Genomic DNA, 70,458 nt, shown 5'->3' with positions numbered 1-70,458 from the left:
CCGGCCAGCCCCTTTGACGAGCAGGCTGACTTTTCGGGTGCAAGCCGGTCTTAAAAGGGGAGGAAATTCGCCTCCTCCCACCTCAAGTGGCTTTTCCCCTCAGCTTTGACTGCAAGGAAGTAGCAGGGAGGGAGGGAGGGAGGGAGGAAGAAGGGAGAGGGGGAGACCAGGGGAAGAAAGGCAGGAGGGAAGGAAGGATAAGCGGAGAGAAGGAAGTGAGGGGGGAAGGAGAGGGGGAAAAGGAAGAAGGAATGAAGGGACAGAGGAGGGGAAAGGGAAGGAAGGGAAGAAGAGAGGGAAGGAAGGAAGGAAGGAGAAAGGGAGAGGGGGAGACCAGGGGAAGAAAGGCAGGAGGGAAGGAAGGATAAATGGAGAGAAGGAAGTGAGGGGGGAAGGAGAATAAATGAAGGGATAGAAGGAGGGAAGGAGAAGGGGAGAGGGAAGGAAGGGAAGAAGGGAGGGAAGGAAGGAAGGAAGGAAGGAAGGAAGGAAGGAAGGAAGGAAGGAAGGAAGGAAGGAAGGAAGGAGAAAGGGAGAGGGGGAGACGAGGGAAAGAAAGGCAGGAGGGAAGGAAGGATAAATGGAGAGAAGGAAGCGAGGGGGGAAGGAGAATACATGAAGGGATAGAAGGAGGGAAGGAGAAGGGGAGAGGGAAGGAAGGGAAGAAAGGAAGGAAGGAAGGAAGGAAGGAAGGAGAAAGGGAGAGGGGGAGACGAGGGAAAGAAAGGCAGGAGGGAAGGAAGGATAAATGGAGAGAAGGAAGGGAAGAAGGAGAAATGAAAGGAAGGAAGGAAGGAAATTCTCCTGGACACTAACCGGACCCATTTAGCAGACCCATCCCTTAAGTTTGATTGGAGCCGGTTTACTGGTTTACTCTGGTTTACTCTGGATCCAGATAAAGAGCCAAACTATTCCGTTTTCCCCACAGGAGGAGGATTCCGCTTTCTAACATCCCAGGCAGGTCAGGGTTAGGATTTGAAGAGCCAACGCTTATCGGGGGTGTGTGTGTGTGTGTTTGTGTGTAAGTAATATCCTGTTGGGGATAATGAAGAATAATGAAGAACAGAACAGAACAATGAAGAATAATGAATAGAATAATGAAGAATGTTGTTGTTGTTAGTTGCGAAGCCGTGTCCAACCCCTCGCGACCCCATGGACAACGTTCCTCCAGGCCTTCCTGTCCTCTACCATCTTCTGGAGTCCATTGAAGCTCAGGCCTCCTGCTTCAGTGACTCCATCCAGCCACCTCATTCTCTGTCATCTCCTTCTTCTATTGCCCTCAACCTTTCCCAGCATTAGGCTCTTCTCCAGTGAGTCCTTCCTTCTCATTAGGTGGCCAAAGTATTTCAGTTTTAGCTTCAGGATCTGGCCTTCTAAAGAGCAGTCAGGGTGGATCTCCTCTAGGACTGACCGGTTTGATCGCCTCGCAGTCCAAGGGACTCGCAGGAGTCTTCTCCAGCACCATGCTACACACCTGCAACTCCAGCCCTTTGCTAGACACTCCTTCCTCCGAAAAGGATCCACCCTTTGGGAAAACCTGGGAAAACCAGATCCCTCCTCTGTGAAGCCTTCCCGCCCACTTGCTCTCAAGCAAATCTCGCCTGTGGATATCTGCACGCGCTCTGAGCTTCCAACCTCAGGATTCGAATGCGGGATCGGCTCTTTCAGCCCAGCCCCGGTTCAAGCCGCTACACCAGGGGTCTTCAAACTTGGCCCTTTTATGACTTGTGGACTTCAACTCCCAGAATTCCTCACCCAGCGTGCCTGGCTGAGGAATTCTGGGAGTTGAAGTCCACAAATCATAAAAGGGCCAAGTTTGAAGACCTCTGCGCTACACACACCAAACAAAAATATATGGGTGGGTGGGTGGGCAAGAGAACCCCTACGCGTCAGGACAAAAAGAGCACCCAGTTGCGTCATCCGCACGACAACCCTGCTGTTATCGCTTTCGAACAAGCGGGGGGGCGGGGGGGACGGGGTTGGACTAGATGACCTCGGGGATCCCTTCTCCTTGCTACGGTTCTAGAAGGCTGCAATCCCAAGACTTAGCACGCTCTCACCTTGCACGTTGTTAAATTTTGTACGTCTTGTTTGGTGTTTTTTTTAAAAGTCAAAATGCAAGAATTGGTTACGGTTATGGTATATAGAGGATGAGGACTAGGAAACCGGTTGGGTCATTTGGGGGTATCCCCGATTTCCCAGGTCAATTTTTTTCATACATCAGATGTGGTTTCTCTCCATCTTCTCAACGGTCTTGCACAGGTTCATACAACCTGTTTAAGCCCAGTGTTTTTCAACACTGGCTGTTTTAAGATGGGTGGACTTCGATTCCCAGAATTCCCCAGCCAGCCCTGCTGGCTGGGGAATTCTGGGAGTCGAAGTCCACCCATCTTAAAACAGCCAAGATTGAGAAACTCTGCACTAACCTATTATCAAACTGGATTTCTGGAACGGCAGAAATCCAGGCCCCAGCGTAGCCCATCCAGTTAACCTTCAATCTCTGTTAAACTGGGTTAACGGCATCCTGCGTAAAGGCAACATGGTGGATGATGACAGGAGACATTTGGCCACTCCCCAAAGGCTGGCCTACCTGGCTGTGTTGTTGTTGTTGTAGGGAAAGGGCAAGATAGAGCTCATTTTTATCAATAAAAAATAAATAAAAATAAAAACATACCATCAAGCAAACAGCCATAAAAGAAGCCAGGGGGGGTCAGATGGCTTTCTGGACCTTCACCCCTGCAGAACTACACTTCCCAGCATCCCCTACCAGTCTTGAGAGGGAAGGAGGTGGGATCAAGCAACCGGATCAAGCAACCCAGCTACCCACCAGCGGCCAAACACATGGGGGGGGAGGATGGGTTTCCCCCCCCCAATTTTGCAGGAAAGACCCTCCAGCTGCAATTTTCCCTCTGCTCTTCTGTGCTGCTAGTCCTCAAGTTTCAGATCCAGTGCCTCTGAATGGGGAGGCTCCATTTAGCAACAAAGAAAAGATGCCTGGGGGAGGGGGGATGTTCAGCACAGAAGGAGGGGGAGGGGGGGATGAGTGTCTGCCCCTCCCAATTTTGATTTTCTTAGCTGGGGGGGGGGGTTTGATCAGAAATGCCCTCCCCATTTTAGGCAGAATTGGCTACCCTGATTTTTTGGCAAGCCCAAATTAATTCCAGGTTAGATGCCACCGCTGGGATGAGAGGGGGGTGGGTGGGTTTCCTCTCCCTAAACGGGGGGGGAGTCTCTAAATGGGGATATTCACCCCCTCCTCACCCACCCACCCCTCCTCGTCCTCCTTTTTCTCTTCTCAGCACCGGCGCTGCGCTGTCTTCTACACGAGACTGCGGCAATTCACACGAGCGCCAAAACCTGGGCCGTCGTAGGCAACCCAGAGCCAGCCCCCCCACCCCGCACCCCAACCCCCGGCGCGCATCTGCACAGCCCCTTCCCACGTTACGCATCAACCCGTGGAAGTGCTCCCGAATTAAGCCGGTTTCCCACCCCCCCAACACACACACACACACACACACAGACACACAACATCCCCGGACGGTCGGCGGGGCAGCGAAGAGCAGAAGGCAGCCTCTCACTTCTCCCCCACCCCCTCCTCCTAGAGACCGTCGGAACGGTCCGACACGCGTCCAGATGCGCGGAGGCTCCGAGCGTCCCTTCCCCCCCCCCACCCCCGCAGCAGCAGCAGCCCGGCGCGGTCCCCAACCTGGCGCCCACTGACCTGGTGCCTTTGTCGCCCATGGCCGCGGCGGCCCCTGGCCCGAGCCGGACGCCGGGCAGAAGCGGGGAGAGCCCGGCCGCAGGAGCCGGGCGAGGTCGGGGTGGCTCGGATGATTCCCGGCTGCCGTCCGTCCGCTTCCCTCCCGGGGGAGGCTGCTCTGCTTTCCCGGCCGACACCCGCGGAGCTCCGGGCTGCTCGGTCGGCGGAGAGCGCTGCCTCCTCCTTTCCCCCCTCCTCCTCCTCCTCTCTTTTCTCCTCCTCCTCCTCCTTTTTCTCCTTCTCCCTTTTCTCCTCCTCCTCCTCCTCCTCCTCCTTCTCCCTTTCCTCCTCCTCCTCCTTTTTCTCCTCCTCCTTTTTCTCCTTCTCCCTTTTCTCCTCCTTTTCCTCCTCTTCCTCCTCCGGCCGCCGCGTCACCCCCCCGCGAGAGCAGCAACCCCTCCGCGGCACGCGTAGAGAGCCGCGTTCACACCGCGCCAAGGCTGCCGCCCCTGCATCACGTGTCCGGCAGGAGGGAGGGGGGAGGGAGGGTAGCGGGGTGGGGTGGGGTGGGGGGCGCCTGCTTTCTGGCTTGCTAAACGGGGCTCCGGTCGGGCAGGGGGCGCGTGAAAGGAGGCGGCGTTCTCACGACCCGCCAGGCCTGGGGAAGGCGTTGTCCCTCCCCCGAAATAAAGCCAGGCAATCGAGCTCCCGCGTTCTCCGCTTTTCGCGGAGACAATTGGCCTCTGCCAGCCTTGCGAAGTCCCCCCATTTCCCCATTCAGTGAGATTTGCCCTACTCTTGCCTGCGTTCTCACGACGCTTGAGTCCTGCCATGCGTGCAATGCGGGATTTGGGAAGTTGGGTCCGTTGAGGCGAACCGAGAATAGTCCCGCTTAAGGAATCCTGCTAGATATTCTCACTTGGCTGCAAAGGAAACTGCCCTGCAAGGCTGTCCTAGGCGGAACTAGTGTCAACCCATTTTACAGAAGGGAGACGGCAAGGTCGAGGCCCCTTCCTGTTGGGAACTGCGCAACAGTGCTAGGAGAAAGCACACCATCTTGGCTCTTGTGTGCTGCGTTTGAGCCAGACTCAAAGAAGGGCCAAGTGGCTTTTTCCTGGTCTGGCTTGCTGGTTCAGACATGCAGCTTGAAAAATCCATTGACCCTCCTCAAACGGTTTGCCCACCATTGGGTCACTTCTCCCTCGTCTTCCTTCAGCAGCTGGAAGATGGTCCCAAAGGCAATGGGTGCCCAGGGATCCCCCTGCCAAGGCCTCAAGACGACTTTCCTAATCCTGAGATCACCTGTTGGTGCCCCATCCAAGGACTGGGTTTGGAGAGATCAGGCAAGGCCAGCCTGCAAAGGCCTCTCACGGGCAAAACAGAGGAGAATCTTCCTGGGTACCTTTTGACTTTAAAAAAAGGTATCAAAAAAAAATCAAGACGCTTGGCAACTGACTCGTATTTATGACGGTCGCAGTGTCCCCCCCACCCACCCCCGGGGTCACGTGATCCCCTTCTACAACCTTCTGAAAAGCAAAGTCTGCTTCACTTAACAACCAGGTCACTAACTGGAGAACTGCAGCGATAACCCTTAATAACGGTGGCAAGAAAGGTTGTAAAATGGAGCAGAACTCACTTTTAAAAAAAAGTCCCAGAATAGAATAAAATAGAGTAGAATAGAGTAGAATAAGAACAATAATAATAGAATAAAGAACTGAATAAAGAATAGAATGGAATGGAATGGAATAGAATTACAGATTAAAATAGAATAGAATAGAGGTGGAAGGGACCTTGGAAGGTCCTCTAGTCCAGCCCCCCCCTGCTCAAGCCATCTCAGACGAGTGACTGTCTAGTAGTCTCTTCTTAAAAAATCTCTTAGCAAAAGAAAAATTGGGCTCCGTGGTGGCCGTAAGTGAAGAACTACCTGTGTATCTTGGGAGGTCCGTGGGACCTTCAAATGGTCACTAAACAATCCGTCGTAAGCCGAGGACGGCCTGTACAATTGCTGGGTCTTTTACTTTGCTCGGATCGATGCGAAGGCCGGCTCGTGACTTAAGATTTGGATGGAATCCCAGGGTTGTTGGCTAACTTTGGGAAGATGAAAAACATCCCGGATTGTGGTACTCGCCACATCCACCCGGCGGCCACGAAAGAGCCACGGACGATACCACGGAGCCACCAGGCCGTGGCCTCGGGCGCACCTTGAGGCTGGAAGGCTCAGCAGCTCCTATTTGTGTGTCTGTGTGTCCAAATAAATTTAAAATCGAATGGGGGGGGAAGCCTCTCTCTCTCCCCCACCCTTGATTTTTTTCAAAGTGGCAGAATTTCACCTTGCTCCACAATTACAGGAAGTCCTCGACTTACGATGGTTCGTTTAGCGACCGTCCAAAGTGACATCCCTGTTGGAAAAAGTAACTTATGACCAGGGTTTTTTTTCACCCTTAAGAGTCTTGCAGCTGGGTGTGGGTGTGTGGGTGTGATGTGTGATCTCCCTTTTGCAGACTTCCGACAAGCCAAGTCAACGGGGGAAGCTGGATTCGCTGAACGACCGTGTGACTAACTTAATTGCAGTGACTCGCTTAACGACTGCGCCAAGGAAGGTCGTAAAATGAGGCAAAGCTTGCTCAACTGTCTTGCTAAGCGACAGAAATTTTAGGCTCAGTCATGGTCGTAAGTTGAGGACTGCCTGTACTTTGAAATTCTATCACCTCCCCACTTGACGATTCCACAATGTTCACACCAACGTGGACTATCGTTTACTCCCCCAAATACAGCCTAGTCCTCGACTTATGTCAATTGAGCCCCAAATTTATGTTGCTGAGTGAGACATTTGTTAAGTGAGTTTTGCTCCGTTTCATGACCATCCTTGCCACAGCTGTTAAGTGAATCACTGCAGTTGTTAAGTGAGGAAGCCGGTTGTTAAGTGAATCTGGCGTGTCAGAAGGTCGCAAAAGGGGATTGTATGACCTCGGGACACCTCAGCTGTCCTAAATACAGGGAATCCTCGACTTACAACCACAACCCAGCCCCAAATTTCTGTTGTTAAGCGAGAGGGAGTTCTGCTCCATTTTACGACCTTTCTTGCCAGCGCCGCTAAGTGAATCACTGCAGTTGTGAAGCTAGTCGCACGGTTGTTAAGTGAATTTGGGCTTCCCTCTGACTTTGTGTGTCGGAAGTTTGCAAAAGGGGATGACATGATAAGTGCAACCGTCGTAAGTACAAGTCAGTAGCCAAGCATCTGAATGTAAAGCATGTGACCACAGGGATGCTGCAAAGGTCCTAAGTGTGAAAAATGGGTCCTAAGTCACTTTTTTTTTCAGCGCCGTTGCAACCTCAAACAGTCACCAAGTCAACTGTTGTAGGTCAAGGGCTCCCTGTGATTGTATCCTAAAATTACACACCAGACACAATTTTATTAGGTGCTCCATTTTTTTATTGAAACGCTAAGTTTGATCCGAGGAGAAATTGCACCAGCATTTAACTCCCAATTAAAAACAGGCTGCAGAAGGGATGGAGAGAAACGCAGCATTCGCTTTCAGCTGATGTTTGCTGACGTGGTGCCAGTAAATTAATTAATTAAAATTAATTAACCTAACATCTTTTAAGAGGGGTTGTCCTTCAGAGGCCCAGGAGATTGGAGCATTAGTTTTGCGCGGTGGTGAGCGATAAGGGGCCAGCCCTTAAAGATGGTTTTCTACCAGAGATCTAGACCATGTCCAGGTCATCAGGAGTGAGGACAACGGCTTCCACCTCGTTGAGATCTTCCAGGACTTCTTGCAGGTCAACCAGACAGTCGTTGAAATACTCCATGCTGAACCCCAAGATCTTCCGGGCTATCATCAGCGTCGGAAAGAGATTCAGGTCACCCACTCTCTCTTGAACTTGGGGATGAGAAGCCAACCACACCAGATTCGGATACTGGTAGATGACGTAATTATTGAGGTCCACCAAGCAATCCAGAGTCTTCCGCGGTTCCAGGTCCTCCAACCCTTGTTGGATGACGGTCAGGTATTTCAGGCAGTCCGGGCCCTCAAAGTCGTCTTCTTCCACATCCTCCAAGAACTTTCGGAGACACCAGAAGCTGTAGTAGATCTTCCTCGGAGCAAGGTGGACCAGCAACCTGAAGATGGGATCCAGGCTCTCCAGAACTCCACCTTTGGGAGCCTTCCACTCCTCCGAGAGGAGCCCAGCGGCTTTTAGCCCCTTCAAAAGGGTGGACAATTTGCCCAGGAGAAAGAAGAAACCCGTGTCCTCCAGGATCTCCAGCATGGTGGGGACGCCGTCGATGACGCTGGACGCAAAGGAGTGGTCCCATTTCTCCGTGTCATTCAAAGCCAAGGACACTTTTAGAAACTGGGTCGAAACTCCCATCTGATCCAGAAGCCCCGACGGAGGGGCCAAGCTCTCCAAATAGTCATCCTGCCACATGGTCTTGATCTGGTCCACCCAACTCAACGGCTTTGCACTAAAGCAGGGACAGATGGACACTGTGGGAAATTTCAGGAGAGAAAGGGACGTAAGAGAGTAACAGAGCTGGAACGGAGCTTGGTGGTCATCTAGACACAGATACAGACACACAGACGCACAGAGAGACATATACAGACACACACACAAAGATGCACATATACACACACAGACACACAGACGCACAAATACACAGAGACACACACAAATACAGATACACAGGCACACAGACGCGCACAAAAGGCACGGACGCGAACACACAGAGCGTCAGACACGTACACACACAGAAAGACACACAGATATAGAGACAGAGACACAGATACGTACACAAAGACACACAGACACACACAAATACAGGGACACACAGACACAAAAACACACAAATGCACACACAGACATACAGACACAGACCTGCAAATCCCAGAGACACACACACACACACACACACACACACACACACGCTCACAGAGACACAAAAACAGACCTAGAAAAAATAACCTCTAAAAGAAGGAAACGGAAGTATTAAAAAAAACAACAACAAACCAGGATTCTGGAAGCCTCTTTCTGCACTAACACATTAACGCCTTTTAAGAGGCAAAATGCTTTGATAAGTCTTCCTTCGTCTTTTCTCTTCTTATTTCCTTTTTTTTCTTTCTTTTTTCTTTTCTATATATATTTGATATTATTAAGATTTGTATTATCCTGTATAAGCTAGAGAGTGATGGACTTTAGAGTTTATGGTTGTTAGTATATGGTTGCTTATGATTGGTTTTTTTTCTCTATACCTTGTATTTAGCTCTGGGAAGTGGGGGGGGGAGGGGGGGAGGGGTAGGGAGGGAGGGAGAGGGGAGGGGGAGGGGGGACTGTTAAAGATAAACTGTATGTTAAAACTTTTTAATAAAAAAAAAGAGGCAAAATGCTTTGGTGAGCTGCACTTTTAATACAACTTACTCCAAATGCGATTAAGGTTTAACAAAAAAAACTGGGATACCAACTACTGGGGCTCCTGAGTCAAACTCAGACTTTTTTTTTGGAGGGGGGGGGAAGACTAGGAACCAGAGTAACTCACTGCCTGGACTCACCTGCTCCGAAGCCCACAAGGGAAACAGCAAGCCACGATTCCCTGCTTGGCCCTTTTTCAAGAGCCCTCCAGTGATTGGGAGAAACCACACCTTTCCTGGGGCGTCTCCCAGCAGGCCCTGTGGGGTCCTCATCCTGCAAGGCTTTCTGCAGAACATCTCAGCTACTTGCAGGCTCATTCGTGGCCCCTCCAGCCAGGAGCAACGGCCCTTCGGAGGGGGACCTCAGTGGCTGCTCCAGGGCGGGCTGGCTCAGCAAAGCCTAAAGGGGTTGTTTGGAACGGGGTGTTTCCATGCCCCCTTTGCAGCCTGAAGAGGGGTGGGCTTCAACTCCCAGAATGCCCCAGCTCAGGGGTAGGCAACCATGGCTCTTTTTATGACTCATGGACTTCAACTCCCAGAATTCCTGAGTCAGCATAGCTGTTCCCTACTTGGGTCATGAAACGTCTGCAAGAGAACCGCCAAGCTCAGAGAGCACCCAGGACCCCACAGTCTGTCCTTCCTTCCTTCCTTCCTTCCTTCCTTCCTTCCTTCCTTCCTTCCTTCCTTCCTTCCTTCCTTCCTTCCTTCTTCTCCTCCTCCTCCTCCCTCCTAGCACTGATGATGTTCCCTAGTTGGGTCATGAAACGTCTGCAAGAAAACCACCCAGCTTAGAGAGCACCCAGGACCCCACTTTCCTTCCTTCCTTCCTTCCTTCCTTCCTTCCTTCCTTCCTTCCTTCCTTCCTTCCTTCCTTCCTTCCTTCCTTCTAGCACTGATGATGTTCCCTAGTTGGGTCATGAAACGTCTGCAAGAAAACCACCCAGCTCAGAGAGCACCAAGGACCCCACTTTCCTTCCTTCCTTCCTTCCTTCCTTCCTTCCTTCCTTCCTTCCTTCCTTCCTTCCTTCCTTCCTTCCTTCCTTCCTTCTAGCACTGATGATTTTCCCTAGTTGGGTCATGAAACGTCTGCAAGAAAACCACCCAGCTCAGAGAGCACCAAGGACCCCACTTTCCTTCCTTCCTTCCTTCCTTCCTTCCTTCCTTCCTTCCTTCCTTCCTTCCTTCCTTCCTTCCTTCCTTCCTTCCTTCTAGCACTGATGACGTTACCTAGTTGGGTCATGAAACGTCTGCAAGAAAACCACCCAGCTCAGAGAGCACCCAGGACCCCACAGTCCTCCTCCTCCTCTTCTCCACGACCACCATTCCACAAAACATTTGCTGGGTGGGGAATTCTGGGAGTCGAAGTCCACCCACCTTCAAATTCCCAAGGTTGAGATGCACTGCTCCTAAAGCTCAACCATTCACAGACCCACTTTGCATGGGGGGGGGGCATATTCTGGTGACTGGAGAGGCCCTCAAAGTTTGGTGGTGTGAAGGGGGCAGATCCCAATTTCACGGATCGACGTGTGTTTTTACAGCCCAGGGTTGAAGACGTTGGACGGGTTCGAACACTGTAAAGCCACAAAGGCATCAACCGCCATGAAGAGGAACGGAGCCGGGATAGGGTGCGTTTGTAACAGCAGATGTATTTGTGCCATGGGTTTAACCCTGGTTGATTTTTGTTTACAGGTCAGCATGTTGGCTTGTTACGTTTCACTGCTGTGTTGCAATCTAACCTTGTGGTTTCTGGAGGCATCTATGGGAGGGTTCAAGGAATGAAGAAGGACAACCCAATCACACGATCAAAGCTTTGCCTTTTTGGTCATGTGCGTTGGGGCAAGCGAAAACACTCGAACCCAGAGCTTCCTGGCCTCATTCTGACCCTTAAATTTGCATTCCTTTCAGTCCACAAATGCATAGTTGCCTGCTGTCTCCTGCCTCTTCTGTTGAGGCCTTGGATGGAAGCTTCTCTGGCCAAAGTCTAGTCCTCGGCCCCCTGAGATTATGTGACTTCCCTCCAGAGGTTGTGGGTGCTTCAACACTGGAGCTTTTTAAGAACAGACGGGACAACTATTTGTCTGAAACGGTCTAGGAGGGTTTCCTGCTTGAGCAGCGGGTTGGACTAGATGACCTCCAAGGTCCCTTCAAGCTCTGTTATTCTGTTGAGATGATACAGGAATGGTCCTTCTTGCTTCCGAGAAGCTCCGTTAGAAGTTGCTCCTTGGCAGACCGAACCAAAGGTAGCCTCCACGTACTACAAAGTTACTCACGCTGGCAGGCTCGAAGCCCTCCGTTGTAAGATACAAGCCCACTGCATTTTTAATTTGTTTGTTTGTATATTTGTTTATTAAATTTATATGGCTGCCCACTCACTCTCAGTGACTCTGGGCTGCTCACAAAAAATAAAAATAAAAACCCAATGTGCAACATTAAAAACAGTAACCCCCCCCCATCCCCCATTTATATAAAGACTAAATATCTGCGGACGTTGAGACTCTGGAAAGAGTGCAGAGAAGAGCAACAAGGATGATCAGGGGACTGGAGGCTAAAACATATAAGGAACGGTTGCAGGAATTGGGGACGTCTAGTTTAATGAAGAGAAGGACCAGGGGGGACATGATAGCAGCGTCCCAGTATCTCAGGGGCTGCCCCAAAGAAGAGGGAGTCAAGCTATTCTCCAAAACGCCCGAAGGCAGGACAAGAAGCAACGGATGGAAACTCATCAAGGAGAGAAGCAACCTGGAACTAAGGAGAAACTTCCTGACAGTGAGAACAATTAACAAGTGGAACTCCTTGCCTCCAGAAGTTTTGGGTGTTTTTAAGAAGAGACTGGACAGCCATTTGTCTGAAATGGTACAGGGTTTCATGCCTGAGCAGGGGGTTGGACTAGATGACCTCCCAAGGTCCCATCCAAGTCCGTTATTCTGCTATTCTAATCAAGAAGAGAACCAACCTAGAACTAAGGAGAAACTTCCTGACAGTGAGGACAATTTAACCAGTGGAACAACCTGCCTCCAGAAGCTGTGAATGCTCCAAGACTGGACGTTTGTAAGAAGTGACTGCACAGCCATTTGTCTGAAATGGTATAAGGTCTTCTTCCTGAGCAGGGCGTTGGACTAGATGACCTCCAAGGTCCCTTCTAGGGGTTGATGTGCTGGACGGGAGCTTTGTTGATTTAAAAATGTTTATTTCTAACCACAGGTTTTAAGCCAAATATGCTTACAAATTACAGCCATCACACCGGTTCATTGCATGCCCTGTAATATTAGCACTGCTGTTGGTCAGCACATGGTTTCCTATCTTTGTTGCAATCGTTGCAAACCACGCAACTTGTCCCATTTCATGTTTGTCTTCGTCGGACAGCAAAAACATAACGGTTTCCCCCCCCCCCCGCTTCTAAACTGGATTGATTCAGTTGGATTACCCAAGGAGGATCTGACGGATCTAGCGCTGGGTTCCTGATAATGTTTGCAATGCAATAAGCAATGGGGGAAATCTTCCACCTGTAATTTATTACGAAGCCATAAAACGTGGGTGGGTGGGGGGAGTCATCAACTTATGACCGTAACCGAGTCCGAAATTTTTGTTGCTAAGCAATATAGCTGTCAATAGCAACAGCCCTTAGAGTTATATACCGCTTCACGGTGCTTTCCAGCCCTCTCTAAGAGGTTTACAGAGTCAGCATATTTGCACCCCCCCCAACAATCTGGGTCTTCATTTTAGCGACTTCGGAAAGATGGAAGGCTGAGTCAACCTTGAGCCGGTCAGGATCGAACTGCTGGCTGTGGGCAGAGTTCAGCCTGCAATGCTGCATTTAGAATGCACTGCACTGCCAAGGAAGGAAGGAAGGAAAGAAGGGAGGGAGGGAGGGAGGGAGGGAGGAAGGAAAGAGGGAAGGAAGGAAGGAAGGAAGGAAAGGAAGGAGGGAGGGAAGGAAGGAAGGAAGGAAGGAAAGGAGGGAGGGAAGGAAGGAGGGAGGGAAGGAAGGAAAGAAGGGAGGGAGGGAAGGAAGGCAGTAAGAAAGGAGGGAGGGAGGGAAGGAAAGAAAGGGAGGAAGGAAAGAAAGGGATGGATGGAAGGAATAGCCATAATAGCACTTACTTATATACCGCTTCACAGTATTTTACAACCCTCTCTAAGCGGTATTCAGAGTCAGCCTGTTGCCCCCCCCCAACAATCTGGGTCCTCATTTTACCGACCTCAGAAGGACGGAAGCCCGAGTCAACCTTCAACCGGTCAGGATTGAACTGCTGGCGGTGGGCAGAGTCAGCCTGCAGTACCGCCTTCTAACCACTGTGCCGCCACGGCTCATTAAGCGAGCTTGGCCCCATTTTCCCAGCGTTCCCGCCACCGCTGTTAAGTGAATCACTGCAGCCGCCAAGCCAGTAACGTGCTCGTTAAGTGAACCCGGCTCCCCCCGTCGACTTTGTCCCGTCTGACGGTCGCAAAAGGGGAATCGCATGAGCCCTACTCCTCACCCCCAACGTCGGGGACGCTGCGACCGCTGTAACTATGAATCGGTTGCCAAGCCTCCTCTGTAAGTGTGAAAAACGGGTCCTAAGTTGCTTTTTTATTTTCTTCCCAGCGCCATTGCAACGTCTGAAAGGTTGTTAAACGAATCGCTGCGAGTCGGGGGCTGCCTGTATAGGACTGGCCTTCTCCGCAGGGTGTGGCTGTGGGATTCCACGCTTGCTCAGCCTGCCGTGAGTGGATTTGCCGACGTTTTCCACCTCCACCAAAGCAGGGAGGGGAAGAAAAAAACCCCGCACATTTTTGCATCAGAGGTTCCAGATCAAAGCTGAGCCAGCTCATGACGCTCGGCCAAATGCTAAAGTGGGACAGCCCCCCCACTTCTCTCCCCCCCCCAAGGAAAATGTATTAAGATTAGCCTTTGCGAGGGCTGTTTGGTGTGAAGAGGTGTGAAGTAATGCCCGGGAAGCACTTTCACGGAGCACTTTAAGTGCTGAGAGCTGGACGCACAACCCAGGGGTGTGATGCGCAAGAATCGTCTAATCTTCCTTTTGTTGATTTGCTGTGATTCATTCTTCCTTCCAAGCAGATGGGCAGAAAACATCTTTTGGCAATAATCATGCTCGGCTCTTTACAACATTGGGTAGCCGATGAAAAGGAGGAAGGCTGTTAAGCACCGGGCCCTGTGGGGATGGAATAACGGGGTAACAGAACTGGAAGGGGCCTTGGAGGTCTTCTAGTCCAACCCCCTGCTCAAGGCAGGAAACTCTCTAGGCAATTTCAGACAAATGGCTGTCGGGTCTCTTTTTGAAAACCTCCAGTGATGGAGCACCCACAACTTCTGGTGGCCAGTTGTCCCACTGGTCAATTGTTCTCTCTGTCAGGAAATTTCATATTTCAGACTGAAGAACGGTTGCAAGAACTGGGCATGGCTAGTTTAATGAAAAGGACCAGGGGGTGACAAGAATAGCATCTTCCAATATTTGAGGGGCTGCCCCAAAGAAGGGGGTGAGGTCGACCTAGTCTCCAAAGCCCCTGAAGGCAGGACAAGAAGCAACGGACGAATCAAGGAGAGAAGCAACCTGGAACTAAGGGGAAACTTCCTGACAGTGAGAACAATTGACCAGTGGAACAACCTGCCACCAGAAGCTGTGGGTGCTCCATCACTGGAGGTTTTTTAAAGAGATTGGACAACCGTTTCTCTGGAATAGTACAAGATCTCCTACTTGCGTAGGGGGTTGGACTAGAAGACCTCCAAGGTCCCTTCCAAGTCTGTTATTCTATTCTATTCTTTCTACAGTATTCTGTATTTCTGTTCTATCCTATCCTACATTTCTATTCTATTCTATTCTATTCTATTCTATTCTATTCTATTCTATTCTAATTCTATTCTATTCTATATTCTATTCCATTCTATTCCATTCTCTATTCTATTCCATTCCATATTTTCTATTCTATCCTATCCTATCCTACATTTCTATTCTATTCTATTCTATTCTATTCTATTCTATTCTATTCTATTCTATTCTATTCTATCCTATCCTATTCTACATTTCTATTCTATTCTATTCTATATTTCTATTCTATTCTATTCTACTCTATTCTATTCCATATATTCTATTCTATCCTACATTTCTATTCTATTCTATTCTACATTTCTATTCTATTCTATTCTACTCTATTCTATTCCATTCCATATATTCTATTCTATTCTATTCTATTCTAATTCTTCTATTCTATTCTATTCTATTTATTCTACTTTAATTATTCTATTCTGTTCTGTTCTATTCTATTCTATTCTACATTTCTATTCTATTCTATTCTACTCTATTCTATTCCATTCCATATATTCTATTCTTTTCTTTTCTTTTCTATTCTTTTCTATTCTATTCTATTCTATTCTAATTCTTCTATTCTATTCTATTCATTCTACTTTAATTATTCTATTCTGTTCTATTCTATTCTATTCTATTCTATTCTATTCTATTCTATTCTATTCTATTCTATTCTATTCTAGTTCATCTCTTGATTAGTTTCCCTCCGTTGCTTCTTGTCCTACCCTCTGGTGCTCTGGAGAAGAGATTGATCCCCCTTCTTTTTGGCAGCCCCTCAAATATTGGAATCATATCCCCGCCTGGTCCTTCTCTTCATTAAACTAGACGTACCCAATTCCTGCAACCGTCCTTCATATTATTTAGCTTCCGGTCCCCCGATCCTCTTTTGTTGCTTTCCTTGACGCTCTTTCCAGAGTCTCAACACCGGTTTTTTTTTGTTTGTTTATATCGTGGCTTAGAAAAAGCACCCCTGGAAATAAGGTCTCTTGCTCAAACAGGGGGTTGGACTAGATGACCTCCATGGTCCTTTCCAGACTGTGCGATGCAAAGAAAGGGGGGGGAGGGGAAAGTGCTCCGGAGAATCTACAGCTGGATCCCTTGCAATGTTGCCGGGCAGATTTTTGCAATTCCAGAATCCTCTGCAGTGTTGCAAGGAATGCAGGAAAGCCAGGCTTACTTTCGTGATCTCACATGGGGGGGAGGGGGAACTCTGTTCCCCCCCTATAATCTTCGGCCTGCAACCTCCAATCGGAGCTTAAAACAAAGTCCTGTTGTGTGATTCTTTTTTTGTTCTCCTGCTACCGGCTGTCTCCCTCCCTCCCTCTTTCTGCACAGTTCAACCACTTGTCGCCTTATAGGCCGTCCTCGAATTACGACCAGAACCTCCGTTGAAAACGAGATGGTCGTTAAGCGGGTTGCATCCGATTTTATGACTTTTTTTGTGTGCCACGGTTCTTCACTGAATCACAGCAGTTGTTAAATGACGCATGCGATCCGGGGAGCGGGGTGGGTGGGTGGGGTGGATTTGGAGTAGGGGACCTGCAAGGTCCCTTCCAATTCTATTCTTCTGTAATTCTGTACAGAATTTAGTGGCCGCTTGAAGTTACAATGGCGCTGAAAAAAAAGGGACTTAGGACCAGTTTTTCACACTTAATGACCGTCGCGGCTGCCCCCCCCCCACGGTCACGTGATCAAAATTCAGACGCTTGGCAACGGACTCCTATTTATGGCGGTTGCAGCGTCCTGGGTCGGGGTGGGTGTGTCGGTCACGGTATCCCCTTTTGCGACCTTTGGACAAGCAAAGTCAGTGGGCAAAGCAGGATTCATTTAACAACCGTGAGCCGGGGGTTGGCCTAGATGACCTCCGAGGAGGCCCCTTCCAACTTTATTATTATTCCTAATTTAACAAGGGCAGCCATTTCCTTAACAACGGTGGGGAGAATGGTGGTAAAAGGGGTCCAAACTCACTTAAATAATAATAATAAAGTTGGAAGGGGCCTTGGAGGTCATCCAGTCCAACCCCCTGCTCAGGCAGTAAACCCTATACCGTTTCGGATCAACGTCTTGCTTAGCAACAGGAATTTGGCGGTAAGTCGAGGACACACACACTCCGCCAAATATAACACCTTCTGATAATCCAGCCGAGTTCCAGGAGGCTTTGCAACCTCTGGCCTACCCCGAAGGGTTGTTGCTAACCGATCGGTCGCTCGGCGATGTATGGAAACTCTCTTTGCTGCTTCAACTTCTCAGGCCTACTGAGAGTTGGCTCCCCATCTGCCTCCTTCGCCCCCTCCCCAATAGCAAGGCAGAAGGAAGCCCCACATCTGGGGCGCATGGGCCAAAGGAAGACCAGCTTCTCAGCCCCACCAGCCTGTCCACATTCGGACGTCCAGGGCTCCACCTCGGAAGGCACAAACGGGCAAGTCTAGGAAAGAGACAGGGATGGTGGCAGCCACGTCTTCTCCTCGGCTACTTCCACAACACAACTTTGCGGCTTTTGTCCACGCTCCCTATGTGGACCCCAGAGGGACCCCAAGCCACAGCGTTCACGGAGGACCTGGAGAGAAAAAGAGAGGATTTCAGTCCAGACGAGGCCATTGCATGACTCTCTAGGTCAGGGCTAGGCAACCTTGGCTCTTTTATGACTGGTGGACTTCAACTCCCAGAATTCCTGAGCCAGCCATGCTGAGGGAAAGGGAGAGGTTTCCAAGCTGAGTCATGCTGGCTGAGGAATTCTGGGAGTTGAAGTCCACAAGTCACGAAGGAGCCATAGTTTCCCCATGCTGGCTCAGGAATTCTGGGAGTTGAAATCCACGAGTCATGAAGGGGCCATAGTTCCCCCATGCTGGCTCAGGAATTCTGGGAGTTGAAGTCCACCAGTCATGAAGGGGCCAAAGTTCCCCCCATGCTGGCTGAGGAATTCTGGGAGTTGAAGTCCACGAATCATGAAGGGGGCCACAGTTCCCACATGCTGGCTCAGGAATTCTGGGAGTTGAAGTCCACAAGTCATGAAGGGACCATAGTTCCCCCATGTTGGCTCAGGAATTCTGGGAGTTGAAATCCACGAGCCATGAAGGGGCCATAGTTCCCCCATGATGGCTCAGGAATTCTGGGAGTTGAAGTCCACAAGTCATGAAGGGACCATAGTTCCCCCATGATGGCTCAGGAATTCTGGGAGTTGAAGTCCACAAGTCATGAAGGGACCATAGTTCCCCCATGTTGGCTCAGGAATTCTGGGAGTTGAAATCCACGAGCCATGAAGGGGCCATAGTTCCCCCATGCTGGCTCAGGAATTCTGGGAGTTGAAGTCCACAAGTCATGAAGGGGCCATAGTTTTTCCATGCTGGCTGAGGAATTCTGGGAGTTGAAGTCCGCAAGTCATGAAGGGGCCAAAGGGGCCAAACTTTGAAACCCCATTTCAAAACAATGAATGCTGCTTTTGAGGGAGCTACCAACAACCCCCTCCCCCCCATAAATAGGCCTCTAAGAGGATGAGAGTGGACAAAGGATTCCTTTTAAGGGTTCTTGCATGTTTTTTGATTGCCCCCCCAGGAGTGAGATTTGAACTCCAAACCTCGGCAGCTTCATCTTAAGTTAATCCATGCGAGGGGAAAAAAAAATCCTCACCGGTGGACTCCCGCCAGGCTGATTTCCAACTTCCCCGTGGCCATGTTCCAGAGGAAAAGGGCACCATTGGAAGATCCAACTAAGGCGTATCTCTTATCAGGGCTGACGGTTCAGGAATTCCAAACATAAAAAATTGCCGTAAAAGAAATGAGAAGGGGGTTGGACTAGATGACCTCCAAAGGTCCCTTCCAACATTATTATGATCATCATCATTATTATTACTATTACTATTATTATTATTGTTGTTATTTATTACTATTGTTATTAAAAAGTCACTTATAACCCTTAAATCTCCACTGCAGGATCCCCATGGTTACGTGATCAAAACTGGGATGTTTGGCTTGCTTAGCGACACAAATCTCAGGCTCCGTTGTGGTCCTATGTTGAGGACTAATTTTAGTCCTTGACTTACAGCCACAATTGGTAAGTGAGGTGGACGTTAAAGGAGTCATGCTGAATTTTACAACCTTTTTTTTTTGCAGCAGTGGTTGTTAAGTGAATCGTATGGTTGTTAAGTGAATCACACGATTCTTAAGCGAATCTGGGTCTCCAACCCCCTTCCCTGCATTTTGACTTTACTTGTCAAAAGGTCGCGAAAGAGGATCGCAGGAGCCCGGGATGGTACAACAGTCATAAGTACATGCCAGGTGCTAAGCATCTGAATTTTGATCACGTGGGATGCTGCAACAGTTGCAACTGTGAAAAATGGTCATAAGTCACTTTTTTGGTGGCATTGTAATTTCAAGTTGTCATTAAATGAACGGTTGTAAGTCAAGGACTACCTGTGCTTTGTTTTGTTTTGTTTTATTTATTTCATTTCATTTCATCTCATCTATTTCATTTTATTTTTTTAAAAACCTTTATATAGCACCCTCCCCATCTTCTAACCAACTGTGGGCTCCCAACCCAAAGTTAAAACAACATATAAAATTTATAGAACTGAGCACGAACAATAGCCCTTAGACTTGTATACCGCTTCAACAGTGCTTTATAGCCCTCTCTAAGTGGTCTAAACAGTCAGCATATTTGTCCCCAACAATCTGGGTCCTCATTATACCGACCTCGGAAGGACGGAAGGCTGAGTCAAACTTGAGCCTGTCAGGATCGAACTGCTGGCAGTGGGCAGTCGGTTAGACTGCAATGCTGCATTCTAACCACTGCACCAAGGAAGGAAGGAAGGAAGGAAGGAAGGAAGGAAGGAAGGAAGGAAGGAAGGAAGGAAGGAAGGAAGGAAGGAAGGAAGGAAGGAAGGAAGGAAGGAAGGAAGGAAAGGAGGGATGGAAGGAAGGAATAGCAATAACAATAGTCATAGTAATAGCACTTAAGACTTGTACACCGCTTCACAATATTTTACAGCCCTCGGTTTACAGAGTCAGCCTGTTGCCGCCCCCCCAACAATCTTGGTCCTCATTTTACCGACCTTGGAAGGACGGAAGACTGAGTCAACCATGAGCCGGTCAGGATCGAACTGCTGGCTGTGGGCAGAGTCACCTTGCAATGCCGCATCCTAACCACTGCACCACCAGGCCTTTTAACACATTGAAACCTTAACATATCTATTTATTTAAAGCATTTATCAATGTTTTTTTTTTAGAATTTCCTTCTTCGGGTTGTGTCCCCAACTGCAGAGCAAACATTCACACAGGCTTGAACAGAGGTGTTGCACAACACTGGCCCCACAGGTGTGAAAATGATGCACAAAGGGATGAATGGACTCACCTGAACACAGCCTTGGTCCCTTCAGACCCACATTTGAATCCTTCCGCCCTTCAAAAAAATAATAATAATAAAGATGATTACTGTGAGCTGAGAAGAACTTTTGCCATGTTTGGAATCTGGGACCGGAAGGGCAAGGATAAAGATTTTGCAAAATACAAGCAACCCTCCACCCGTTTAGTGACCATCCTAAATTACGAGGACACTGAAAAAAGCGGCGTGAGGCTGTTTTTCACACTTAACAACCCTTGCAGCATCTCCCTTCCTGACAGGATCAAAATCCCAGCCTCACGGCAAAACCTTGCTGAGTGTGACACAACATCCCCTTCTCCCCTTGATTGATCAGGTCCGGTTTTGGAATCTTGAGGACTAGAATCTTGCCTGATTCTACCAGAGCTGTACAGGTAGTCCTCGACTTACAACAAGTTCATTCAGTGACTGTTCAAAGTTACAAGGATGCTGGAAAAAGTGACTTGAGGCCAGTTTTCACACTTAACGACCGTTGCATCCTCACAGGATCAAAATTCAGACGCTTGGCAAATGACTCATAGTTATGACAGTCGTCGCGTCCTGGGGGCGTGTGTCATGTGACAATGGAGGAAGCCGGATTTGCTCAACAACCGTGCTTCTAACTTGACAAGTAAAGTGATTCACATAACAACTGTGACAAGAAAGGTTGTAAAATGGGGCAAAATCTACTAAACGGCCGTCTTGCTTACCAACCGAAATTTTAGACTCAGTTCTGGTCAATAAGTTGAGGACTGCCTGTACATCTATTGCAAGTCTGAATATGGGTCCTCCTTCCCTTCATGGGGAATCAGGCAATGGGCTTGTTTCAATGTTTTTTTTTTTACACTTAAGATAGTCCTCAACTTACGACAGTTTGTTTAGTGACCGTTCAAAGTTACAACGGCACTGAACGAAGGGACATACGGCCATTTTTCACACAACTGTTGCAGCACACGGTCAAAATCCGGACGTTTGGTGGCTGACTCGTGTTTATGAGAAAAGTCATAATCCACTTAACAGAGGCCTTGCTTAGCAACAGAAATTTTGGGCTCAGCTGTGGTCGTAAGTTGAGAATTGCCTGGATTCCTCAGTCCAAGGATTTTGAAACCTAGTGAGGGCTAGAAAGGGCCAGTTGCTCAAAATCCAGATTTATTGATTGATTCGCAAAATGGACCCAACTCACTCAGGTTGAGCCCAGGCCCTGCAGAGGTAGGCAACCTTGGCTTTTTTATAACTCGTGGACTTCAACTCCCAGAATTCCTGAGCCAGCATGGGGGAACTTTGGCCCCTTCATGACTTGGGGACTTCAACTCCCAGAATTCCTCAGCCAGTATGAGGGAACTATGGCCCCTTCATGACTTGTGGACTTCAACTCCCAGAATTCCTCAGCCAGCTTGGAAACTCCCTTTTCCCTCAGCATGGCTGGCTCAGGAATTCTGGGAGTTGAAGTCCACCAGTCAGAAAAGAGACAAAGTTGCCTACCCCTGGCCCAGGGGAATTACAGAAACGAAACCCAAATCTGAAACCGATAAACCCTCATTCCCCAAGAACCCCTTGATGGGCTCCGTATCCCATGTTGCTAGACGGGGGAAAATGAGGCTGGGAATGAAAGAGGAATGGATCAAGACAGAAGAGAGTCTGGGTAGCTCCGGGTTGAACTGTGGGGTCCCTGGTGCTCTCTGAGATGGGTGGGTTTTCTTTCTTTCTGACTAGGCAACATCAATCAGTGCAAGAAGTATAGAATTTGCCACTGGCACTAATAATGTTGCCTAGCTGGGTCATGAAACGTCTGCAACAAAACAAGCCAGCAAAGAGAGTACCAAGAACCTCATAATCCTTCCCCTCCTTCAAATCTCCCTCTCTTCTAGCACTGATGGCGTTCCCTAGTTGGGTCATGAAACGTCTGCAAGAAAAGCACCAAGCTCAGAGAGCACCCAGGACCTCATAGTCTTTCTTTCTTTCTTTCTTTCTTTCTTTCTTTCTTTCTTTCTTTCTTTCTTTCTTTCTTTCTTTCTTTCTTTCTTTCTTTCTTTCTTTCTCCCTCCCTCCCTCCCTCCCTCCCTCCCTCCCTTCTCCTTCCCCTTCTTCTTCTCCTTCTCCTCCATTCTAGCACTGATGATGTTCCCTAGCTGGGTCATGAAACGTCTGCAAGAAAAGCACCCAGCTCAGAGAGCACCCAGGACCCCACAGTCTGTCTTCCTTCCTTCCTTCCTTCCTCCTCCTTCTCTTCCTCTTCCTCCCTTCTAGCACTGATGATGTTCCCTAGTTGGGTCATGAAACGTCTGCAAGAAAAGCACCCAGCTCAGAGAGCACCAAGGACCCCAGAGTCTGTCTTCCTTCCTTCCTTCCTTCCTTCCTTCCTTCCTTCCTTCCTTCCTTCCTTCCTTCCTTCCTTCCTTCCTTCCTTCCTTCCTTCCTTCCTTCCTTCCAGCACTGATGATGTTCCCTAGTTGGGTCATGAAACATCTGCAAAAAAATCACCAAACTCAAAGAGCACCAAGGACCCCACAGTCCTCCTCCTCCTCCTTCTTTTCCTCCTCCCATTCTCCTTATCCTCCATTTCACAAACCCCACTCCCTTCTAATACTGATGATGTTCGTTAATAAAACATCTGCAAGATAACCACCAAGCTCAGAAAACACCACGGATCCCACAGTCCTTTCCTCCTCCTCCTCCTCTCCACAAACCCCCCTCCTTTCTAGCACTGATGATGTTACCTAGTTGGGTCATGAAACGTCTGCAAGGAAACCACCCAGCTCAGAGAGCACCAAGGACCCCACAGTCCTCCTCCTCCTCCTCCCTTCTAGCCCTCATGAGGTTCCCTAGTTGGGTCATGAAACGTCTGCAAGAAAAACACCCAGCTCAGAGAACACCAAGGACCCCACAGTTGTCGTCCCCCCTCCTCCTCTTCTCCTCCTCCTCCTGTCTGCAAACCCCACTCCTTTCTAGCACTGGTGATGTTCCCTTGTTGGGTCATGAAACATCTGCAAGGAAACCACCCAGCTCAGAGAACATCAAGCACCCCAGAGTCAGTCCTTCCTTCCTTCCTTCCTTCCTTCCTTCCTTCCTTCCTTCCTTCCTTCCTTCCTTCCTTCCTTTTTGCATTGATGATGTTCCCTAGTTGGGTCACGAAACGTCTGCAAGAAAACCACCCAGCTCAGAGAGCACCAAGGACCCCACAGTCCTCCTCCTCCTCCCTTCTAGCAGTGATGATGTCACCTAGTTGGGTCATAAAACATCTGCAAGAAATCCAAGCTTGGAGAGCACAGAGGACTCCACACTCCTCCTCCTTTGCTTCTCCTCTTCTTCTTCCTCCTCCTCCTCCCCCTCCTCTTCTTCTTCCTCCTCCTCTCTGCAAACCCCACTCCTTTCTAGCACTGATGATGTTCCCTAGCTGGGTCATGAAATGTCTGCTGGGCAACAACCCGGCTCCAAGACCTTGAAGGACCCCACAGCCATCTTGGGATGGGCAGTCCCATCTCCAGCGACTCACCTGAACACCTGCTGGACGGTGTGCATCCTCAGGTCGAGGACCTTGAGGGCGTTGTCCCGGGAGCAACTCAGCAGCTGCAGCTGATCAGGGCTCAGGCTGAGCGAGGTCACCTTGCCTCCCATGGGGACCACCTGTGTGCAGTGGGGGTCCCTGGGGGGGGAAGCACAGAGGGGGGGGGGCTTCAGAGCCCCAGTCTTGGCCAAAAGCCTTCTGGCGATCCAGAGTTGACCAGGCCCAGGCCCTCATCTCTTGACTAGAGAGAGACCACCAGACGAAGCTATGGGCTTCACGGGGTCAGGCATAGCTTGTTTTCACTGATCCGGACCCCTTCCCCAAATATATGGCCCCAATTTCAAGGAAACCCTCTTGTTCCTCAAACAGAGATTAAATGAGAGAGTTAAAAAAATACCTGCATTGAGAACATATACATAGAACATAAACTAACAGAGGTGGAAGGGACCTTAGACGTCTTCAGACTCTGTATCATTTCAGAAAAAGTGGTCTGAAGAATCTGTTCTTCGTTTCATTTCACTTCACTTTTCACTTTGCTTCATTTTTCACTTCACTTCTCTCCACTTAAGAATCTCTTCTTAAAAACCTCCAGTGCTGGAGCACCAACAGCTTCTGGAGGCAGGTGGTTCCACTGGCTAATTGTTCTGACTGTCAGGAAGTTTCTCCTTAGTTCCAGGTTGCTTCTCTCCTTCACTAGTTTCCATCTGTTGCTTCTTGTCCTGCCTTCTGGTGCTCTGGAGAATAGCTTGACTGCCTCTTCTTTGGGGCAGCCCCTTAGATACTGGAACATCAGGTATCCAAAACTCTTCAGGATATTAATAGAATAAAGCTGGAAGGGACCTTGGAGGTCTTCTAGACCAGCCCCCCGCTCAAGCAGGAGAACTTATATCATCTGAGACAGGTGACTGTCCAGTCTCTTCTTAAAAGCCTCCAGTGATGGAGTGCCCACGATTTCTGGTGGCAAGCAGTTCCACTGGTTGATTGTCCTCACTGTCAGGAAGTTTCTCCTTAATTCCAGGTTGCTTCTCTCCTTGGTTAGTTTCCAATATTAATAATATTAGCACAAATATCACCCCCCACACACTTGACTACTGATAAATATATTTCAGCAATAATAACCCCCCCCATCCCCGTTACAAAACAGGTCTACAATTTATCAACTTCCACAGCTCTGTCTGCCCAATTAATTTGATCTGCCGTCTATTTATTGTGAAAAATAATAATCAGTTAACAGCTAAGCCAACTGCAAAACTAAACTTCAAAGCCCCCCTGCCAACAATGTATTTTAAGTTTGCAAATAAAACAAATGAAATAAAAAAAAGTATTTAAAACTCTACAGGAGTTATGGCGCAGGTGCTGTCGCTGAATAGAAAAAGTTCATTGAAGAGCAACGAAGATGATCCAAGGCCTGGAGACTAAAAACCTACGAAGAACGGATACGGGACTTAGGTTTGGCCAGTCTAGAGAAAAGAAGAAATAGGGGAGACATGATAGCAGTATCTCAGGGGCTGCCCCAAAGAAGAGGCAGTCAAGCTATTCTCCAAATCACCAGAAGGCAGGACAAGAAGCAACGGAGGGAAACTCATCAAGGAGAGAAGCAACCTGGAACTAAGGAGAAACTTCCTGACAGTCAGAACAATGGACCAGTGGAACCACCTGCCTCCAGAAGCTGTGAATGCTCTAACAATGGAAGTTTTTAAGAGACTGGACAGTTGAGATGGTATAGGTTCTCCTGCTTGAGGAGGGGGCTGGACTAGAAGACCTCCAAGGTCTATTCTATTCTATTCTATTCTATTCTATTCTATTCTATTCTATTCTATTCTATTCTATTCTATTCTATTCTATTCTATTCTATTCTATTCTATTCTATTCCATTCCATTCCATTCCATAATTCTATTCTATTCTATTCTATTCTATTCTATTCTATTCTATTCTATTCTATTCTATTCTATTCTATTCTATTCTACTTTAATTCTTTACTATTCTATTCTATTCTAAATTCTGTTCTATTCTGTAACTCTATTCTATTCCATTTTATTTCTATTCTATTCTACTTTAATTCTTAATTCTATTGTATTCTATTCTATTCTATACTGTTCTGTTCTATTATTCTATTCTATTCTATTCTATTTTATTCTTCTATTCTATTCTATTCTATTCTATTCTATTCTATTCTATTCTATTCTATTCTATTCTATTCTATTCTATTCTATTCTATTCTATTCTACTTTAATTCTTAATTCTATTCTATTCCATATTCTCTCCTCTCCTCTCTTCTTGTCTATCCTATCGTCTGTGAATGGGTCTATGGCTGCTTCTAAAGCCTTGCTCACCTGGTGTCCCAGAAACGGATCATCTTGTCGTAGTGGCCGCTCACAATGACATTGTTGGAACACACAACGTCGTTGCAGCAAGAGATGACCTGGATGGTCCGAGAACCTGCAAGGATGGGGAGCAGTCTGTCATTCGGGGGTGTGTGTGTGTCTGTCTGTGTGTCTGGAATGCCAAAGAACCCAACCATGGTGTCTGTGTGTGTATGTGGGGGTCCATCCTGCTGCTCCCCACATCCTTCACCCCCACCTTCACTCACATGCTCCTTTGACCAAGTCCCACTCTTTCACGGTCCTGTCTCGGCTGCCCGTCACAGCCTGCTGCCACGTCGACCTGAATTTGGCAGCTGTCACTTTGTTAGTGTGTCCTGTGAGAATCTCCTAGGAATGTCGGAGGCAGGGAGAAACGGATGTCTTGTTAAGAGCCAAGGAGGAAAAAAAAAAGTCCAGAAAAGTTCAGAAAACCACCTAAAACTCCAGCCACCTTCAAAGCAATCACTTTGGGTTTTTTGGGGGGGGGGCTGAGATGTGCAGAAGTCACTCGTGAGACCAGGGTTTGTTCTGGAGTAGCGGAAGGAAAGAAGGAAAGGAAAAGGAAGAGGACGGAAGACAGAGAGAAGGAGGAAGAGGAGTTAGATAAAGAGGAGGAGAGGGAAAGAGGAGATGAAGAGGAGATAAAGAGGAAGAAGAGAAGAGATGAAGGGAGAAGGAGAAGAGGAAAAGAAGAAAGGGAGATAGAGGAGGAGGAAGAGATAGATAAAGAAGAAGAAAAGAGAAAAAGAGGAGGAGGAGATAGAGAAGGAGGAAGAGAAGGAGAAAAGAAGAGAGGTAGACAGATAAGGAGCAGAGTGGAAGAAAAAGAGAACAAAGAGGAGAAGATCGACGAGGAGAAGGAGAAGAAGGGATAGGAGAAGAGATGAAGAGAAAAAGAACAGGAAGAGGAGAGAGAGGACGAGAAGAAAAAGGGGAGGAGAACAAAGAGGAGACAGACGAGGAGAAAGCGAAGGAAGAGATAGAGGAGGAAAAAGAACAGGAAAGGAGATAGATGAGAAGAAACAGAGATAAAGAGAAGGAGAAGGAGAGGAAAGAGAGAGAGAGAGATGAGAAGGAGAAGGAAGAAAAGGAAAGAGGGGTAGATAAGGAGCAGGAGAAGAAAAGAGGAGAACAAACGAAGAAGGAGAAGAAGATGGAGGGAGGAGGAGAGAAAAAGAACAGGAAGAGAGGGATAGATGAGAGAGAGAAAGAGAAGAGAAGGATAAAGAGGAGGAGGAGGAGGAGGAGGAGGAGGAAGTAAAGGAGGAGAAGCTGATATCACCCCGTAAAAGTTCCAAGACTCTGTTAGGGTCAATAAAATGAATAATCAATAAAAATGATTAGCTTTTCCAAGGAGCTGATTTCTTGGCCAGGCCTACCTGGCGGGGCTAATAGGCTAGGACAGGGGTAGGCGACCTCGGCTCTTTTAGGACTCGTGGACTTCAACTCCCAGAATTCCTGAGCCAGCATGGGGGAACTATGGCCCCTTCATGACTCGAGGACTTCAACTCCCAGAATTCCTGAGCCAGCATGGGGAAACTATGGCCCCCTCATGACTCGTGGACTTTAACTCCCAGAATTCCTGAGCCAGCATGGGGGAACTATGGTCCCTTCATGACTCATGGACTTCAACTCCCAGAATTCCTGAGCCAGCATGGGGAAACTGTGGCCCCTTCATGACTGGTGGACTTCAACTCCCAGAATTCCTGAGCCAGCATGGGGGAACTATGGCCCCTTCATGACTGGTAGACTTCAACTCCCAGAATTCTGAGCCAGCATGGGGGAACTATGGCCCCTTCATGACTTGAGGACTTCAACTCCCAGAATTCCTGAGCCAGCATGGGGGAACTATGGCCCCTTCATGACTCGTGGACTTCAACTCCCAGAATTCCTGAGCAGCATGGGGGAACTATGGCCCCTTCATGACTTGAGGACTTCAACTCCCAGAATTCCTGAGCCAGCATGGGGGAACTATGGCCCCTTCACGACTCATGGACTTCAACTCCCAGAATTCCTGAGCCAGCATGGGGAAACTATGGCCCCTTCATGACTCGTGGACTTTAACTCCCAGAATTCCTGAGCCAGCATGGGGGAACTATGGTCACTTCATGACTCATGGACTTCAACTCCCAGAATTCCTGAGCCAGCATGGGGGGAACTATGGCCCCTTCATGACTGGTAGACTTCAACTCCCAGAATTCCTGAGCCAGCATGGGGGAACTATGGCCCCTTCATGACTCGTGGACTTCAACTCCCAGAATTCCTGAGCCAGCATGGGGGAACTATGGCCCCTTCATGACTTGAGGACTTCAACTCCCAGAATTCCTGAGCCAGCATGGGGGAACTATGGCCCCTTCACGACTCGTGGACTTCAACTCCCAGAATTCCTGAGCCAGCATGGGGGAACTATGGCCCCTTCATGACTCATGGACTTCAACTCCCAGAATTCCTGAGCCAGCATGGGGAAACTATGGCCCCTTCATGACTCGTGGACTTCAACTCCCAGAATTCCTGAGCCAGCATGGGGGAACTATGGCCCCTTCACGACTCGTGGACTTCAACTGCCAGAATTCCTGAGCCAGCATGGGGGAACTATGGCCCCTTCATGACTCATGGACTTCAACTCCCAGAATTCCTGAGCCAGCATGGGGAAACTATGGCCCCTTCATGACTCGTGGACTTTAACTCCCAGAATTCCTGAGCCAGCATGGGGGAACTATGGTCCCTTCATGACTCGTGGGCTTCAACTCCCAGAATTCCTGAGCCAGCATGGGGGAACTATGGCCCCTTCATGACTCGTGGACTTCAACTCCCAGAATTCCTGAGCCAGCATGGGGGAACTATGGCCCCTTCACGACTCGTGGACTTCAACTCCCAGAATTCCTGAGCCAGCATGGGGGAACTGTGGCCCCTTCACGACTCGTGGACTTCAACTCCCAGAATTCCTGAGCCAGCATGGGGGAACTATGGCCCCTTCATGACTCGTGGACTTCAACTCCCAGAATTCCTGAGCCAGCATGGGGGAACTGTGGCCCCTTCACGACTCGTGGACTTCAACTCCCAGAATTCCTGAGCCAGCATGGGGGGAACTATGGCCCCTTCATGACTGGTAGACTTCAACTCCCAGAATTCCTCAGCCAGCATGGGGGAACTGTGGCCCCTTCACGACTCGTGGACTTCAACTCCCAGAATTCCTGAGCCAGCATGGGGGAACTAGGGCCCCTTCGTGACTCGTGGGCTTCAACTCCCAGAATTCCTGAGCCAACATGGGGGAACTGTGGCCCCTTCATGACTCATGGACTTCAACTCCCAGAATTCCTGAGCCAGCATGGGGGGGAACTATGGCCCCTTCGTGACTCGTGGGCTTCAACTCCCAGAATTCCTGAGCCAGCATGGGGGAACTATGGCCCCTTCATGACTGGTAGACTTCAACTCCCAGAATTCCTCAGCCAGCATGGGGGAACTGTGGCCCCTTCACGACTCGTGGACTTCAACTCCCAGAATTCCTGAGCCAGCATGGGGGAACTAGGGCCCCTTCATGACTCGTAGACTTCAACTCCCAGAATTCCTGAGCCAACATGGGGGAACTATGGCCCCTTCATGACTGGTAGACTTCAACTCCCAGAATTCCTCAGCCAGCATGGGGGAACTGTGGCCCCTTCACGACTCGTGGACTTCAACTCCCAGAATTCCTGAGCCAGCATGGGGGGGAACTATGGCCCCTTCGTGACTCGTGGGCTTCAACTCCCAGAATTCCTGAGCCAACATGGGGGAACTGTGGCCCCTTCATGACTCATGGACTTCAACTCCCAGAATTCTTCAGCCAGCATGGCTCAGCTTGGAAACCTCTCGCTTTCCCCTCAGCATGGCTGGCCCAGGAATTCTGGGAGTTGAAGTCCACGAGTCATGAAGGGGGCCAAAGTTTCCCCCATGCTGGCTCAGGAATTCTGGGAGTTGAAGTCCACCAGTCATAAAAGAGCCGAGGTTGCCTACCCCTGGGCTAGGAGGAGGTGAGAGGAGAAAACAAGCAAACCATAATCGAACTTGCAAAAGCTATTTCCATCCAACGTAGTTCTTCTGAACTGCCGGTCCTGCTTTGGCCCTTTTTCACCGACACGCAACCCGCTCGGATCCGCTATGCCGAATTTTAGCCAAGGAGGGCCAACCCACCCAGAAAAACCACCCCGGGGGGTGGGGGGCTCACCTTAATTTTGCAGTCCTCCACCTTCCACAATTGGGCAGCGTTGTCGTACGTGGCGGCTAAGATACAACACCCCTAAACGAGGAGAAGGTTTGGAGAGAAGCAGCTGGGTCGGGGTAGGACACACACACACACACACACACACACACACACATGCACAGAGCCCGCTATGGGGCAGGAAGCAACTGACGTCCTCCTTGGATGCTCCCCACCTCCGTCCAGTGAAAACCGTTCCTCCAAAGGACTTACTCCTTTGAAAGGCAGAGGACCACCTGAGAACACCAAGCTACACGTTGTTCAGGGCTGCTTGAGGTTCTTCAAATGCCGAGCTTTCTCAAGGTCCTAGCAGGTCAGTGACTGCTGGGTGACTTTGGGCCAATCACCGGGAGACGGGGAGTTCTAGTCCTGCCTTAGGCAGGAAAGTCAGCTGGGTGACTTTGGGCCAGTGTGTCTCTTACAGCCCAACCCACCTCATAGGGCAAGGCTTTTCAACCAGCGGTACGGGTACCCCCTGTGCTACGTTGGCACCTGGCAGGTGGTACGTGCCCATCCTAGCAAAGTGGTAGCGGGGGAGGGGAATGAGCTGAACCGGTGGCAGCACCGCACAAGCCCGAGCGAGAGACGGCTGGAGCTGCAGGGCTGTCGGGGCTCAGAGGAAGCGCCAGGATCAGCGCCAGGATCCTGCTGGAGCTCAGCACTGATCCCGGCGCTTTTGCTGAGCCCAGAAGAAGCGCCGATCAACTGGAATGTTGCAGCATCTCCAGGGTCTTGTGATTGACATTCAGATGCTTGGCAACGGATTCCTATTTATGACGGTCACAGTGTCCCAGGGTCATGTGAAGGGACCAAAACCTGCTGCAACCACCCAGCAGACGGGGGGGAAAAATAAAAACCAAACACCCCCCCACCCCACCCCCGCTGCCAATCCTCACAACCATGAAAACTTCGGACAGGAGGAAGAGCGCCGCCGGGCGGGCAGGTAGGTGTCTTGCTCGGCTGTGGCTTGGGGGGCACTTTTTTCAGGGCCATTGTAACTTCGAACAGTCACTAAGCCAACTGTTGTAAGTCGAGGACTACCTGCATTTTATCACTTTTTTCCTTTTTTTTTGGTCATCCAGTTTTTGACACTTTGTTAGGTGACTGGTGGTACTCGGATGTTTATTTATTTATTTATTTATTATTTGCATTTATATACCGCCCTTTCCCTGAGGACTCAGGGCGGTTTACAGGGAGTTAAAAATCAAACATACAAAAGTTAAAAACCAAGTTAAATGGTTGTTGATAAATGTTGCCGTATCCTAAAAGTGGTGCAATGGGTGAAAAGGTTGAAAAGCCCTGACATAGGGTTATGATACCACTCTAATGGCAGAAAGTGAAGAAGAACTAAAGAGCCTCTTGTTGCGGGTGAAGAAGGAGAGTGCAAAATTTGGGTTGAAACTTAACATTAAGAAAACCAAGATCATGGCATCCGGCTCTCTCAATTCCTGGCAAATAGATGGGGAAGAAATGGAGGTAGTAACAGATTTTATTTTCCTGGGCTCCAAGATCACCGCAGATGGGGACTGTAGCCAAGAAATTAAAAGACGCTTGCTCCTTGGGAGGAAGGCCATGGCAAATCTAGACAGCACACTAAAAAGCAGAGACATCACCCTGTCAACAAAAGTGCGTATAGTCAAGGCTATGGTCTTCCCAGTTGCAATGTATGGCAGTGAAAGTTGGACCATAAGAAAGGCTGAGCGCCAAAGAATGGAGGCCTTTGAACTCTGGTGCTGGAGAAGACTCCTGCGAGTCCCTTGGACTGCAAGGCGATCAAACCGGTCAGTCCTAGAGGAGATCAACCCTGACCACTCTTTAGAAGGCCAGATCCTGAAGCTAAAACTCAAATACTTTGGCCATCTAATGAGAAGGAAGGACTCACTGGAGAAGAGCCTCATGCTGGGAAAGGTTGAGGGCAAGAGAAGAAGGGGACGACGGAGAAGGAGGTGGCTGGATGGAGTCACCGAAGCAGCAGGCGTGAGCTTAAATGGACTCCAGAAGATGGTGGAGGACAGGAAGGCCTGGAGGAACGTTGTCCATGGGGTCGCGATGGGTCGGATACGACTTCGCAGCTAACAACAACAACAGGGTTATTGTGGGGGAAAATAGGAGGAGGACAGCGTATTTCGTACGTTTGCCACCTTAAGTTGTTTATAAAAATAATAAAGGTTTATTGAAAAAGCAGCAATCAGCAATACAGGGAAATTATTTATTAAAACAGAAGACGGTTCTGTATTTCTAAAATGTCGATTTGATGTTTGGCTGAAGTTTTCATGAGCAGCTTAGTCTGCCCTCTGCTGTACGCAAGTGGAAAAGTCTTTTTTGGACACATTTTTAAAATTTGGTTTTATTTATCAAATTCATTTGCTGCCCATCTCGTGGTTCAGTGACCCCTCTCCCTGTCAAGACACGCTCATCAAAGTTGGTGCTGTAACAATTTTCTTTCTTTCTTTCTTTCTTTCTTTCTTTCTTTCTTTCTTTCTTTCTTTCTTTCTTTCTTTCTTTCTTTCTTTCTTTCTTTCCTTTCTCTTTTTCCCTTTCTTTCTTTCTTTCTTTCTTTCTTTTTCCTTTCTTTCTTTCTATTTCTTTCTTTCCTTTCTCTTTTTCCCTTTCTTTCTTTCTCTTTCTTTTTCTTCTCCTTCCTTCTCGTTTTCTCTCCCTTTCTCCTCCCTCCCTCCTTCCTTCTTTCTTTTCTCTTTCTTCCTTCCTCTCTTCTTTTTTTCCTTCCTCCCTCCTTCCTTTTCTCCCTTCTTTCCTTCCTTCCTCCCTCCCCTCCTCCCTTTTTTCTTTTCCTTCCTTCCTCCCTCCCTCCCTCCCCCCACATGACCCCAGCACTGCAACTGTCATCAATACGAGCCAGTTGCCAAGCATCCAAATTCAGACGTGCAAAATGGTCATCAATCACTTTTTTTCAGCACCGTGGTCATTTTGAACGGTTACTAAATGAGCTGTTGTAAGTCAAGGACTGCCTGTTAGCTCACCCTGGAACAAAACAAGTTGTGGGTGTGGCGTCACTAGAGAGATTTTAAGAAAAAAAAAAAACACATGAGCCTTGGTGGAGCAGTGGGCTAATGCCTCCTTAAGTAACACCAGCTGCCTGCAATTAGTGCAGGTTCGAGTCCCACCAGGCTCAAGGTTGACTCAGCCTTCCATCCTTCCGAGGTAGGTAAAATGAGGACCCAGATTGTTGGGGGCAATTAAGCTGACTTTGTAATAATGCCGCTTGGGGGGGGGGACGAAAGCCCTAATAAGCAGACATATACATAGAATGAAGGCTACTGCTAAGCTTGTAAGCCGCCCTGAGTCTTCGGAGAAGGGCGGGATATAAATGGAATTAAAAAAACAACAACAGACATTTATCCGAAACTGTGTAAGGTTTGGGGGGGGTGGACTAGAAGACCTCCAAGGTCCCTTCCAACTCCCGTTATTCTGTTATCCTGACTCCCTGTACTCAGCTCCCTTCCTACTCGCGTCGCCTGCAAAGACCCAGCAGGGTTTTCCTAGCCGAGCTTTTTACTCACCGAGGGATCAAAGGCAATGCTGGTGATGCTACCGCTGGATACGTCCAAGGTTTGCTTCTCCTCCAGGCAGCCTGAAAACATACAAGGAACAGTTGCTGGAATTGGCTCTCTTTAGTTTAATAAAGAGAAGGACCGGGGGGGGGGCATGATAGCAGGGTTGCAGTATCTCAGGGGCTGCCCCAAAGAAGAGGGAGTCAAGCCACTCTCCAAAGCACCGGAAGGCAGGTGAAGAAGCAATGGATGGAAACTAACCAAGGAGAGAAGCAACCTGGAACGAAGGAGGAATTTCCTGACAGGTAGAACAATTAACCAGTGGAACAACCTGCCTCCAGAAGCTGTGAATGCTCCAACACTGGAAATTTTTAAGAAGAGACGGGACAGCCATTTGTCTGAAATGGTGCAGGGTTTCCTGCCTGAGCAGGGGGTTGGACTAGATGACCTCCAAGGTCCCTTCCGACTTTTTATTATTATAAAACAATCACAAAGGATGGAAGACACGCTCACAAGCAAAGCGAAAGCCGGGTGTGTCTGTGTGTCTATGGTGTGTCGTGTGTGTGTGTCTATGTACCAACATCTGGAAGGAGGCAGGCACAGCTGTCAGGCGCAGATCAGGACTCCACGCAGTTCAGGTGAATACAGGGTATCCTCAACGTACGACCACAATTGAAACATTTTCTGTTTTTTTTCCCTTAAGGGAGACATTTGTGAGTTTTGCCCCCTTTTTATGACTTTCTTGCCACAGTTGTTAAGCAAATCACTACAGTTGTTAAGTTAGTAACCCAGTTCCTCCTCCTCCTCCTCCTCCCAGCAAACTCCATCTCCTTTTAGCACTGATGATGTTCCCTAGTTGGGTCATGAAACGTCTGCAAGAAAACAACCAAGCTCAGAGAGCACCCAGGACCCCACAGTCCTTCCTTCCTTCCTTCCTTCCTTCCTTCCTTCCTTCCTTCCTTCCTTCCTTCCTTCCTTCCTTCCTTCTTGCACTGATGATGTTCCCTAATTGGGTCATGAAACATCTGCAAAAAAATCACCAAACTCAGAGAGCACCCAGGACTCCACAGTCCTTCCTTCCTTCCTTCCTTCCTTCCTTCCTTCCTTCCTTCCTTCCTTCCTTCCTTCCTTCCTTCCTTCCTTCCTTCCTCCCTTCTTGCACTGATGATGTTCCCTAGTTGGGTCATGAAACATCTGCAAAAAAAATCACCAAACTCAGAGAGCACCAAGGACCCCACAGTCATTGTCCTCCTCCTCCTCCCAGCAAACTCCATCTCCTTTTAGCACTGATGATGTTCCCTAGTTGGGTCATGAAATGTCTGCAAGAAAACAACCAAGCTCAGAGAGCACCAAGGACCCCACAGTCCTTCCTTCCTTCCTTCCTTCCTTCCTTCCTTCCTTCCTTCCTTCCTTCCTTCCTTCCTTCCTTCCAGCACTGATGATGTTCCGGGTCATGAAACGTCTGCAAGAAAACAACCCAGCTCAAAGAGCAGCAAGGACCCCACAGTCATTGTCCTCCTCCTCCTCCCAGCAAACCCCACTTCCTTCTAGCACTGACCATGCTCCCCAGTTTGGGTCACGAAACGATATAAACATTCTCTCCTCTCAGCTCCGCCTGTGATGGCCGGTCCAAGGCGGCGTCTGAGCTGGCCCACGTTGTTCTGGGGAGGCCATGGATGCCTCTGGTCGCCCCCTTACCTCCAGCCACGCTCCAGAGCTTGATCACTCTGTCCACGCCACCCGTGGCCAGCAGGCCTGAATTGGGACTGAAGGCGACCGCGTGGATCTCAGACAGGTGGCCTTCCTGGAGGAGGGAAAAGATGGGGAGGGGATTCACCGAGGGAGGCCAAGAAAAGTGACTGTCTATCATCTCTGTCTGTCTATCTATCCATCCATATCTATCTATCTCTCATTTATCTCTCATTTATCTCTCATTATCTATCCATCCAACCATCCATATCTATCTCTCATTTATCTCTCATCTCTATCCATCCATTCATATCTATCTATATCTATATCTATCTATCTATCTATCATCTATCTATCTATCTATCTATCTATCTATCTATCTATCTATCTATCATCTATGTCATCCATATCTATCTATCTATCTATCTATCTATCTATCTATCTATCTATCTATCTATCTATCTATCTATCTAATCTATATCTATCTATCTATCTATCTATCTATCTATCTATCTATCTATCTATCTATCTATCTATCTATCTATCTATCATTTATCTCTCATCTCTCTTATCTATCTCTATCATTTATATATTTCCTCTCTCATCTCTCAGTCTATCTCTCTATCATTTATCATCTCTCCCTCTCTCTCATGTCTGTCTCTGTCTGTCTGTCTGTCTGTCTGTCTCTCTCTCTCTCTCTCTCTCCTATATCTATTGATCTATTTCTCCCTCTCTCTCTCCTCCTCTCTCCTTCACTCTCTCACTTTCTCTCTCCCTATGAGAATGGGATTGAAGGCCGTCCTCCATTTACGACCATAATTGAACCTGCATTTTGGGTTTTATGTCATGGCAGCCGTAAAGCACCACTTAACTCTGCCTGATATTACGATCCTTTTATGTCTGTTATTAAGGTTGTTAAATGAATGTGGTTGTTGTTAAGTGAACTCAGTGGTCATTCAGTGAATGAGGCGGTCATTAAGTAAACCCATTGTTTGCCAGGAGGCTCTTTTTGGCCAGGAATGGGAAGTAAACACCAATTGTATGTGCGAGAACTGGCCATGTCATTCAGATAGTCCTCAAATTACAACAATTTGTTAGTTCAGGGCTAGGCAACCCTGGCTCTTTTATGACTCGCAGACTTCAACTCCCAGAATTCCTGAGCCAGCCATGCTGAGGGAAAAGGGAGAGTTTCCAAGCTGAGCCATGCTGGCTGAGGAATTCTGGGAGTTGAAGTCCACAAGTCATGAAGGGGCCATAGTTCCCCCGTGCTGGCTCAGGAATTCTGGGAGTTGAAGTCCACAAGTCATGAAGGGGCCATAATTCCCGCACGCTGGCTGAGGAATTGTGGGAGTTGAAGTCCTTAAGTTATGAAGGGGCCATAATTCCCCCACGCTGGCTCAGGAATTGTGGGAGTTGAAGTCCTTAAGTTATGAAGGGGCCATAGTTCCCCGTGCTGGCTCAGGAATTCTGGGAGTTGAAGTCCTTAAGTCATGAAGGGGCCATAATTCCCCCATGCTGGCTGAGGAATTGTGGGAGTTGAAGTCCTTAAGTCATGAAGGGGCCATAATTCCCCCATGCTGGCTGAGGAATTGTGGGAGTTGAAGTCCTTAAGTTATGAAGGGGCCATAGTTCCCCCGTGCTGGCTGAGGAATTCTGGGAGTTGAAGTCCACAAGTCATGAAGGGGCCATAGTTCCCCCATGCTGGCTGAGGAATTCTGGGAGTTGAAGTCCACAAGTCATGAAGGAGCCATAGTTCCCCCATGCTGGCTGAGGAATTCTGGGAGTTGAAGTCCACAAGTCATGAAGGGGCCATAGTTCCCCCATGCTGGCTGAGGAATTCTGGGAGTTGAAGTCCACGAGTGATAAAAGAGCCAAGGTTGCCTATCCCTGGTTTAGTGACTGTCTGACGTTTTAACGGCACTGGAAAAAAGAGACTTATGACCGTTTTACATATTTATGACCGCTTGAGCCTCCGCTGTGGTCACATGATCGAAATCCAGACACTTGGCAACTGACTCATACTTATGACAGTCGCAGGCTCCCCAGGGCTCACGTAATCCCCTTTTTGTGACCTTCTCACCAGCAAAGTCAACAAGGGAAGCCGAGTTCACTTAACAACTTCTGCCTCGACTCACTTAACCACAGTGGGAAGGAGGGCTGTAAAACGGGGCAAAACTCCCTTGACAACCGCCTCGCTTAGTAACGGAAATCCGGGGCTCCATTGTGGTCGTAAGTCGAGGATTACCCACGTTCTGTCTTGCGCTTTGCAAAAAAAAAAGGGTGACATCCAAAATGAAACCAGGATAGCAAGGAGGTGAACCGACAGCCCACCGGTAGACCTGGAACAAACCAGCTTACTTGTTCGTCGGCCACGCAGGAGGGGAGGCAGGCGGCCGCGCAGGAAGGCAAGCCACAGTATTGGTCCACGGAGCCACTGATGGAGTTGCCACGTCTCAGCCTGAAACTTGCAAGGGCAAAAGAACGATTCTAAATACGGACCCTCACTCATTCCAGGGTATGCAAAGGCCCCCATCACTTCCCCTCCCCCCCCGACTCCCCTCTTGTCTTCCTTGTACCCACCCACCCACCCCAAGCATCTCCTCCACCCCACCCCACCCCGGGATTTTACCCTCGCAGAAAGAGGCCCCATTCACACGCCCCCCACCGACCCTGCAAAACCTATCTCCGCCTCTGCCCACCCCCCACCCCCCACCCCCCACCCCCGAGCCTTGGCCGGGAGTGACACCCACCCACAGCTGACCGACCTGCCTATTCCACATTCACACCTTTACTATCGCCGTTTTAGTCTTTTCACACACACACACACACACAGACACACACAGAAATAGAAATAGAGACAGAAATATCGTGATGAAAACTGTCAACTAATAATTAAGGTAAATGAAAGGAGGGAGGGAGGGAGGAAGAGGAAGCGAGGGAGGAAAGAGATGGGAGGAAGGGGAAGGAAGAAGAGAGGGAGGGAAGGAAAGTGGAAGAGGGCGGAAAAAAGGAAGGAAGCAAGATGGAAGGAAAGGAGGAGGATGGAAGGAAGAAAGGAAGGAAAGAGGAGGGAGGGAGGGAGGGAGGGAGGGAGGAAGGAAGGAAGGAAGGAAGGAAGGAAGGAAGGAAGGAAGGAAGGAAGGAAGGAAAAAAGAGGGCGGGCAGGAGGGAAAGGGAATGAAAAAAGAAGGAAGGAAGATAGAAGGAAAGAAGGAGGATGGAAGTAAGAAAGGAAGGAAAAAGAAGAGAGGGAGGGAGGGAGGAAGGAGATAGGAGATAAGAGAAGAGCAAGAAAGGAAGGAACAAAGGGAGGGAAGGAAGGAAGGAAGGAAGGAAGGAAGGAAGGAAGGAAAAAAGAGGGAGGGCGGGAGGGAAAGGGAAAAAGGGAATGAAAAAGGAAGGAAGGAAGATGGAAGGAAGAAAGGAAGGAAAAAGAAGAGAGGGAGGGAGGGAGGGAGGAGGAGATAAGAGAAGAGCAAGAAAGGAAGGAACAAAGGGAGGGAGGGAGGGAAGGGAGAAAGGAAAAAGAGGGAGGGAGGGAAAGGGGAAAGGAGTGAAAAAGGAAGGAAGGTAGAAGGAAGGAAAGAAGATGGAAGTAAGAAAGGAAGGAAAAAGAAGGGAGGGAGGGAGGAGACAGGAAGAGGGGAGAGGAAGAAAGGAAGGAACATAGGGAGGAAGGAAGGAAGAAAAAAAGAGGGCGCGAAAAGAGGGAGGGACAAAGGAAGGGAGGAGAAGGAAAGGAGGGGAGGGAGGAACTCAGCCGGAGTTTTGCATTCCTAACCCTGATAAAAGGCTTTAAACCAGCATGCTCTGGCCTTCATCCCACCTACTGCCGCTCCAAAGGAAATCCGGGGCCGGCGTGCAAAACCACACAAAACAACAACCCTCCGAGGTCAACCTGGCCGACTTCGAGACCCAACGGGAGAGAGGTTAGCCACGCCTCTTTTTGTTTGTTTCTTTTTCCCCCAGCAAAGCACGTAGTAAGAATCCCGCGAGCCACTTACTCAAACCAGCCCTTGAGGACACCCTTGTATTTGGGGCTGCCGAGAGAACTCGCCGAGGCCGACCTGAAGCAGGAAACGAAAAAAGCAGGGATGGAAGAAAACTTGGCTGGGAATAAAACCATCAGAGACGGAAGAGAAGGGAAGGGCGTGCAGGCGAGTCCTCGTCTTACGACGCCTCGTTTAGTGACCGTTCGACGTGACGACGGCACTGGAAAAGGGGAATTACCGCCGTTTTTCACACTTAACGACCGACGCAGCATCCCCAGGGCTGCGCGATCTGAACTCGGATGCTTGGCCGTTGACTCACATTGAGCCCTTTCTGCTGGGCTCGTTAAGCGAGTCGCTGCGCGTTGCTAAGTGAACCAGGTGGTCGTTAAGCAAATCCGGCTTCCCTTCCCCCCTCCCGTTGATTTTGCTTGTCGGAAGCTGGCTGGGCAATGGTGATCACGTGACCCCGGGATGCTGAAACCGTCATAAACACGAGTCGGTTGTTGAGCGTCTGGATTTTGATCAGTGTGACCGGGGGGCGGGGGATGCTGAGACAACGGTCGTTAAGTGTGAAAACTAGCCGTCACTCACTTTTTTCGGTGCCCTGGTAACTTTGAATGCCCATTAAATGAATTGGTTGTAAGTCGAAGGCCGGAGATATCCCCTGCTAGGGGGTTTAATCCCTCACCTAAAGGGTCTTTTCCACAATTTTTCACCTCCTTTCTTCTCTTCGGGGGGCTGTTCGCTGGCCGACCTCTGCTCTCCTGGCTTCACTTTTTCTGGTTCTCTAACAAGGAAGAACATTCAAAGATCGGAAAGCAGCAATGGAGGACATTTTTAACAACAACAACAACAACAACAGAATAGAAATACAGGATAGGATAGGATAGGATAGGATAGGATAGGATAGGATAGGATAGAATAGAATAGAATAGAATAGAATAGAATAGAATAGAATAGAATAGAATAGAATAGAATAGAATAGAATAGAATAAGGAATAGAATAGAATAGAATAGAATAGAATAGAACAGAACATGGAGGAATAGGATAGGATAGGACAGGACAGGACAGGACAGGACAGGACAGGACAGGACAGAACAGAACAGAACAGAACAGAATAGAATAGAATAGAATAAGGAATAGAATAGAATAGAATAGAATAGAATAGAATAGAATAGAATAGAATAGAATAGAATAGAATAGAATAGAATAAGGAATAGAATAGAATAGAATAGAATAGAATAGAATAGAATAGAATAGAATAGAATAGAATAGAATAGAATAGAATAGAATAAGGAATAGAATAGAATAGAATAGAATAGAATAGAACAGAACATGGAGGAATAGGATAGGATAGGACAGGACAGGACAGGACAGGACAGGACAGAACAGAACAGAATAGAATAGAATAAGGAATAGAATAGAATAGAATAGAATAGAACAGAACATGGAGGAATAGGATAGGATAGGACAGGACAGGACAGGACAGGACAGGACAGAACAGAACAGAACAGAACAGAACAGAATAGAATAGAATAGAATAAGGAATAGAATAGAATAGAATAGAATAGAATAGAATAGAATAGAATAGAATAGAATAGAATAGAATAGAATAAGGAATAGAATAGAATAGAATAGGAATAGAATAGAATAGAATAGAATAGAATAGAATAGAATAGAATAGAATAGGATAGAATAGAATAGAACATGGAGGAATAGAATAGGATAGGATAGGATAGGATAGGATAGGATAGGATAGGATAGGATAGAACATGGAGGAATAGAATGGAATAGAATGGAATGGAATAGAACAGAATGCAGAACAGGAATAGAATTAAATGGAACGGAACAGAACAGAACAAAACTGAACAGAATTACAGAGTTGGAACTTGGAAGGGACCTTGGAGGTCATCTAGTCCAACCCCCTGCTCAGGCAGGAAACCCTATACTGTTTCAGACAAATGGCTGTCCAATCTCTTCTTTAAAAACTTCTTAAAGCCACAACTTCTGGAGGTGGGTAGTTCCCCTGGCTAATTGTTCTAACTGTCAGGAAATTCCTCCTTCGTTCCAGGCTGCTCCTCTGCCTGATGAGTTTCCATCCCACTCGGAGCATTGCTCAGTGTCCTCCTGATCTTTGCATCATTTTATCTATTTACTATTTACTTACCTGGGGGGGGGTGAGTCTTAAAGGGCCTTAAAACCAATAAAAGCAACAATGCAAATCGTTTCTTATATATAAAAAAAAAAGACGCCTCCGAGCGATAGGTGGGTTTGCTTAATGATTGTGGGATTTGCCTGAAGACTGCTGCAAACACCCCCCCCCAAAAAAAACACATTAAAATCCATTACGGTCATGTGATGACCCCTTTTGGGACTTATGTCTGCCCTTGTGAGCCCAAGTCACAGTCGTAAGTTGAGGACTGCCCGCGTGGACACCTGCAAGGCTCCTTAATCGGGGGGGGGGAACACCCGAGGGGGTGGGGGAACGTCTGCACAAGCTGCAAAAAATGCCAAACTCACATCTTGACCCCGAATGTGGACCGGGTGGCTGCCTGCAGCTCCCTCGTCACTTGTGTTTGCTTCGCCCTGCAAGGAAAGGAAAGCGATTCATCCATTTTAATTTTCTTTGGAAAGTTCTGCAAGCTCGGAACCAACTCCCCCCGCCCCCCCCGGAGGTAAATGGGTCAGTCATCCGTAACTGAGTTTAAACATGTTCGGGATGAGCGCCTGTCTGTCAGCCGACAAAAATTCGGAATGAAAAATAAAGCAAAAATAGAATATTAAAATCATCGTAACGGAAAAAAAAACCCCCAACAACCCTAAATGAACAAACGAAAAAATAAAATAAAAAAATAAAATAAAACTCCAAGGGGCAGACTCCGTGGAACTCTGGGTCTTTTTCCGCGGTCAGGTTTTGTCTCTTTCCATGTGTCTTTGCGCTCTGTGGTGTACCCTGGGCTTGGTTGCTTCCTTGGCCCAACTAGGGCGCATCACCAGTACTACAAAGGGGGGGGGGAGAGGAGGAGGAGGAGGAGGAGATGATGTGGGTCCTTGCTGGTCTCTGAGCTGGGTTGTTTTCTGGCAGACGTTTCATCACCCAACTAGGGAACGTCATCAGGGCTAGAAGGGCGGGGGAGGAGGAGGAGGAAGAGGAGGAGAAGGAGGAGGAGGAGGAGGAGGAGAAGGAGGAGGAAGAGGAGGAGAAGGAGGAGGAGGAGGAGGAGAAGGAGGAGCAGGAGGAGGAGGAGATGATGTGGGTCCTTGCTGGTCTCTGAGCTGGGTTGTTTTCTGGCAGACGTTTCACCACCCAACTAGGGAACGTCATCAGGGCTAGAAGGGCGGGGGAGGAGGAGGAGGAAGAGGAGGAGAAGGAGGAGGAGGAGGAGGAGGAGGAGAAGGAGGAGGAGGAGGAGGAGATGATGTGGGTCCTTGCTGGTCTCTGAGCTGGGTTGTTTTCTGGCAGACGTTTCACCACCCAACTAGGGAACGTCATCAGGGCTAGAAGGGCGGGGGAGGAGGAGGAGGAAGAGGAGGAGAAGGAGGAGGAGGAGGAGGAGGAGAAGGAGGAGGAAGAGGAGGAGAAGGAGGAGGAGGAGGAGGAGAAGGAGGAGCAGGAGGAGGAGGAGATGATGTGGGTCCTTGCTGGTCTCTGAGCTGGGTTGTTTTCTGGCAGACGTTTCACCACCCAACTAGGGAACGTCATCAGGGCTAGAAGGGGGGGGGAGGAGGAGGAGGAAGAGGAGGAGAAGGAGGAGGAGGAGGAGGAGGAGAAGGAGGAGCAGGAGGAGGAGGAGATGATGTGGGTCCTTGCTGGTCTCTGAGCTGGGTTGTTTTCTGGCAGACGTTTCACCACCCAACTAGGGAACGTCATCAGGGCTAGAAGGGGGGGGAGGAGGAGGAGGAGGAAGAGGAGGAGAAGGAGGAGGAGGAAGAGGAGAAGGAGGAGAAGGAGGAGGAGGAGGAGGAAGAGGAGGAGGAGGAGGAGGAGGAGATGATGTGGGTCCTTGCTGGTCTCTGAGCTGGGTTGTTTTCTGGCAGACGTTTCACCACCCAACTAGGGAACGTCATCAGGGCTAGAAGGGGGGGAGGAGGAGGAGGAGGAAGAGGAGGAGAAGGAGGAGGAGGAAGAGGAGAAGGAGGAGGAGGAGGAGGAGGAAGAGGAGGAGAAGGAGGAGGAGGAGGAGGAGAAGGAGGAGCAGGAGGAGGAGGAGATGATGTGGGTCCTTGCTGGTCTCTGAGCTGGGTTGTTTTCTGGCAGACGTTTCACCACCCAACTAGGGAACGTCATCAGGGCTAGAAGGGGGGGAGGAGGAGGAGGAGGAAGAGGAGGAGAAGGAGGAGGAGGAAGAGGAGAAGGAGGAGGAGGAGGAGGAGGAAGAGGAGGAGAAGGAGGAGGAGGAGGAGGAGGAGGAGGAGGAGGAGGAGGAGGAGGAGGAGATGATGTGGGTCCTTGCTGGTCTCTGAGCTGGGTTGTTTTCTGGCAGACGTTTCATGACCCAACTAGGGAACGTCATCAGGGCTAGAAGTGGGGGGGACGGGGAGGAGGAGGGGGAGGAGGATGACTGTGGGGTCCTGGGTGCTCTCTGAGCTGGGTGGTTTTCTGGCAGACGTTTCACCACCCAACTAGGGAACGTCATCAGGACTGGGGGGGAGGAGGAGGAGGAGGAGGAGGAGGAGAAAGAAGAGGAGGAGGAGGATGACTTGTGGGTCCTTGCTGCTCTCTGAGCTGCGTTGTTTTCTTGCAGAAGTTTCATCACCCAACTAGGGAACATCATCAGGGCTAGAAGTGGAGGGGAGGAGGAGGAGGAGGAGGAGGGGGAGGGGGAGGAGGAGGAGGAGGAGGAAGAGGACTGTGGGTTCCTTGGTGCTCTCTGAGCTGGGTGGTTTTCTGGCAGACGTTTCACCACCCAACTAGGGAACGTCATCAGCGCAAGTGGCGAATTCTACCCTTCTTGGTGCTGACGATGTTCCCTGGCTGGGTCGTGAAACGTCTGCAGGAAAACAACCCAGCCCAGAGAAGCACCAGAGACCCCCTCGGGGTCCCCAAAGCCCACCGGCTCCCTCCGCTGTTCCTACCTTTCAATCCTCTCGTTCTCGCGCCGGGCCCGGTCGGCCTTCCTCCGCAGGGCCCGTTGGAGCAGCTCCTCCCCCTTCTCCAGCGCCCGGCGAAATTCCCCGTCCTGCTGCTGGAAACGCCGCTGTAGGGAGTCGTAGGCGGCTTTGCGGGCGCCGTTCCTGCCACTCAGCTCCTCCGCCTGGCTTCGCAGCCGGCAGCGCCAGTCCTCCAGATCAAAGAGTTGGCAGCTCAGAGCGGCCAGCCTGAAAGGGAGGACACCAGGAGATATTTGCTCTTAAGCAGAGACCCTAAACCAGAGGCCTCCCAACTTTCTCGGTTGGCGGACTGGAGGAAAAGGGAGGGGGAAGCATTTTGCGCACGCACGACGCAAACGGGGCGGCGCTAGTGCCTGCGTGATACTAGCCCTGCCCTGTTTTCACACCCCGCAGCTGCGGCGCTAGTGTGAGTGGTGTGTGTGTGTGTGTGTGTGTGTACACGCACACTTGCACGCACTGGCCAGCCTGTCCCACGGCCCGGTGGCCACGGCCCGGTACTGGGACACAGCCCACAGGTTGGGGACCCCTGTCCTAAAGGATGTGTGTCTAGATTTGTTCTATTTATTTGTGTTTTTTTAAGCCTGCCTTTATTACCTTATGAGTAACTCAAGATGGGGAACATACCTAATTCTCCTTCCTCTTGTTTTCCCAACAACGGCCCTGTGAGGTAGGTTGGGCTGAGACAGAGATGGACTGGCCCCAAAAGTCATCCGGACAGCTTTCTTGCCTAAGGCAGGACTAGAACTCACCGTCTCCTGGTGATTGGCCCAAAGTCATTCAACTGGCTTTCCTGCCCAGGGCAGGACTAGAACTCATTGTCTCCTGGTGATTGACCTAAAGTCACCCCGTCAGCTTTCAGGCCTAAGGTGTCTGTGCCAATTACCAGGAGACGGTGAGTTCTAGTCCTGCCTTGGGCATGAAAGCCAGTTGGATGTCTGAGCCAATCACTGGGAGACGGTGAGTTGTAGTCCCACTTTAGGTATGAAAGCCAACTGGTGGGCTTTGAACCAATCCCCAGGAGACGGTGAGTTCTAGTCCCGCCTTGGGCACGAAAGCCAGTTGACTGTCTGAGCCAGTCACCAGGAGACGGAGACTTCTAGTTCCACCTTAGCATGAAAGCCGGCATAGCAGGCTGGGGGATTCTGGGAGCTGAAGTCCTCATATCTTAAAGTCACCATGGTTGGGAACCCCAGGTGAAGCGTGCCACGGATCAGGACACCTTCTGACCCTGCCCTTCTTCGATCTGGGGCAAGAGGCCCAGGCTGCCAGGCCTCCACCTAGAAGGAACTCAGATGTCCCACGGAGATCCGTCACCTGTCCGTCTGGTCCTCCAGTTCGGCATCCTTAGCTCTGAGCAGCTGGTCCCGTTCATAAATCTTATACGCCAGCTGCAAAGCAGAGAGAGAGAGTGAGAGAGAGAGAGAGAGAGAGAGAGAGAGAGAGAGAGAGAGAGAGAGAGAGAGAGAGAAAGAGAGATGCTGTCAGGTCCTGTTGTGATTCCTCACCAGCCCGTGGATCCGGCAGCCAAGTCTGGGGACTTAGAGAAGGAGGAGGAGGAGGGGCCTGGAGTGACATTAGAGTCAGAGGAAGGCTCTGAGGAGCTCCAAGACTTATAGTCGGATGAGGAGCCCGGCCCCTCTACTCACCCTCAGGCTGAGACACAGCTGTGCTGGGAGTCTGAGTTGGACAGCGACGAAGCACAGCTGGGACAAATTGAGGATGCACGAAAGCGCCGGCAAGAGAAGCGAGTAGGACAGAGGAAGGCAATGGGGCGGCTCCAAAGGCAAAGGAGAAGGCCTTAGGGAGCCAGGCCTGGGCTGAAATATAAAAGGGAAGGTGTGGGAAGTGCTGGTTGCCGAAGACCACTGTTCGTGTTGAGGATGGAGTTTCTATGGACTGTGTTTGTTTGCCTTGGAGATTGACTCAGGTCTGTGAGAATAAAAGGGGTTGGTTTTTTTTCTTGCGGTTCCTGCCTGTTTCTTGGAAGAGGGCTTTCCCCTTGCGAGCATAACCAGAGCTCACGTGGGCTGAGACAGAACAGCTCCATTTCTGCACCCAGGTGAGCCAAGTCCTCAGGTTAGAGAAAAACGAGGAAGTTCTCCTGACCACCTTATGGGGAATCATGGTTTCCTCTATGGACTTGCCCTCTCTCTGCTTGAGAAGGTCTGGGGCCATCACAATGTCTGGTGGCAGCGATGACATCGTGCAGCATTTAGAAAAACTCCTATCGCTTCTGAATCTAGAGCTGGTCCATGTCATAGGAACAGAATAGAAGAACAAGAGTCGGAAGGGACCTGGTAGGTCATCTAGTCCAACCCCCTGCCCAAACAGGAGTCCCTACACCATTTCCAACAGCTGGCGGTCCAGTCACTTCTTGAAAGCCACCAGTGATGGAGACCCAACAACATCTGAAGGCAATTTCTGTTCCATTGGCTGATAGTCACTGGCTAAGCCACAAATCCAGGCTTGTAGCAGTGGAAAATTCCCTCCCCCCCCCCTCTAGCATAGTTGGAGGTCGTCCTCGACTTACAACCGTTCTTTGGTGGCCGTTCAAACTTGCAACGGCAGTGGAAAAAGGGACTTAGGACCGTGTTTCACCCTGACGCCCGCTGCGGCATCGCCCGGTGGTCAGGTGATCAAAATTCAGCCTCTTGGCAAGTGGTTCGTATTTACGACGGTCGCAGTGTCCGGAGGTCACTGGATCCCCTTTTGCGACCTTCTGACAAGCAAAGTCAATGGGAGAAGCTGGATTCGCTTAACGAGTTACTAATTTAACAACTGCAGGGATTCACTTAACGAGCGTGGCTGGAAAGGTTGCAAAATGGGGCAAAGCCCACTTAACAACTGGAAATTTGGGGCTCATGTGTGGTCATAAGTCAAGGACTATCTGCCTTGGTGGAGCAGTGGGCTAATGCCTCCTTAAGTAACACCAGCTGCCTGCAATTAGTGCAGGTTCGAGTCCCACCAGGCTCAAGGTTGACTCAGCCTTCCATCCTTCCGAGGTAGGAAAAATGAGGACCCAGATTGTTGGGGGCAATTAAGCTGACTTTGTAATAATGCCGCTTGGGGTGTGTGTGAAAGCCCTAACAAGCAGGCATAGACATAGAATGAAGGCTACTGCTAAATTTGTAAAGCCGCCCTGAGTCTTCGGAGAAGGGCGGGATATAAATGGGATTAAAATAAAAATAAAATAAAAATAAATAAATAAGTACGCCAAGCAAATGCTGGACCCCTTTGTGGCCTCTTTTTGTTTCTGCGAGAATAGAATAGAGTAGAATAGAATATAAAATATGGAATGGAATGGAATGGAATGGAATAGAATAGAATAGAATAGAATAGAATATAAAATATGGAATGGAATGGAATGGAATAGAATAGAATAGAATAGAATAGAAAATATGGAATGGAATAGAATGGAATAGAATGGAATAGAATAGAATAGAATAGAATAGAATAGAATAGAATAGAATAGAATAGAATAGAATAGAATAGAATAGAATAGAATAGAATAGAATAGAATAGAATAGAATAGAATAGAACAGAACAGAATAGAATAGAATAGAAAATATGGAATGGAATGGAATGGAATGGAATGGAATGGAATAGAATAGAATAGAATAGAAAAGAAAATATGGAATGGAATGAAATGGAATGGAATGGAATAGAATAGAATAGAATAGAATTACAGAATGAAAATACAGAATAGAACAGAACAGAATAGAACAGAATTACAGAATGGAAATACAGAATAGAATAGAATAGAATAGAATAGAATAGAATAGAATAGAATAGAATAGAATAGAATAGAATAGAATAGAATAGAATAGAATAGAATAGAATAGAATAGAATAGGATTGGCAGAATAGAGTAGAATAGAATTACAGAATAAAATGGAATAGAAATACAGAACAGAATAGAAAGAGTAGAATAGAAAAACTAGAACATTCAATATAGAATAGAATATAAAGAATAGAATATAGAATAGAAAAGAAATACAGAATAGAATAGAAATATAGAATAGAATAGTATAGAAATAGAATATTTAATATAGAATAGAATAGAATATTCAATATAGAATAGAAAGAATAGAATATAGAATAGAATAGAAATACAGAATAGAATAGAAAGAATAATAGAGTTGGAAGGGACCTTGGAGGTCATCTAGTCCAACCCCCTGCTCAGGCAGGAAACCCTATACCATTCCAGACAAATGGCTGTCCATTTTCTTCTTAAAAACTTCCAGTGTTGGAGCATCCACAGCTTCTGGAGTCAAGCTCTTCCACAGGTTAATTGTTCTCCCTGTCAGGAAATTTCTTCTTAGAAGCTCTCCAGATTCCACAATCTTCTCTAGATCTTCTCCTGGACCTTCTCCCAGCCTTCGTCTCTGCTCCTGTGAGCTTCTCCTGCCCAAAGACCCAAGTTCAGTGCTTACCTCCCCGTTGGCGGTCTCCAGCTGCGAGAGCTTGGCTTCGTGACGATTTTGAAGGCACGTCATCAGAACAGCAGAATCCCAAACGGCGTTAGGAACGCAAGTGGAACAGGCACAGCTGGGGCTGCAGGCGAAGGACATTCTAGTTAGAAACCAGGTGTCCTGGTTCCGGCAGATGAAACTCTTCAAAGAACTTCGAGGCATTGTTTACCTTAAAGAATCTTTGAGTAGCACAGCCTCGGCACTAACACAGTCGAAGCCAAAATCTGGGTTCCCCTCCCCTGAGCACCTAGTATCAAAGCACAATTCCCTCCTTCAATTAACACTCATAAATCACATTCTCCAATTAGCTTGAAGCGCGGGCTTCCCCTCCAGTTCTCCAGCCCGCCAATTCTTTTATCATCTCTTATTTCAATAACCTTGGTTCTCACGCTAGGTTCAGCATTTGTTATGTCTAGCTAAAGTCTCATGCACCTTCCTCCCCTCCAGCATCATCTGACTCTGAAAGCAAAAGAAGAAAATGGCGGCATCTCCATCTGTCGTCAATGCGAAACACATCCATTGTTAGCAGCGTTGACATCAGGACCTTCTGGATGGAGGTGGTCCAGAGATCCTGAAACTGACTGGATGCCAGTCCCAGGTCTCCTACCTGAACAGGGGGTTGGATTAGAACAGGGGTCCCCGACCTGTGGGCTGCAGCCCACTAGCGGCAGTGGCCTATTTGCCACCGGGCCACGTGAGTGGTGGTTTCACGAGCGGCAGCCCCCCACTCGTGTCAGCGGCAAGTGCCCACGCCTGCCGCTCCCACTCACAGAGCTTTGCGTACGAATGCCTGGATTGTGGGTTACCTGCAAGCGGGACCCCCCATCTGGCGGTCCACAGGGGGGATCTGGAACTGCACAGAGCAATGATCCCAGCTGGGTTTGTCTAGCAGTTTGGTATCTGTAAGAAAGGAAAGAGAACAGCGCTCTGAGAACAAAGAGAAAAGTAACAGACAATAAATATTAGTGTCAATGCTGCTAACATTGGATGTTTTTGCATTGACAGCATATGGAGATGCAGCCATTTTCCTTCTTATGTTTTACTTTTAGAGTTAGAGGATGCTGGGGGGAGGAATGTGCATGAGGAGTTTAGCTAGACATAACAAGGCTGAACCTAGTGTGAGAACCAAGGTCATTGAAATAAGAGGTGATAAGAAAGGGCGGGTTGGATTGCTGGAGGGAAAGCCCGCCTTTCAAACTAATTGGGGAATGTGATTTATGACTGTCAACTGGAGGAGGGAATTGTGCTTTGATGCTACGTGCTCAGGGGAGGCGAACTCAGATTTTGGCTTCGATTGTGCTAGTGCCGATGCTATGCTACTTGAATAAAGATTCTTTAAGGCAGGGCTTTTCAACCTTTTTCACCCATTGTACCACTTTTAGGATATGGCAACATCTGAGTACCACCAGTCGCCTAGCAAGGTGTCAAAAACTTGATCACCAAAAAAAAAAAAGGAAAAAAGTGATGAAGTACAGGTAGTCCTCGACTTACAACAGTTGGCTTAGTGACTGTTCGAAGTTACAATGGCCCTGAAAAAAGTGCCCCGCAAGCCACAGCCGAGCAAGACACCTGCCCGCCTGCTTGGCGGTGCTATTCCTCCTGCCCGAGGTTTTCACTGTTGTGAGGATTGGCAGTGGGGGTGGGGTGGGCTGTCTTTGGTTTTTATCCCCCCCCCAATCTGATGGGTGGTTGCAGCAGGTTTTGGTCCCTTCACATGACCCTGGGACACTGTGACCGTCATAAATATGAATCAGTTGCCAAGCATCTGAATGTAAATCACAAGACCCTGGAGATGCTGCAACATTTCAGCTGATTGGCGCTTCTTCTGGGCTCAGCAGAAGTGCCAGGATCAGTGCTGAGATCCAGCTGGATCGTGGCGGCTGATCCTGGCGCTTCCGCTGAGCCCCGACAGCCCTGCAGCTCCAGCCGTCTCTCGCTCAGGCTTGTGCAGTGCTGCCACCAGTTCAGCTCATTCCCCTCCCCCGCTATCACTTTTCTAGGATGGTCACATACCACCTGCCAGGTGTCAAGGTACCACAGGTGGTACCCGTACCGCTGGTTGAAAAGGCCTGCTTCTGTTCTGTACCAGCCTGCTACCGGCCCTGCAGAAAAGGCAACCCCTTTACAAACGGCAAGAGGCTGGAATTACGTCTGCCAAAATTTATTACTACAAAAAACAAACAAGACACGAACCAAGATACAGGAGCTTTGAAACACTATCTGAGCGGTTGCTTTCAGCAAACCAGCCCTCCCACACATTCCCCTTATATAGAGTTCAGGGCATGGCTTCTCTCTGCCTCCTTCCGAGAAGCCCCATTGCCTTCCTCTGTTTACTCCTAATTGACTGCCTCCTGCGTCGGGCGTCCTTGAACAGGGCCAGCTGTGGGTCATCTTCATCCACGCTGTCAGGCTCACACAGCTGGGTCTCCGTGGTGACCAAGTGGGAGGGGCCTGGCTGAGGGCTCTCATCAGCAAGATCTTCAACCCCCTCAGCAAGGTCTTCAACACCCCCCTCCTCCTCCTCTGAGTCATCCGACCCAACTGCCGAACCCACAGGCTGACCCTGAATCACAACAGCTTTAAGGTAAACAATGCCTCAAAAGTTCTTTGAAGAGTTCCATTTGTCGGAACCAGGAGTATTAATATTATTATTCCAGGGGACCGCTTCATAATGCTTGGTAAGCCCTCACCTGGAATACTGCATCCAAGTTTTGATCACCACAATATAAAACAAGATGTTGAGACTCTAGGAAAAGTGCAGAGAAGAGCAACAAAGATGACTAGGGGACTGGAGGCTAAAGAACATGTGCAGGGGTAGGCAACCTCGGCTCTTTTATGACTCATGGACTTCAACTCCCAGAATTCCTGAGTCAGCATAAACGCCCAGAATTCCTGAGTCAGCTATGCTGACTCAGGAATTCTGGGAGTTGAAGTCCATGAGTCATAAAAGAGCCGAGGTTGCCTACCCCTGCACATGTGGGTGCTTCAACACTGGAGGTTTTCAAGATGAGAGTGGACAGCCAGTTGTGTGCAATGGTGCGTAGGGTCTTCTTGAGCGGGGGTGGGGTGGGGGGCTGGACTAGAAGACCCTTGCAATTCTGTATCAAATGTTTGCATCGTTATATTTTCTATCAAATATGGTCTGTTTTATTTATTTATTTTTTGATCCCATTTATATCCCGCCCTTCTCCGAAGACTCAGGGCGGCTTACAATCTAAAGCACAAACCAATGTGCTTAGCAGTAGCCTTCATTCTATGTATATGCCTGCTTATTATTAGGGCTTTCACCACCCCCCCCAAGCGGCATTATTACAAAGTCAGCTTAATTGCCCCCAACAATCTGGGTCCTCATTTTACCTACCTGGGAAGGATGGAAGGCTGAGTCAACCTTGAGCCTGGTGGGATGCGAACCTGCACTAATTGCAGGCAGCTGGTGTTACTTAAGGAGGCATTAGCCCACTGCTCCACCAAGGCTCTTGATGTACTTTTCTGGAAGTCAGCTGCAGAAATGAAGAGAAATCAAGCCAAACATTTCAAGCATGATGGACCCCCGAAAAGCTATTTATGACCTGGTTCTGGACTTCCAAAAGCTATAACACAGACACACAGAGAGATACAGAAACACACTTTAGTCAGATGACCACAATTTGGACGCTTGGTGACTGGTCCAGTGTGATTTATAATATTTTTTTGCCAGTTTCTGGCCTTTGGGGCTAGGTCAGGGGTAGGCAACCTTGGCTCTTTTATGACTTGTGGACTTCAACTCCCAGAATTCCTGAGCCAGCATGGGGGAACTATGACCCCTTCATGACTTGTAGACTTCAATTCCCAGAATTCCTGAGCCAGCATGGGGGAACTATGGCCCCTTCATGATTGGTGGACTTCAATTCCCAGAATTCCTGAGCCAGCATGGGGGAAATTTGGCCCCTTCATGACTCGTGGCCTTCAACTCCCAGAATTCCTGAGCTAGCATGGGGGAAATTTGGCCCCTTCATGACTTGTTGACTTCAACTCCCAGGATTTCTCAGCCAGCACAGGGAAAACTTTGGCCCCTTTGTGATTTGTGGACTTCAACCCCCAGAATTCCTCAGCCAACATGGCTCAGCTTGGAAACTCCCTTTTCCCTTAGCATGGCTGGCTCAGGGATTCTGTAAGTCCACGAGTCATAAAAGAGCCAAGGTTGCCTAGCCCCAGGCTAGTTTCTTTCAGTAGCCAGGTTAAATCGGTTGAGGTGAGATGTGTCTCGCTTTCCAGCAGCTAACTCACCTTTTTTCTAATCCTTTCCATTACAACATCAGATTAGAAATTGGGAGAAAGTGACTACTAGTTCTGCTTTAAGCATGAAAGTCAGTTGGGTGACTTTGGGCCAATTACCAGAAGATAGTGAGTTCTAGTTCAGCCTTGTTATCTGGGTGACTTTGGGCCAATCACATGAGATGGCGAGTTCTAGTTCTGACTTAAGCTCGAACGCCGGCTGGTTGACTTTGGGCCAAACACTGGGAGATGGTGAGTTCTAGTTCCACCATAGGCACGAATGCCGGCTGGGTGACTTTGGGCCAAACACCGGGAGATGGTGAGTTCTAGTTCCACCATAGGCATGAATGCCGGCTGGTTGTCTTAAGGCCAACCACCAGGAGACAATGGGTTTTGTCCCACCTTAGGCACAAAAGCCGGCTGGGTGCCCTTGGGCCAGCCACTGTCTCTCAGCCCCAGGAAGCAAACAATGGCAAGCCATGCCTGAATTCTTGCCGTTCACCAGAAGTCAACAATGATTTGAGGGCTCGCACAAGAACAGCATTTTAGCTACTTTCGGCGAGTTTTGGAAAGCCATTCAAGGCATGTTCTACATTTCCAGGAAGAGAATCTGCCAGTCGTACTGCTCCCTTAACTAATCAAGGGTAAGTCTAATTTAATTAACAATATTCAAGAGCACTGTCAGATTTCAGCTGCCTAATGGGGCGAGTATAATTACTACTGGATTACACCTGTTAAATCAAGAGGCTGAAGGAGAATCAAGCCTATTGTCGCCCGTGTCTGCAGCATTTTCCTAAGTGCTGCAAGTCGGATCATCTTTGTGTCAAACTGAACTCCTGCCTTTGAGTTTGCATCCAGGCAGTTTCCTATCACTATATGAACAGGATTAACAGTACTCTTTATTTTTTTTAGTATTTTACTTTGGTGGAGCAGTGGGCTAATGCCTCCTTAAGTAACACCAGCTGCCTGCAATTAGTGCAGGTTCGAGTCCCACCAGGCTCAAGGTTGACTCAGCCTTCCATCCTTCCCAGGTAGGTAAAATGAGGACCCAGATTGTTGGGGGCAATAAGCTGACTTTGTAATAATGCCGCTTGGGGGGGGGGGCGAAAGCCCTAATAAGCAGGCGTATACATAGAATGAAGGCTATTGCTAAGCACATTGGTTTGTGCTTCTTAGATTGTAAGCCGCCCTGAGTCTTCGGAGAAGCGTGGGATATAAATAGGATTTTTTTAAAAAAATAAAAAAAATAAAAATACTTTATCTAACAAAGCCTTTTTTAAATATTATAGAATGGAATGTGATGGGAGGTGATGGAATAGAATAGAATAGAACAAAATACAATACAATACAATACATAGAATAGGAATAGAATAGAATATGGAATGTAGAATACAATACAATACAATAAATAGAACAGAATAGGAATGGAATAGGATAGGATAGGAATGGAATGGAATAGAATAGAATATAGAATACAATACATAGAAAAGAATAGGACAGAATACAATACAATACAAAGAATAGAATATAGAATACAATACATAGAATAGAAATAGAACAGAATAGAATAGGGGAAGATCCTTCTCTGTGGGCGCCCCGGAACTATGGAATCAGTTACCGGTTGAGCTCCGGACGGCGCCCGATCTTCGCTCCTTTCGCCGCGATCTAAAAACATACTTGTTGGAACAAGCCGGCCTGGCCTGATGGGGGATTGGTGGGGTTTTTATTGTATTTTATTGGGGTTTTACTATGTATTAATTGTTTTTTAGTGAGCATGTATTTAATCATTTTTTAACTTTTGTAATTCTGTGTTTTTTATTCTTGCCCTGTTCACCGCCCTGAGTCCTTCGGGAGAAGGGCGGTATAGAAATATTAATAAATTAAATTAAATTAAATATAGAATACAATACAATAAATAGAACAAAATAGAATAGAATAGAACAGGATACTTATTATGTGTTAATACTGTCTCTAAAACTTGTCAATTATGGGTTATTCTGTCTGTGAAACTAGGCAGACCTTGGTCACCCATTGATTAAATCATAAATTGCAACATATTGCTATGTCTTCTTGTGTTGCTTCTGTTCATTTTATTTGAATGTTTAATATGTGTTGGCCTTTGGCTGCAATAAATTGACCGCCACCTCCAGCGCAGTAGCTCTCAGCGTACACGCAAACAACAAAGTGATATGTCGTAGATCATAAACTGTAAGATAGAATCGTAAACCAGATAGAAGCGACAAGCGATAAATCATAATATATCCATAGGGTGGGAAATAGGACTTTAGACCCCTTTCTTCAATATTTTGTTTTATTTCACAGGTAGTCCTCGTAACCATTCGTTCAGCGACTGTGCGAAGTGACAGCAGCTCTGGGAAAAGTGAGTTATGACCGCTGGCTGCACTTGGGACTGTTGCAGCATCCCGCAGTCCCGGGATCACAATTTGGACGCTTGGCAACTGACTTGTATTTATGACGGTTGCAGCGTCCTGGGTCAGCTGAAGCGGAGGCAAACATCCTTCTCCTTTGTGCGAATACGAGCTGATGGTGTTGCGTGCACCCTGGGGTGGGCTAGATCCGATTTTGTTTGCTCCCATCCTCCAAGCTGACCTTTTACATTTGATATTATTCAGCAAAAAAACACACACAAAACGGGGGGGGGGGGATCGAGTCATTTCCTGTTCTGCTTTTCCAAGGCATGGGCAACTGTCCCAGAAGGAAACTCTCACACATCCTCATTCTTCTTGCCAGAGCGACACAGTTGACCTGCAACTGAGGACTTGGCTGTTTGTTTTAGATATTTGTTTTTAGAAGTGTATTTGGAACCAACCTGGAATTAAGGAGAAACTTCCTGACAGTGAGAACAATCAACCAGGGGAACAGAGGTTGCCTCCAGAAATTGTGGGTGCTCCATCGCTGGACGTTTTTAAGAAGAGACTGAGCAGCCATTTGTCTGAAATGGGACCTGAGCAGCGGGTTGGACTAGATGACCTCCAAGGTCCCTTCCAATTCTGCTATTCTATTCTATTCTATTCTAATTCTAATCTATTCAAATTCTACTCTCTATTCTATTCCATTCTATATTTCTATTCTATTCTATTCTAATTCTAATTCTAATTCTACTTCTACTCTACTCTACTCTAATTGTGTTCTGTAATTCTATTCTATTCTATTCTATTCTATTCTATTCTATTCTATTCTATTCTATTCTATTCTATTCTATTCTATTCTGTAATATTCTGTAATATTTTTTTAAAAATCCCATTTATATCCCGCCCTTCTCCGAAGACTCAGGGCAGCTTACAATCTAAGCACAAATCAATCTGCTTAGCAATAGCCTTCATTCTATGTATATGCCTGCTTATTAGGGCTTTCGCCCCCCCCCCAGCAGCATTATTACAAAGTCAGCTTAATTGCCCCTAACAATCTGGGTCCTCATTTTACCTACCTGGGAAGGATGGAAGGCTGAGTCAACCTTGAGCCTGGTGGGACTCGAACCTGCACTAATTGCAGGCAGCTGGTGTTACTTAAGGAGGCATTAGCCCACTGCTCCACCAAGGCTTTTATTCTATTCTGTATTTCTATTCTATTCTATTCTGTTCTGTTCTGTTCTGTTCTGTTCTGTTCTGTTCTATTCTATTCTATTCTATTCTATTCTATTCTATTCTATTCTATTCTATTCTATTCTATTCTATTCTATTCTTCAACAGCTAAACAGAAATAACAGCTAAAAGTTGCCGCTTCTTAGATTTTCTTTGACTACAGGAAGTCCTTGACTTACAGCCGTTTATTATTTAGCGACCGTTCAAAGTAACAATGGCACTGGAAAATGTAACGTATGACCATTTTTCACACTTACGACCGTTGCCGCGTCCCCAGGGTCACGTGATGAAAATTCAGATGCTCGGCAACTGGCCTGTACTTATGAGGGTTGCAGCGTCCGGGGGATCACGTGATCCCCTTTGGTGACCTTCCGACAGGCGAAGCCAACAGGGGAAGCCAAACTCACTTAACAACCGTGTAACTTATTTAACAACTGCAGCGATCGACTTAACAGCAAGAAAGGTCGTAAAATGGGTCAAAACTCACTCAACAAAACGTCTCGCCGAGCAACAGAAATTTCAGGCTCCGTGGCGGTCGTAAGTCGAAGTCTACCTGTACAGGTAGCACTAATCATTTGCCTACCGATTGTTCAAAGTGTGTTACGGCTGGTCCTGGCACTTTCCACAGAGAATACAAAGCCGGTTTTGTAGCCAGCCTGGTTAAATATTCGGTTTGCAAAACAGAATATTTGCAAATATGTATAATTCTATTCTATGCTATTTCCCCTCCCCCCCTTCCTCACTTTCTATCAACATAAAATCTGGATAATTGAAGGAGCCACCAGGAACAGGCCAGGGTTTGCAAATCATTGGCGATCTGAACTCGGCGTTTTATTGCATTTTCGAGATTTGCAGGGTAGGAGAAACAAAACTGCGAAACCGGCTCGGAAAGAGGAAGTGGAACTGTGAATAAGAAGAGTTTCTCACAGCAACCAGGATAACCGCAGCCCGCCGGATTCCTCCTCCCTCTGTAGATGGCAACTTGGTTCGTGTCTTGACTGTTAATTCCTGGCTTTTTAAAAAAGTGGGGTTTTTTTGGAACCGTTTTCTCAACCTCTTCATCGTCTCCCTTCCAGCAATGCAGACTCTGGGCTCGTGCAGAGCGCACCCCTCCATCCTCCCTCCGGGCCTCTACATCGTTTCCCCTCTCACCTCCAGGCAAAGCAGCCTCTGTGCGCGTGCAGAGCGCCACCCCAGAGCCTCTTCATCGTCTGCTCTCCAGCAAAGCAACCTCTGGGCATGTGCAGAGAGCCCATCCCAGGCCTATTAATCGTCTCCCCTCCATGCAAGGCAGCCTCTGGGCGCGTGCGCGTGCAGAGCCTCTTAATCGCCTGCTCTCCAGCAAAGCAACCTCTGGGCGCGTGCAGAGCGCCCATCCCAGGCCTCTTCATCGTCTCCCCTCCATGCAAGGCAGCCTCTGGGCGCGTGCAGAGCGCACCCTTCCCCCCCCCACCCCGGACCTCTTCCTCCCCCTCCATGCAATGCAGCCTCTGGGCGCGTGCAGAGCGCCCCACCCCCGAGCCTGTCCATCGCCTCCTATCCAGCACTCTTTGCGCGTGCAGAGCGCACCCTTCCACCCTCGGGTCTCTTCATCGTCTCCCCTTCCACGCGATGCAGCCTCTGGGCGCGTGCAGAGCGCACTCCCCCGCCCCCCTCCCCCCCCCGAGCCTCTTCGTCGTCTCCTATCCGGCAAAGATGCCTCCGTGCGCGTGCAAAGCGTACCCTTTCCTCCCCCCGCGCCCCCCCTCCCGGGCCTCTTCGTCGTCGTCTCCCCTCCATGCAATGCAGCCTCTGGGCGCATGCAGAGCGCCCCCTTCCCCCTGGGCCTTTTTAATCGTCTCCCCTCCATGCAATGCAGCCTCTGGGCGCGTGCAGAGCGCCCCCTTCCCCCTGGGCCTTTTTAATCGTCTCCCCTCCAGGCGATGCAGCCTCTGGGCGCGTGCAGAGCGCCCCCTTCCCCCCCACCCAGGACCTCTTCCTCCCCCTCCATGCAATGCAGCCTCTGGGCGCATGCAGAGCGCCCCCTTCCCCCTGGGCCTTTTTAATCGTCTCCCCTCCAGGCGATGCAGCCTCTGGGCGCGTGCAGAGCGCCCCCTTCCCCCTGGGCCTTTTTAATCGTCTCCCCTTCAGGCGATGCAGCCTCTGGGCGCGTGCAGAGCGCACCCTTCCCCCCCACCCCGGACCTCTTCCTCCCCCTCCATGCAATGCAGCCTCTGGGCGCGTGCAGAGCGCCCCCTTCCCCCTGGGCCTTTTTAATCGTCTCCCCTCCAGGCGATGCAGCCTCTGGGCGCGTGCAGAGCGCACCCTTCCCCCCCCACCCCGGACCTCTTCCTCCCCCTCCATGCAATGCAGCCTCTGGGCGCGTGCAGAGCGCAGCGCGGCGGGCCTCCTTCCAGCTCCCCCCCTCCATTGGCAAAGCAGCCCCTGGGCCGCGTGCAGAGCGCCCCCTCCGCCCCGGGCACTCACAGGCTTGCACGAGAGCCGAGAAGCGCGCCTTCTGCGCCCGGTCGCGCTGCTGCAGCTGCCGGACGATGTGGCGCTTCCAGCGGCGCCGGCACGAGCCGCCCCCCGCGCCCCCCTCGGCCATGGCCCGCGCCCCGCTGCCCGCAGCTCCGCGGCTGGCAGGAGGAGGAGGAGGAGAGGAAAAGGAGGTCCCCGTGACGTCACCGCGAGGGCGGGGTCAGAAGGGGGGGGAAATCCCAGGCCTGGCCGCTTCGCCAACCTGGCGCCCGCTGCACCTTCCCGGCCCTCTGCGGCTCGTGGCGCGGAGCTCCCGGCGGGGCTGCAGCACAACACACCGCCCCCCCCCCGCGCTCAGCCCCAGACCCCCCCCCAGCCAGCCCACCAAGCGGGGGCGACTTTCGGGGAGGGGCGGGGGGGGGCTGGGAGAAGCTTAAGAAGAGACTGGAAAAAATGGATTGATGACATCCAGAATAAATATGGGACTAAAAAGTTTCATTTAGCATTTGAATAAGTATTGATGTGATATTTGTATTGCTTGTAGTCATTTTATAAGAGCTAGAGTGCGATAGACTTAATAGTTTATTGTTAGTAGCATATGGTTGTTTATGACCGTTTTTATTTTTATACCTTGTATTTAGCTCTGGGAAGTCGGGGAGGGGGGGGAAGGGGAGGGGGGAGGGTTGGGTAGGGTTGGGAGGGGGGGATGGGTAGGGAGGGGTTGTTAAAGATAAAATGTATTGAAAAACTTTTCAATAAAAAAAAAAAAAGAAGAGACTGGACAGCCATTTGTCTGAAATGGTATAGGGTTTCCTGCCTGAGCAGGGGGTTGGACTAGATGACCTCCAAGGTCCCTTCCAACTTATTATTATTAAGTATTAAGCTGAGCGCCCCCTGCCCCGGCATCCCTGCGCCCGCGGGCGCCCAGAAGGGAGTCCACTCGCAGCCCCGCCTCTCCTCTCAGCTCCGCCCTTTTGAGCCCTTCGCCCCCCACCCACCCACCTCCGCCCAGCTCGGCTTGGCTCGGAGCAGGCAGCGCCGGGTGCGCGTTGCCCAACAGCCCCCCCCACACACACGTGGCTTCTGCTTGGCAAAGTCTCTAGAAAGTCCACCGAGGGAAGGGAATCCCTCCAGCTCCGGGTTGAACGGCGGGGTCCTTGGTGGTCTCTGGGCTGGGGCGGGGGGGGGGGGGCTCTTCTTGCAGACGTCTCCTCGGCTAAGTAACAACATCAGGGCCAGAACTCTGGAGGGTTCATGGAGGGGGAGGACTGTTGGGGGTCCTTGGTGCTGTGTGAGGTTGGCGGTTTTCTTGGAGACGTTTCATGACCCAACTAGGGAACGTCATCAGTGCTAGAAGTCGGGGCTGTGGAGAGGAGGAGGAAGAGGAGGAGGAAGGAAAGTGGGGTCTTTGGTGCTCTCTGAGCTGGGGGGTTTTCTTGTGGACGTTTCATGACCCAACTAGAGAACATCATCAGTGCTAGAAGGGAGGAGGAGGAGGAGGACTGTGGGGTCCTGGTGCTCTCTGAGCTGGGTGCTTTTCTTGCAGACGTTTCATGACCCAACTAGGGAACGTGATCATTGCTGGAAGGGAGGGGGGGGCTTGGAGAGAGAGAGAGAGAGAGAGAGAGAGAGAGAGAGAGAGAGAGAGAGAGAGGGAGGGAAGGGAGGGAGGGAGGGAGGGAGGGAGAGAGAGAGAGAGAGAGAGAGAGAAGAAGGAGGAGGAGGAGGAGGAGGAGAAGGGGGACTGTGGGATCCTTAATGTTCTCTGAGCTGGGTGGTTCTCCTGCAGACGTTTCATGACCCAACTAGGGAACGCCATCAGTGCTAGAAGGGAGGGGGGCTTGGAGAGAGAGAGAGAGAGAGAGAGAGAGAGAGAGAGGGAGGGAGGGAGGGAGGGAGGGAGGGAGGGAGAGAGAGAGAGAGAGAGAGAGAGAAGAAGGAGGAGGAGGAGGAGGAGGAGGAGGAGAAGGGGGACTGTGGGATCCTTAATGTTCTCTGAGCTGGGTGGTTCTCCTGCAGACGTTTCATGACCCAACTAGGGAACGCCATCAGTGCTAGAAGGGAGGGGGGCTTGGAGAGAGAGAGAGAGAGAGAGAGAGAGAGAGAGAGAGAGAGAGGGAGGGAGGGAGGGAGGGAGGGAGGGAGGGAGAGAGAGAGAGAGAGAGAGAGAGAAGAAGGAGGAGGAGGAGGAGGAGGAGGAGAAGGGGGACTGTGGGATCCTTAATGTTCTCTGAGCTGGGTGGTTCTCCTGCAGACGTTTCATGACCCAACTAGGGAACGCCATCAGTGCTAGAAGTCGGGGCTGTGGAGAGGAGGAGGAGGAGGAGGAGGAAGGAAGGACTGTGGGGTCCTTGGTGCTGTCTGAGCTGGGTGGTTTTCTTCCTTCAGCGCCCTGAAGGACAAAGGCCGAGGAGAAAAGATCTGGAAAGAAGGAGAGCTAAAGTCGTGGGTGGGGGCAGCGGGGGGGGGGGAATGAACCAAGAAAGACCACTGATGTGGCTGATGTGGCTGCCGAGACTAAAAAACATTTGCACCTGATGCCAACCCGGAACAATTTTCAAGCTCAACTCCGCAAGCAGGAAGCGACCGGCATCCGGTGGAGATGGCGAAATGGGTTGAGGCAGTTCAGATGAGGATAGGATAAAAATAAAGCCCCAAGGACAGCTGTCCATCAACCAAACCAAGAAGCCGGGGGAAGAGAGCATGGAAATTTTATTCCGGTGAAGAAAAAAGGAAAATTAAGGGAGGCTTGCACAAAAGAGCTGGAGGAAGATAGGAAGGACACAGAAATGCCTTTTCAGCTTTACTAATATCAAACCATAACGTTGGTTTCCCACCGCAAATTTTAAACTGTTAAACTACTAAGCCTGTTTACAAATTGTTATGCCTTCTTTCAACATATAAAAAACAAGAAAAAAGTTAAGGAAATGATTGGTCCATTAGTGGGGGAAAGTGGCAAGAAGGTGACAAGCAACAGGGAGAAAGCAGAACTATTTAATTCGTTTTTTGCATCTGTCTTTACACAAAGGGAAACAACAGTCCAACCTACCCAAACCAGTGCCATAAAAAACAGAATAGAAACGCAAGTTAAGATAGGCAAGAAAATGGTAAGTGAGCACCTGTCCAGCCTAGACGAGTTCAAATCACCAGGGCCAGATGGATTACACCCCAAGGTTCTCAAGGAACTGGCCGACGTGATCTCAGAACCACTGAACTATATTTTCCAAAGATCCTGGAGCACTGGGGAACTACCAGAGGACTGAAAGAGAGCTGATGTAGTTCCCATCTTCAAAAAAGGGGAAAAAATGGATCCAGGAAACTACAGACCTATCAGCCTGACCTCAATACCTGGGAAGATTCTGGAAAAGATAATCAAACAACAAATCAGCGAACACCTTGATGCGAACAAAGTTATCACTAAAAGCCAACATGGGTTTGTCAAAAACAGATCGTGCCAGACAAATCTTATTACATTCTTTGACCAAGTGACAAAACTAGTGGACCAGAGGAACGCTGTAGATATAATTTACTTGGATTTCAGTAAGGCATTTGATAAAGTAGATCACAACCTACTACTTGATAAGATAGAAAAATGTGGGTTAGATAGCATCACCACCAGATGGATTCGTAGCTGGCTGACAGGCCGTACTCAGCGTGTGGTCCTCAATGGAACCGCATCTACATGGAAGGAAGCGTGTAGTGGGGTGCCCCAGGGCTCTGTTCTGGGCCCAGTGCTCTTCAACATCTTCATTAACGATTTGGATGAGGGGATAGATGGGGAACTCATCAAATTTGCAGACGACACCAAGCTGGCAGGAATAGCCAATACTCCAGAAGATAGGCTTAAGATACAGGAGGATCTGGACAGACTCGAACACTGGGCGCTATCTAACAAAATGAAATTCAATGGTGAAAAAAGTAAGGTTCTGCATTTAGGCAGGAAAAATCAAATGCACAGGTATAGAGCTTTGGTGGAGCAGTGGGCTAATGCCTCCTTAAGTAACACCAGCTGCCTGCAATTAGTGCAGGTTCGAGTCCCACCAGGCTCAAGGTTGACTCAGCCTTCCATCCTTCCCAGGTAGGTAAAATGAGGACCCAGATTGTTGGGGGCAATAAGCTGACTTTGTAATAATGCCGCTTGGGGGTGTGTGTGAAAGCCCTAACAAGCAGGCCTATACATAGAATGAAGGCTACTGCTAAGCTTGTAAGCCGCCCTGAGTCTTCGGAGAAGGGCGGGATATAAATGGAATTAAAATAAAAAAATAAATAAAATAGTATAGGTGGGACCTTGCTCGATAGTAGTAACTGTGAGAGGGATCTCGGAGTCCTAGTAGACAATCACTTCAGTATGAGCCAGCAGAGGGATAGAATCAAGATCACGTGAAGTACTAATACCTCTTTACAATGCCTTGGTAAGGCCACACCTGGAATACTGCATCCAGTTTTGGTCACCACGATGTAAAAAAGATGTCGAGACTCTAGAAAGAGTGCAGAGAAGAGCAACAAAGATGATCAGGGGGCTGGAGGCTAAAACATATAGGGAACGGTTGCTGGAATTGGGTATGTGTAGTTTAATGAAGAGAAGGGTGAGGGGTGACAGGATAGCAGCCTTCCAGTATCTCAGGGGCTGCCCCAAAGAAGAGGGAGTCAAGCTATTCTCCAAAGCCCCTGAAGGCAGGACAAGAAGCAACGGATGGAAGCTAATCAAGGAGAGAAGCAACCTAGAACTAAGGAGAAACTTCCTGACAGTGAGAACCATTGACCAGTGGAACAGCCTGCCACCAGAAGCGGTGAATGCTCCAACACTGGAAGTTTTTAAGAAGAGACTGGACAGCCATTTGTCTGAAATGGTATAGGGTTTCCTGCCTGAGCAGGGGGTTGGACTACATGACCTCCAAGGTCCCTTCCAACTTATTATTATTATTATTATTATAAACTATATCAATAATAAAATAGTTAACAGAGAAAATTATATGTTGACACTCTAGAAAGAGTGCAGAGAAGAGCAACAAAGATGATTAGGGGACTGGAGACTAAAACATATAAGGAACGGTTGCTGGAATTGGCTATGTCTACTTTAATAAAGAGAAGGATAAGGGGGGACATGAGAGCAGTCTTCCAGTATCTCAGGGGCTGCCCCAAAGAAGAGGCAGTCAAGCTATTCTCCAGAGCGCCTGAAGGCAGGACAAGAAGCAACGGATGAAAACTAATCAAGGAGAGAAACAGCCTAGAACAGGGGTAGGCAACCTTGGCTCTTTTATGACTCATGGACTTCAACTCCCAGAATTCCTCAGTCAGCTGACTGAGGAATTCTGGGAGTTCAAGTCCATGAGTCATAAAAGAGCCGAGGTTGCCTACCCCTGGCCTAGAACTAAGGAGAAACTTCCTGACAGTTAGAACAATTAGCCAGTGGAACCACCTGCCTCCAGAAGCTGTGAATGCTCCAACACTGGAAGTTTTTAAGAAGAGACTGGACAGCCATTTGCCTGAAATGGTATAGGGTTTCCTGCCTGAGCAGGGGGTTGGACTAGATGACCTCCAAGGTCCCTTCCAACTTTCATTATTATTATTATTATTATTATTATTATTATTATTATTATTATTATTATTATTATTATTATTAAGCTTTCGACTAGGGAGGATCATATGTGTATGCGTGTTGATTTTTTTAAAAGACACTTTTAAAATGTCTTTTTTGCTGTGTGTTTTTTATTCCTTTGTCCTTTTTTAAAAATATTTTGGTACTGTAGTTAGTATTTTAACCTTCTTTTAATAAACTAAAAAATTTCGAGCTCCCGTTTGCTAATCGTGGAATGCTTTAAATTGCAGAAGGCACAGTACATTAGATAGGAATGCAGAACAGCAGGAAATGAAACAAAAGGTCAAAGGAAGACCAAAGAGATTGCTGGGTTGCTGAATTAAATCTGTACCTTTTACTTAGCTTTTTTCTGCCAAGTTTATGCAGTGTGTATTGAAGGTGGTTACCCTTTGAGAGCTATAGGCATTTTAATGTATGCTGATTAGTGTACATTTAAAGTGACAATAAAGTTATTTTTATATTCTCTTCTCTTCTGTACTGTTCTACTCTATTCCATTCTGTCCTATTCTATTCTGTATTTCTATTTGTAATTCTATTCTGTATTTCTATTTCTATTCTGTATTTCTATTTATAATTCTATTCTATGCTATTCTGTATTTCTGTTCTGTAATTCTATTCTATTCTATTCTATTCTGTTCTGTTCTGTTCTGTTCTGTTCTATTCTATTCTATTCTATTCTATTCTATTCTATTCTATTCTATTCTATTCTATTCTATTCTATTCTATTCTAATTCTTTCCTTATTCTATTATTCTATTCTATTCTATTCTATTCTATTCTATTCTATTCTATTCTATTCTATTCTATTCTATTCTATTCTATTCTATTCTATTCTATTCTATTCTATTCTGTATTTCTGTTCTGTAATTCTGTTCTATTCTGTTCTGTTCTGTTCTATTCTAGAACTTAAAAGGGAACTCAGAATGGGCGAAATCTTGATAATAAGCGTGCCAAATCCAGTCTGAACAGCTGGTTGACTTCAATGAATCATAATAATAATAAAAAATGAATTGGCTCCTGGAGTCAGCTGGAGTCCATCCGTGAATTTTAAAACCTGAAATATGAAATTGCTCATTTTGATACCAAGCCTTCCTCTGAAGGCTTGGAAAATATCATCGGACGCTGCCTTTTTTTGTAAATTACGTACATGTTTTAATTTCCTGTGTTTCCAGATCCTCCTTTGACGGGCAGCTTTTCAAAAGAAAGGAATAAAGGTTCTCAAATTTATCCTCGTAAGCTGCCCAGAGTTGCTAAGAGTGGGTTGGGCAGCTATAAAAAAATTCTTTAAAAAGATATGGATATATAAATAGTCCTTGACTTTTACGACCACAATTGAGCCCAAAATTTTTGTTGTAAAGTGAGACATGCATCAGGTGAGTTTTGCCCCATTTTATGACCTTTCTCGCCTCGGTGGTTAAGTGAATCACTGCAGTTGTTAAGTCAGTGACACGGTTGTTAATCTGGCTTCCCCTATTGTGTTTGCTAGTCAGAAAGTCGCAAAAGGGAATCACAAGACCCTGGGATACGGCGACCGTCATAAATGTGAACCAGTTGCCATGAGTCTGGATTTTGATCACAGGGATGCTGCAACGGTCACAAGTGTGAAAAACAGGTCACAAGTCGCTTTTTCAGGGCTGTTGTAACTTCGGTCACTAAATAGAATAGAATAGAATAGAAAATGGAATAGAATAGAGCTGGAAGGGACCTTGGAGGTCATCTAGTCCAACCCGCTGCTCAGGCAGGAAACCCTATACCATTTCAGACAAATGCCTGTCCGGTCTCTTCTTAAAAACCTCCACTAATGGAGCACCCACAACTTCTGGAGGCAGGTTGTTCCACGGGTGAATTGTCCTCACTGTCAGGAAATTTCTCCTTAGTTCTAGGTTGCTTCTCTCCTTGATTAGTTTCCATCTGTTGCTTCTTGCCCTGCCTTCAGGCGCTTTGGAGAATAGGATAACAGAATAACAGAGTTGGAAGGGACCTTGGAGGTCATCTAGTCCAACCCCCTGCTCAGGCAGGAAACCCTGTAGCATTTCAGACAAATGGCTGTCCAGTCTCTTCTTAAAAGCCTCCAGTGTTGGAGCATTCACAGCTTCTGGAGGCAGGTGGTTCCACTGGTTAGTTGTCCTCACTGTCAGGAAATTTCTCCTTAGTTCCAGGTTGCTTCTCTCCTTGATGAGTTTCCATCCGTTGCTTCTTGTCCTGCCTTCGAGCGCTTTGGAGAATAGCTTGACTGCCTCTTCTTTGGGGCAGCCCCTCAGATACTGGAAGACTGCTCTCCTTTCACCCCTCATCCTTCTCTTCATTAGACTAGACTGTGGCAAGAAAGGTTGCAAAAATGGGGCAAAACTCACTTACCAAACGTCTCACTTAGCGACGTCAATTCTGGGCTCAACTCTAGCCGTAAGTTGAGGACAATCTCAACATAAGACGAGTTAAAAAGAAGCAGGGTCAAGAGTGGCCATCAGCTGAGTCACCTGCACGGAGGCCGTTTGGTTGTAGTTCAAGGCCACAAAGCCAACGGAGGAAAAGTGAAAGTAGAGCTTTGGGTACAAAGTTTAAGAAAGGTTTGTTTTGGCATTGCTGTTTTCTTTCTTTAGAAACACACACAGACACACACAGACACACACACACACAGACACACAAACACACACACACCCAAAGCCTTGGTGGAGCAGTGGGCTAATGCCTCCTTAAGTAACACCAGCTGCCTGCAATTAGTGCAGGTTCGAGTCCCACCAGGCTCAAGGTTGACTCAGCCTTCCATCCTTCCGAAGTAGGTAAAATGAGGACCCAGATTGTTGGGGGGCAATAAGCTGACTTTGTAATAATGCCGCTTGGGCCCCCCGAAAGCCCTAATAAGCAGGCCTATACATAGAACGAAGGCTACTGCTAAGCTTGTAAGCCGCCCTGAGTCTTCGGAGAATCAATTAATAAATTAATAAATAGGATTTAAAATAATAATAAAAAAGCATGGATACAGAACACAGAATAAAAATCTCTTAAGGTAGCCAAACTTCTCGTGCTACGGGTGGTACCTGATTTACGACCGTTCGTTTCGTGACTTTGCGAAGTCACGTTGAAAGAAAGGGAGCAGCTACAGATGGTCCTCGATTTACGACAGTTCACTTTTAGTGACCATTCGGAGTTACAACGGCACTGAAAAAAAAGCAGCCTAGGACCCTTTTTTCACACTTACGACCGTCACAGCATCCCCATGTGGCTCATGTGATCAAAATTCAGATGCTTGGCAACTGACTCATATTTACGACGGTTGCACGGTGTCCCGGGGTCACGTGATCCCCTTTTGCGACCACCTGACAAGCAGAGTCCATGGGGGAAGCCCGATTTGCTTAACGACTGTGTTACTAACTTAATAGCTGCAGTGATTCACTTAACGACTGTGGCAAGGAAGGTGCTAAAATGGGGCAAAATTCACCTAACAACTTGTTTCACTTAACAACGGAAATTTTGGGCTTAATTGTGGTTGTGAGTCAAGGACTTCCTTCATTTAATTGAAATGCAAGTGCGCCTGTATTATTTTTCAGGGTGGAAAGCTCGTAAAAACAGAATGCTGGGAAAGCCGTAAACCTTTATACCTGAATTACTTTATAAAGTTGATTAAACTTGGACAAACAGATCTGACTCGACTTGTTTAAGTCCAGAAAGTCTGGGTGTCTCTTAGCACCAGGCAGATAAGGCAGCCAAATTTTCACCCTGGTGTTTCTTTCTTTTTTTCATTTTATCCAATTTTTTTAAATTAATTTGCTATTACTACATTTGATTATTGCTTAATAAACATCCTGTTGTCTGGGTTAATCTGTTTGCTTAACAATACAAGTTACATTCTTAGTCTCTGCCCCTTTTTCCCCCCAACCCTTGATAAAATAAAAGTCCACGTTTGTAAATATTCTGTAGCTTCTTTCTCTTTGATCCTCAATGTTGAGGATTAATTTATTTTAATTGGGGTTTTATTTGTACAGGGACAAATTTAATCTTTTTTAAACTGGTTTTAACTTTTGTATTTTTGGTTTTTAATTCCCTGTAAACCGCCCTGAGTCCTCCGGGAAAGGGCGGTATATAAATGTAATAAAATAAATAAATAAAATAAATAAATGTAAGTCTGTCCATTTCAGCCCAGCCCGGTATTTTCCTGATGATCTCTTCACCCAATGGTGCTTTTTCATTCTTCCGGTGCTGAGCAAATGCAATACAATCCCCGCTGCTGTTAGTACGTGCAATATTAAAATGTACACTTTGCTTATCAGATATTTTTTTTGGCATTTATGCCTAATAAGAAAAGTTCAGCTTTAAAATCTACATGTTTTTCCTAACCTCTTTTCTAACCCTGGTTGTTTCTGATTGCGCGTATTTACAGCCACTGGTGAAGGAGAGGAAACCCCTTGCTCGGTTTAACATAAAATAATTACTTGCCACGCAACCCGCAACCAAAAATGGTAAAGCTGCATCGGTGGTCAATGACTGTGATTTACGCTCCTTGCTGTTGTTAAATTTCCAATTACGTTCAGCAGGGCATATAATCAAGTCACCCACGGTAGATTACAAAACAGAAGAATAAATGGCCAGGGACCGATTAAAACGGCAATCAAAATGCAGCATGCAGAAGCTTTCAGCTCTTTTAGATGCCGTGTCAGGAATCGGAATCAGAACGGAGCCGGGAGGGGCCCTGAAGGTCTTCTAGTCCAGCCCCCTGCTCAAGCAGGAGAGCCTTACAGAAGAACGGAGCCGGAAGGGGCCCTGAAGGTCTTCTAGTCCAGCCCCCTGCTCAAGCAGGAGAGCCTTACAGAAGAACGGAGCCGGAAGGGGCCCTGAAGGTCTTCTAGTCCAGCCCCCTGCTCAAGCAGGAGAGCCTTACAGAAGAACGGAGCCGGAAGGGGCCCTGAAGGTCTTCTAGTCCAGCCCCCTGCTCAAGCAGGAGAGCCTTACAGAAGAACGGAGCCGGAAGGGGCCCTGAAGATCTTCTAGTCCAGCCCCCTGCTCAAGCAGGAGAGCCTTACAGAAGAACGGAGCCGGAAGGGGCCCTGAAGATCTTCTAGTCCAGCCCCCTGCTCAAGCAGGAGAGCCTTACAGAAGAACGGAGCCGGAAGGGGCCCTGAAGATCTTCTAGTCCAGCCCCCTACTCAAGCAGGAGAGCCTTACAGAAGAACGGAGCCGGAAGGGGCCCTGAAGGTCTTCTAGTCCAGCCCCCTGCTCAAGCAGGAGAGCCTTACAGAAGAACGGAGCCGGAAGGGGCCCTGAAGGTCTTCTAGTCCAGCCCCCAGCTCAAGCAGGAGAGCCTTACAGAAGAACGGAGCCGGAAGGGGCCCTGAAGGTCATCTAGTCCACACACCCCCTGCTCAAGCAGGAGAGCCTTACAGAAGAACGGAGCCGGAAGGGGCC

General features: G+C 48.4%; 2 protein-coding genes across 5 annotated transcripts in view; both read right to left on the bottom strand.

Moving 5' to 3' along the window:
* Positions 1-3,930, bottom strand: part of ARRB1 (arrestin beta 1) — a gene marked incomplete at its 3' end in the record, with an annotated part of 95,444 nt that extends 91,514 nt beyond the window's left edge. Inside the window, exon 1 of the mRNA XM_081327856.1 lies at positions 3,722-3,930. Coding sequence (XP_081183982.1) covers positions 3,722-3,741 — 20 coding nt within the window. The 5' untranslated portion in view covers positions 3,742-3,930. The remainder of the gene's footprint in view (positions 1-3,721) is intronic.
* Positions 3,931-17,221: 13,291 nt separating this feature from the next.
* On the bottom strand, positions 17,222-59,609 carry ATG16L2 (autophagy related 16 like 2). 4 transcript variants are annotated; one of them, XM_081327828.1, is made up of 18 exons: positions 59,467-59,609; positions 49,951-50,044; positions 49,106-49,226; positions 45,988-46,061; positions 44,638-44,880; positions 42,082-42,147; positions 40,249-40,347; positions 39,573-39,635; positions 37,927-38,032; positions 35,578-35,683; positions 33,889-33,959; positions 30,335-30,406; positions 26,358-26,478; positions 26,101-26,206; positions 23,755-23,904; positions 20,256-20,303; positions 18,537-18,638; positions 17,222-17,466 (listed from the first exon to the last, which is right to left on the bottom strand). In XM_081327828.1, the coding sequence occupies exons 1-18, from the start codon at positions 59,585-59,587 to the stop codon at positions 17,379-17,381; spliced, it is 1,851 nt and encodes a 616-aa protein (XP_081183954.1). In that variant the 5' UTR covers positions 59,588-59,609; the 3' UTR covers positions 17,222-17,378. The 4 variants fall into 4 exon arrangements, 3 of the variants coding, with proteins under 3 accessions (XP_081183954.1, XP_081183956.1, XP_081183955.1); XM_081327830.1 differs by lacking the exon at positions 59,467-59,609 and adding an exon at positions 58,153-58,249; XM_081327829.1 differs by lacking the exon at positions 18,537-18,638 and having other exon boundaries at positions 17,330-17,466.
* Positions 59,610-70,458: the final 10,849 nt, after the last annotated feature.

This window comes from Vipera berus (assembly GCF_964194415.1).
Source record: "Vipera berus genome assembly, chromosome: 4".
In the NCBI taxonomy this organism is placed as follows: Eukaryota; Metazoa; Chordata; class Lepidosauria; order Squamata; family Viperidae; genus Vipera; species Vipera berus.
Note: the sequence above shows the minus strand (reverse complement) of the source record. Positions and strands in the feature narration are given on the sequence as shown.

Coding starts and splice junctions, on each gene's coding strand:
- ATG16L2 (XM_081327828.1), bottom strand. CDS start 59,587: ATGGCCGAGGGGGGCGCGGGGGGCGGCTCGTGCCGGCGCCGCTGGAAG. Junction 46,062..49,105: donor TGGAGACCGCCAACGGGGAG/GTAAGCACTGAA, acceptor TCTGCTTTGCAG/CTGGCGTATAAGATTTATGA. Junction 39,636..40,248: donor TTGTGGAAAAGACCCTTTAG/GTGAGGGATTAA, acceptor TTCCTGCTTCAG/GTCGGCCTCGGCGAGTTCTC.